The 72,089-nt window shown below is 40.5% G+C and overlaps 1 protein-coding gene across 1 annotated transcript; it reads left to right on the plus strand.

Moving 5' to 3' along the window:
• Positions 1–27,057: 27,057 nt before the first annotated feature.
• LOC147901317 (uncharacterized) lies at positions 27,058–27,615 on the plus strand. The gene is made up of 2 exons (XM_087375440.1): positions 27,058–27,068; positions 27,205–27,615. The coding sequence occupies exon 2, from the start codon at positions 27,206–27,208 to the stop codon at positions 27,539–27,541; it is 336 nt and encodes a 111-aa protein (XP_087231566.1). The 5' UTR covers positions 27,058–27,068; position 27,205; the 3' UTR covers positions 27,542–27,615.
• Positions 27,616–72,089: the final 44,474 nt, after the last annotated feature.

Raw genomic sequence — 72,089 nt, forward strand, 5'->3', positions numbered from 1 at the left:
CTACAGTAGCTTATATAATGAACAGGACTCCCACTGCAGCAATACATGGCATGACGCCAGAGGAGATGTATACTGGTAGGAAACCAGACATTTCTCATTTGAAAATTTTTGGTTGCATTGCCTATGTTCATGTGCCAGATGAGTTGAGGTCCAAGTTGGATCCAAAAGCTGAGAAGTGCGTCTTTATTGGTTATTCTCTGCAGCAGAAAGGGTATAGATGCTATAACCCTTCTACACGAAAGTTCACAGTGAGCAGAGATGTTGTTTTTTATGAGATGAGCTGGTGGTATAAACCAGTAAATGTGATGATTGATGTAGATGCACAAAATGGTAATGCTGCACAGAATTCACCACAGCAATCACAAAATATTAGTGGACCTGCAGTGTCCTCTAGCAGTGGTTCACATACTTTGCCATCGATAGGCAGATTGAGATCAGGAGAATCTCCTCAAAGCAATGCAGATAGTTGCCTTGATGAAGAAAGCATGAAAACTCTTGAAGAAGATAGTTATGTCTATTAGGCACTGTCTTACTCCAAATACCAAGGCGTATGGCTATACAATTATCTTTCCCAACTTTTCTAATGCAAAGCTTCTTGCAACAAACTCGCATAAGCATCCTTTCCATATTCTCCTCGGATAGCATTTCATGTCTCTTTGGTTCTGGAATTGATGCCATGATTCTTCGCCTCTTCACACACATACTTTCTTTTTGTAAATAGTGTCTTGTGTTTTCTAGTTGTAAGACCATCAAACCTCGAATCCATTTCCCTTGAATCTTCATCTTTATAATCAAATGCTGTGTGGGCTTGAGAATTATTTGATACCTTATAATATCTTGGAAATGGCAATCTAGTAGACATGTTCATTGATGTCAATTTGTTGCCAATGCCTCTTGAATTTTGTGATTGAACTGTTTCTCCTTCGTAACTCAAGATTCTCCCATCTATATTCTCTTGCATGCTAGCAACAATATTATGAACAACATGACAAGTCTCAGATTCTCTGCCCCTTTTGCCTTGTGTTCGAGTGGTAACATCATGATCATTGTCACTAATATCATCAATTCTTGGTATTGCATCACTTATCCCATCGATCTTTGCATGTATTTTTCTTTGTGGTCCCATCTTATTATTCTCAACACAAGATAAGTCTTCTATATTAGTAAGCATGTTTGAGTCACTTGCAACACAAGACAAGTCCTCATACCAGTGAGCCTGTTCGAGTCACTTGCAACACAAGACAAGTGTTCTATACCAATGAGCCTGTTCAAGTCACTTGCAACACATGACAAGTCTTCTATACCAATGAGCCTGTTCGAGTCACTTGCAACACAAGACAAGTCTTCTATACCAGTGAGTATATTTGAGTCACTTGCAACACAAGAAACCTTTTCTACATCAACATCTACTACTATAATGTCCTCAATACCTGTGAGAATTTGTGTCTTCCATGACATTGAAGGAAACTGTCTTGGGCAAACTTGATTTCAAGAAAGCTAACCCCCATTTACAAGTACTATGAACTTGTAGTTGAGACGTAATATTATGGACATCTAAATGTGAAGTACTATCCATTGCATTTTGAATGACACCTACACTAGTCAACTTAATTATCTCCACTATACAGAGAAAACTCTGAGCATAGCCCTTAAAGTTGCCAATTGCTAAAACTTCTCTGGAGCAAGATAACATCTCTACTTTTTCCCCCTCAAAATAAGTTTTCTTGATATCTTGAAAGTATGTCTTTGGAACAATGTCGTCTTGGTCCCAGAGTGTTCTGTGTGCTTGCATATCAAATATGTCATATTGTAAGATATCTCCCAATTTTCAAAGTCTCCATGTGGATATTTTAAATGTACTTCAAGATTTACAACGTTGGTGATTATCACTACACATCTTCTCTCACCACAACGTTGGAAATGACACACATTCAATGGATCAAGACTATGAATTTGTCCAAAAGCCACCACTTCATTCTTCTTATATAACACCACATCCATACCCTCTGTTAGGGTGAATACCTGTTTTATGTACAAAAATAGATTAGCAACTCAAAATGAACATAATAAATAATCATTGAGCTTATTATTACTTAATAACTTCTATATCAAAACTAGCAGAGAAGGCATTAAACCTAAACCCTACATCCTAAACTTTAAATAATTAATACTAAAACATCTTAACCACCGTAAATCCTAAACTTTGAACATTTAATTCCTAAACCCTAAATCCTAAACTCCTAAACAATAAATCCTAAACCTTAAACCCTAAACTCTAAATCCTAAACCCTAAATCTTAAATCCTAAACCCTAAACCCTAACCCTAAAATACAACCAAAATTTAATGAATTTTTTAAATTTGTGCAACAGGTTGGATATATCCCCCAACCTGTTGCTTGAGCAACAGGTTGGGAGATATATCCAACCTGTTGCACAAATCAAGAATTTTTCTTATTTTTGCAACAATTTCATATGCAGTTGGGGAATATATCCAACCTATTGTACAACTCAAAAATTTTCTTGATTTGTGCAAGGTTGGATATACGCCCAATCTATTGCTCGAATCCAACTTGTTGCACAAATCAAGAAAATTCTTGATTTGTGCAATAGGTTGGATATACCCCCTAACCTATTGCTCGAGCAACAGGTTGGGGGGTATATCCAACCTATTATCAAGAAAATTCTTGATTTGTGCAACAGGTTGGATATACCCCACAACCTGTTGCTTGAGCAATAGGTTGGATATATCCCCCAACCTGTTGCTTGAGCAACAGGTTGGGGGGTATATCCAATTTGTTGCACAAATCAAGAAAATTCTCGATTTATGCAACAGGTTGGATATACCCCCCAACCTATTGCTTGAGCAATAGGTTGGGGGGGTATATCCAACCTGTTGCACAAATCAAGAAAATTCCTTGACTTTTGCAATAGGTTGTGCACCATTAACCTATTCCACTTGCAACAGTTTGGGGGATATATCAAACCTATTGCACAAACTAAAAAAAATCATTAAATTTTGATTGTATTTTAGGGTTAGGATTTAGGGTTTAGTATTTAGGGTTAAGGATTTAGAACTTAGGATTTAAGATTTAGTGTTTAGGGTTTCGGGTTTATGATTATGTTTTTAGGGTTTAGAGCAACAAGTTGGGGAGGTATATCCAACCTGTTGCACAAATTGAAAAAATTCCTTGATTTTTGCAATAGGTCGTGCACCATTAACCTATTCCACTTGCAACAGTTTGGGGGATATATCAAACCTATTGCACAAACTTAAAAAAATCATTAAATTTTGATTGTATTTTAGGGTTAGGGTTTAGGGTTTAGTATTTAGGGTTAAGGATTTAGAACTTAGGATTTAAGATTGTGTTTAGGGTTTTGGGTTTATGATTATGTTTTTAGGGTTTAGGGTTTAGGATTTAGGGTTTAGAATCTAGGGTTTAGGGTTTAGGATTTAGCATTTAGGGTTTATGATTATTATTTTAGGGTTTAGGATTTAGGATTTAGGTTTTAGGTTTTAGGGTTTAGGGTTTAGTATATAAGATCATGAGCTTAGAGTCTAGAATCTAGGGTTTAGAATTGAAAATTAGGTTTTAGAATTTAAGTTATAGGGGTTAGGGTTTAAGGTTTAGGATTTAGGGATTATAACTGTTATATAAGTTTAAGAGCTTAGATTGTATAGCCTAAGATTTATGGAACTTTAGGATTTAAGATTTAGGGTATAAGATTTAAGGTATATAGACTATATAAAATATGCATTCCAAAGTATTTAGTTTAGATATATATAGACTATATGTTATATGCTTTCCAAAGTGTTTTGTTTATAGGTACGATCCTTTACAAAGGCTTTACTTTAAGTAAGTATAAGTCTACCTAGTCAAAGTATCCTACTGATTAGGGACAAGCACATAGGCTAAAAGCACACCGATTCATATTTTCTTACATTCATGCTGCATGGTGTATCAGAAGGTACGATCCTTTGCAAAGGCTTTACTTTAAGTAATTATAAGTCTACCTAGTCAAAGTATCCTACTAATTAGGGACAAGTACATAGGCTAAAAGCACACCGATTCATATTTTCTTACATTCATGCTGCATGGTGTATCAGAAGAAATGAGAAAGTATGTGATAAGAAATATTCAGAAGAAATATGTATTCCATATCATGGATACCATGGATATCTGGTGGTTGCTAAAGTAAAAAAATGATATGGATGCAATGATACTGTAGTTTTGTGCAAAGCCTTAAACAAAGTTTAAGGCTTTTGCAAAGTATTACACATAGTAGCAAAGATAAGTAAGTATGCTAAACCTCTTCTAGATTCTATGGTTTTAAATACCTACCTTACAAATACATTATCTTATTTTTCATTCTTCAACTAACTAACAAGTATTATACACATGGAAGAAAAGCATACATGCTAAAAGCAAGTGTGTAAAATTTAATATTTTCTTATTTTTTAAATTAATTCAATTCTTTGATTAACTACTTTTTAAAATTGAAAGGTTATTAGTATATAATCTACATAATTTTAAATGTTATTAATGTATAATATTAATAATTTATATATTTATTTAAATTTATATAATAATTAATTTATATCTATATTAGTTTTTAAGTTAATAATGTATAGAATAGCAATATATTCACTAATTCTTCATTGTTTTAAGAATAAGTATTATATAAAGCACATATGCTAGAAGACCTCTCTTTTAAGTTATATTTTTTTAATTAATGTATTTATATATTTATTTATATAATAATTATATAATATTTATATTAATTTATAGATTAATAATATATATTTTTAGCAAAATTATATTTTAACATTAGTTAATAAAAATTTATTATATTATGGAGTAAAAATATTATAAATGTATTTCTTTTATTAATAAAGTGTTGTGAGAAGAGTTTTTTGGAAATATTTATGATTAAAATTTGTTTTAAAGTTGTTGCATATGCAATAGGTAGGGAGGTTTGAGTGGTTTTGAGGTTAAGAGAGAAATTTGTAATAAAGTGTCATGAGAAGAGTTTTTTGGAGAGATTTATGATTAAATTTTGTTTTGAAGTTGTTGCATACGCAATAGGTAGGGAGGTTTGAGTGGTTTTGAGGTTGAGAGAGAAATTTGTAATAGATTGTTTTTTTTTTTTAAGGAGTTTTTTGGAGAGATTTATGATTAAATTTTGTTTTGAAGTTGTTGCGTACGCAAGAGGTAGGGAGAATTGAGTGGTCTTGAGGTTGAGAGAGAAATTTTTAATAGATTGTTTTTTTTTGTTGAGGAGTTTTTTGGAGAGATTTATGATTAAATTTTGTTTTGAAGTTGTTGCGTACACAAGAGGTAGGGAGGTTTGATTGGTTTTGAGGTTGAGAGAGAAATTTTTAATAGATTGTTTTTTTTTGTTGAGGAGTTTTTTGGAGAGATTTATGATTAAATTTTGTTTTGAAGTTGTTGCGTACGCAATAGATAGGGAGGTTTGAGTAGTTTTGAGGTTGAGAGAGAAATTTTTAATAGATTGTTTTTTTTTGTTGAGGAGTTTTTTGGAGAGATTTATGATTAAATTTTGTTTTGAAGTTGTTGCGTACGCAATAGATAGGGAGGTTTGAGTAGTTTTGAGGTTGAGAGAGAAATTTGTAATAGATTTTTTTTTTTTTTGAAAAATTATTGCGTGCCCAATAGGCTAGGAGGGAAAATTTTGAAAATAGGTTGTGAGAGTTTGAGGTAAAAGGAAAATTTGTGGGAAAAAAGATTTAATGCAAAAATGGTTTTTTGAAGTTGTTGCGTACACATAAGTTTTTGAGAAAAGAATCGGATTTGAAAAAAAAAATTTAATTTACAAAAACTTGATTCTTCGAAGTTCTTGCGTACACAATAGTTTAGAAATGAACTCACCTCTTGCAACATTTTGAAAATTTTTGAGAATCCTGCAACAAGTTGATGAGAGGAGAGAAGTGTGGAGTGTAAAAGGATGATCTTTGAATGAAAGAGAGAATGAAGAATGTTCTACTTATAGTGAACCTAAAAGAACTAAAAAAACCTTAAAAACTAAAAAAAGCTGACTTGACCTAAAAGCTACCCATTTCCTATAAAACTTTACTTCTCCTCATTCTCTCTCACAACTTTCCTAGAGCTCCACCACCTCTCCACCTAGGTACTTCCTCCCTCCCTCTCATCCCTCCCCTCCTGCTTCCCATCCCCTCTCCTCCCGCTTCCTCTCTCCCCTCCCTTCCCCTCTCCTCCCTCCCGTCCCTTGCCCTCCCCTCCCCCTCCCTTCCCCTCTCCTCCCCCTTCTTCTCCCGCTTCCTCTCTCCCCCTCTGTTCCACTCTCCTCCCGCTTCTCCCCTCCCTCCTCCTGCTTCCTCTCCTCCCCTCCCCCTCCATTCCCCTCTCCTCCCCCTTCCCCTTTCCCTCTCCTCCCTGCTCTCCCTTCCCCTCCCCTTCCCCGCCTCCCCCTCCCCCTCCCCGTCAGCCCCTCCCTTCCCCTCCTCTCCCTCCCCGTTCCCCTCCCCGCTGGCCCCTCCCTCTCCCTCCCCCTCCTCTCCCTCGCCCTCCCTACCGACCCCTCCCTCCCCGCCATCCCTCCCTTCCCTTCCCTACCATCCCTCCCCGCTGGCCCCTCCCTCCCCGCCGTCCCTCCCTTCCCTTCCCCATCGTCCCTCCCTTCCCCTCCCCCTCCCCGCTAGCCCCTCCCTTCCCCGCCTCCCCCTCTGCCTCCCCTCCCCATCGCAGGCGGGAGGGAGGGAGGGGAGGGGGCCGATGCAAGGGGGAGGTGGGGAAGGTGGAGGGGAGGGGGCCCACAGGAGGGCGGGGAAGGGGGAGGGGAGGCAGGGAGGGCGCAGGGAAGGGGGAGGGGGAGGGGAGGCGGGGAAGGGGGAGGGGAGGTGGGAGGGCGCGAGGAGAGGAGGGAGGGGGGGTTAACCCCCCTAACTGTTGTGCATGCAACAGGTGGGGTGGGGGGGTATTATTAACCCCCCTCGCAAGGCGGGGAAGGGGGATGGGAGGCGGGAGGGCGGGGGGACGAGAGGAGGGAGGGGGAGGGTTAAACCCCCCCTGTTGTGCAAGCAAAAGGTGGGGTGGGGGTAATAATACCCCCCACCCCACCTATTGCGTGCACAACAAGTGGGGGTAAACCCCCCCCTCCTCTCCTCTCACCCTCTCGCCCCCTCCCTGCCCTCCCTTCTCTGCCTCCCCTCTCCCTTCCCCGGCCATTAACCCCCCCTCCCTCCTCTCCTCCCGCGCCCCCTCCCCCTTCCCTGCCTCCCTTCTTGTTGGCCCCCTCCCTTCCTCCCTCCGCTCCCTTCCCCTCTCCTCTCGCTTCCCCCCCTCTTCTCCCTCTTTTTTAAGGCGGGGAGCGGTGAGGAGGACGGGAGGGGAGGGAGGAGGGAGACGAGAGGGCAGTCGGGAGGGAGGAGGCAGGCAGGGAGGTGAGAGGGAGGAGGAGAGGAGGTAGGCGGGGAGGCGGGAGGGAGGAGGAGAGGAGGTAGGCGGGGAGGCGGGAGGGAGGAGGGAGAGGAGGCAGGCAAGGAGGCAAGAGGGCGGGGAGGGCACAAACGGGAGGGGGAGGCGAGAGGGAGGGGAGGGGGTCGACGGGAGGGCACATATGGGAGGAGGAGGCAAAGAAAGAAAAAGGAAGAGGCAGACGGGAGGAGGAGGCAAAGAAAGAGGAAGGAAGAGGCGGGATGGGGGAGGCAGGAGGAGAGGAGGGGGTTAACCCCCAACCTATTGCGCACGCAACAGGTTGGGGGTTAATCCCTCCCCTACCCTAAGCCCCCAAAGGGCTTTAAATTTTTATTTTATTTTTAAAGACAAAAAAAATAATTTAATTTAATTTAAAGAAGGAAAAAAAAAGACGAAAAAAATTAATTAACTTAATTTATTTTAAAAAAATAAAAAAAGTTAAAATATTAAAAAAAAATTCTAAAAATTAAATTAAATTTTAGATATAAAAATAAATAATTAATTAAAATAAAATAAAATAAAATAATTTAAAAAAAGATGAAAAAAATAAATTATTTTATTTTATTTTAAAAATTAAAAATAAATAAAACTTAATGTAATATTTAATTAGAAATTTGTTTAATATTTTGAGTTTGAAAATCATTGTAATTCTCATTTTTTATTTTTGATTATTTTTCAAAAAACTATGGCTTCCAGTTTTGGTTCCAAGGTGTCTTTCAAATACCTTGAACATGCTTGGTATTTCATGGAGCACAAATCAAAGTATTTTTTGGTGATTACTGCAGAGAATGTGTCAAGTGTGAAATATTCTCTATTCGCAGTAAGAAATGGTGGCATGGTCTCAAACATCAACATTAAAGAAAACAATTTGATAGAAGTTGTGTGCAAAGGAAAGAATGACGAGGTGGTTTACAAGTTACGAGTTACGCACAAGCACTTCTTGAAGCCCTTACCAGATTCAATTGAGGGATCCCAAGAATTACTTAGTGCCTTAGAAGCATTGAAGAAAATGTGGGATGCATTTCCAAGTGGTGGTGTTGTACCTTCAGCAGCAGTAAGTGCAGCAGTAAAGTATGCCATCTATAACATGTAACCCTCAAGTTGTACCGCCAATATCTATGGCAATAACTACAGTAACTTCGGCAAGAGTAACTACAATATCTACGGTGGTAACTATAGTATCTCCAACTGTACCTACACCATCGACTGTTGCAACTACAAGAACAAGGAGTGATCGTGAAGCAGATTCAAGTTCTACAGCTATTCCCAGAAAGAGAGCAAAAATAACTCCTACTCCATGTGCAGATCCTTCAAGTGCAGGTTATTTAAAACCAGGTGAAAAATTGGATAGCGATGAACAGGAGGATCCGCAAGAAGATACAAGTCTCGAAGACTTTTCTATAAGTGTGGCAAACTTACATCCTCTAGAGGATGAGGGGTACATTTGGGGATTTTCACAATTCAGTGTGGCCACAATGCTTATTGATCGAGATTCATTGTTCACAAATCAAAGAAAGCTAGGTAAGACATTTGCATGCAAATTGTATGAAGATACGAGGAAAACAAGAACTCCAGTTGCCACTAATATCACTCTTCGTCCTATGGCGTTTAAGAGACTTCAAGAAGATGATCCTACATTGCCTGATGTCACATTTCAAAAGCGCGTGGACTTTCTTGATGCTTTTGAGAACTTTAGAAGGAGTGACTTTGTTTGTGGAGAGGCTTTGTACCGAAGCCGATATGGGACTGACATCGAGAAGAGATACATGCTGGCAAAGAATAGATTCTTGGAAAGATGCAGGTTTGAGCCCATTGATGGGCAACACTTTTGTGAAGCTTGCAGGATCGCCCTTAATGAGGGAAGAAAAGGAAACTTGCCACAGATTAAGTGGATGGAAAAGTTTCAACAGGTCATTTGTCATATATGCATATTTAACGATGACTCGAAGTACATTCTAGAATCAAAAAGGCTGAATTCTGCTCCATTTAGGTTGAAAAAAAACTCTTCTTTTTCTAAGATCTTGATAAAGGCAAGGGAGTTATGGATGGGTTGTGGAAAGCCACAAACAGTGAAGGGCAGGAGACCTACATCTGAGTACATGGCAAAGAGGACTCAATTCTATAGATGCTTGAAAGGTGTTGTAAGCAATACGCAAGGCATACCGAGTAATAAGGTTGAGGCAAAGGATTTGAACACCGCGGTTACAAGATACAGGGATGTTACTTGCATTGTCTTCCGTGAGGACTCAGTGTTTCAGAGCATGGTGGATGTTTGCCAATCATATGAAATAGGAAAGATATCCTTTGAGGCACCAGAGCACACTGCAACTCAGAGGAAAGAAATAAAGAAACCGATGTCTATTGTTTGGTGGAGAGCATCAAGGTTTGTTCCAGATGCAATAATAGAAGAAGTATGCAAGAAGATCCTAAGTGGTGACTGCCTTTGGAAAGAAGAGCAAGCATAGCAACTTGGATGAAGTGGTCACCCGAATGATTCAAAGTGAGGCTGCTCTCTCGGCATTATTATTTTTATTAAAATCTGATGATGAGTTAGCTGGCAAGTCAATTGATGTGGATAAGAAGAAAGCACTTAGCCTAGGTCAACTCCTTGATAAGACATGGTCTAGAACATGGTTGGCTTCAATGGATGCAGATGCCACACCAACAAAGGATCTAAGAGCTAAAATGCCAAAGGTTGTTGAGACAGAATATATGGACATCAAGAAAAAGGCCTTGCAGTCCACTGCCCAAGGTAGAGCAATTGGTGGTTTAGATGATGGTTCTCCATTCAGCTTCTCCTATGATATCTTGGTATTAGAGAATGATACAAAATTTGCACACATCAATGGCATTGATATAGAGCATTTCATAACAATGAGTGGTCATGCTTGGGAGAAGCCATGCGTATTTTTCATAGATGAATTGCAAGACCTTGCAGTGTCATGGATAGTTGAACTTATGCGGTTTATCGTAGAAGGTCCTATGGCACATAAGAAAAGATCAACATTGGTCCTGTTCGTGATAGAATCACAAAGGGATGCCTTATATGCGAGTTTGACATCTGCATTTGGGTATTTACTTTCAAAAGTATACCATGGTATAGTCCTATGCAATCATATGACTATCTTGGAAGGCACTGCCATTCAAGTCTAGCAGCCTTTCTTGATGTGCTTCTTATCCAGGGGTGGTGGCAATCTAATCAAAATTCCTTTAAGGACTCTCGAGCTTCATTACTTTGAGGAAAATAAGGTTAAGCTTGATGCAGCAATGGTGGATTTCAGAAAGCCGATGGATCCTGATGTGATACTAGAGATGACAAAGAATTTACTGAATGATGGGTGGGAAGTAGCATTGTATCGAATGGGTTTTACTGCTGAGAAATTGCTACGCCAAGGTAGAAATGTAAATGTCATTGATACCCCCCATCAAATTGAGTTCTTTGACACATATTATAGTTGCACTACCTTCTTTGAAGAGGAAAATGTCAAAGAAGAGGGTAGTGAGAAAACTGTCGGGGTAGTGAGTCTGAGGGTGATGATTCTAGCTCAAGTGATGATGAGGATGAAAGCTCTGCATTCGATGACTTATGCCAAGAAGAAATCCGCACAAAGAATAAGGGTGATAAATTGTCAACTAGGGTCAAGGAGGTTCCACTCATCATATGGGAAGGCTCGCAGCACAAGAAGTAGTAGTACAGCATGTCACAGGAAAAGCTAAGGCTAAAGAGGTGGAAGCACTTCCCTTGAAATTAAAAGTGAGGAAGGCACCCTTGATCTTGGGTGAAGGACGAAGCCTTACTCAAAGAAGGTATGGACGAGGCAAAGCATGACTAGGAGGAGTTACTAGGAGGCATAGATGGTTCTTCAACCATGATCTTATAGACTCCAGAGCAGCCTACTAGTCAGGAACCTAGTAGCTAGGTCCCTACTCACTAAGAACTTGGTCATGAGACTCTAGAGCAGCCTACGAGTCAGGTGCTTGGAGGCACAAGTTTTGAACTTCTATGTAAAGTGAATATCTAATAAAAAGTTTACTACTTTTTTTATTTCTTTACTCTCATTATTGTGTATAAAGATTGTTTATGAGGTCCATTTTATACTTAATGGTGTATTTTAAACTTGATGTCAAATGTATTTTTATAGTTAAGGGTGTTTTTTAATACCAAGTGAGGTGTATATGTACACCACTTACACATAAAAGGATTTATCTACAATACCTTTCTAAGGGGTTTATGTACACCACCTTTCTAAAAGAAATGGTCATAAAGGTGTGTGCACACCACTTATACATAAAGGTGTTTATTTACACCACCTTTCTAAGAGAATTGGTCATCTATTGATGTTCTTAGGTGATAGTAGCTCAATTCACAAGAAGTTATGAAGATGTTTATGTAGACCACCTTTGTAAGAGATTTTTGTGAAGTTATGAAGATGTTTATGTAGACCACCTTTGTAAGAGATTTGGTTATGCATTGATGTCCTTAGTACTTAATCATCAAATCTTTTGTTTTGAGTTGTCAAATCCATTTCTCAAATTGGACTTTACACAAGTCCAAAAATTTTGAATAGTGTGTTATATACTCTAGTTAGTGGTTCAGTTACTATGCCACCTTAGTTAGTTGAGTTTGGTTTGAGACCCACATATAGGGTTCACCTATTCTTTTGTACTGAGAGTTCTTTTGGCTTTCACAACTAAGAAGAGGAAAACTATTTTCAGCCTCCACCTTTGTGTATATTCCCCCATTGTGTATGTGAGAAAGCTGCAAGTGAGACTCCTTCCTTCTCTCCCACTCTCTTCACAGTGACAACCCCCTTCTGCGCTAGCCTGGCATCGAAAGCAACATATTAAATGATCCTTCAGTGAGGGCGAGGCCACTAAAGACAAAGTGCATCGATCAAGAATCATCAGACTCACCTGTTCGTCCTTGATAATGTAAACAACAACTCTCCTCCATCTTCCGAGGGCACCTCCACTAAACGGCATTGGATGCGTATATACCAATTGTCGTCATTAGGAAAGGCTACCTCTCTAAAGAAAAGAAAGAATTCATGAGTTGAAAATAAATGAAACGTGGCTACTAATGTTAAATCACCCTAATCAATGGACTACAATACGAGAGAGAGAGAGTTATATTCACACACACACACACAGACACACAGGGTTCGGGAGAGAGAGAGAGAGAGAGAGAGAGAGAGAGAGAGAGAGAGAGAGTAGTTTTAATGTGGTAGGAACAATCCCAAGATGCCTCAAAGACATATCCCACAATCCAAGTGTTGAACCCAGGTGGACTCAACCTTGAATAGTTGAGAGAGATATCAAAGAGAGAGAGAGAGAGAGAGAGAGAGAGAGAGAGAGAGAGAGAGAGAGAGAGGACTAACTAGAATAGGTGGAACAAGAAATAGTGGGTTGCCAAAAAAAACTCGCTCCTCGCACACACTACAAGAGGCCTTGTTGATGATTTCCCCGTGGTAGAACTTGATGAATTAAATATTATAATATGAGCCTATGCACACACTAGGAGGCACTAGATTGGCTACCTTGGCTACCTGCTAATCATCTTAACGTATGGCAGGAAGGCCATCAGGAAGTTGACCAGGCACTTTCCATGCCCATTATCGAGTTGAGGTGAACTTGGGCTATCCCAACTTGCCGCCTGCTAGCCGGCATCCCCGTCCTTACATGAATGTTGGCGTAGAATTGCATCGAATTGCTCAAAAATAGATCTATGAGAAGCTACCGGGCTGCTACCAAAGTCCATGGTCTGTTATGTTTTTTCCTGGTGGTATGGTTCTCTACCTTGTTTACTAATGTTGCTGTGGTGTTCGGATGTACGTGCAGAGCTAGGTAGAAGATAACCAGGCCTAGCCTCATGATATAATGTGAAAAAGGTCCAGCTATAGCTCTACCTACAACTATAACAACGTGTAAAGTCCAACTTTTGTAAAGTAGGTTGTCTCTAGTTATGAAAAAAAGAAAGCAATAGAAATGTAACACTTCTTTATATAGGTCCAGCTATAGCTCTACCTACAGCTCTAACAAAGTGTAAAGACCAATTTTTGTAAAGTAGGTCATCCATAGTTATGAAAAAAAAGAAAGCAATAGAGATCTAACACTTCTTTATATAGATTCATGGGAAAAATCACGAGTTCATACTGGTATTTGAAAAATATTTTGCATCTTTTTTTAATGCACAAGTCTTCTTTTAATGCTTAAGTCTATAAATATAGCAAAGTGTGTAAGCTTTTTTAAATGCTTAAATGTATAAATCTAGCAAAACTATTAAAAGGTATATTTGGTATATGGATAAAATTTTCAAAAAAATATATTTCGTATAAAACTTTGGTGAATTTTCATGGGATTTAGTTATACTTTTATAATGTTGAAGGATAAACTCATCTTTGTTTTAGTTTCAAATCCTAGTGATTGTTCTAGGATTTTGTTTTTATAAGAGCATATGAAATTTCATGAGTTTGATAAGACATTTTCTTATTAATGAAACTTAGTCAAAAAAATCATCCCTATGATCACTTCCGATGATGATAAATAGGATGACCTACACAAGGATTTTTGCACAAGGAGTTTTGAAGGTTTTATTACTAAAGACCTACCTTATCATTAGATTTAAGTATGTTCATTTTGGTCTCCTTTCTATTCTGCTTACATTTATAGCCTCATTGGTTATTAAACAATTTGATTATTAAAAATAATAATATTTTAAAATGACGTTGTTTTGTTATGTAGATGATTAATCTAGAAAGAACTTCTATATATAAAATATCTCTTTTAAATTAGAAACTACGTTTCCTAAAAGTAAGATCTACTAATTGGGCTTTCTCTCTTTTAGAAAAAAAGACTTAAGTACAAACAATCATTTATTTTTGGAATACAATGATTTTAAATCAAAGAAAATGTAAATATATAAGTCAACCATGTGTGTGTGTGTGTGACATTGCATTTATGTATGTACATAAGTACATACATATGTATGTATGTTTGTATGTTAGTATGTATGTATGTATGCCTATATTTATATTTGTTAGTTTTGTTCGTTAAATATTTGAAATACGAAGTAGTAGAATTTCTAAAAGAAGCTATTTTGATCAATTTTTTTAAGTTTGGAATAAACGAGAGACCTAAAATTGTTTGGATTGGTAATAAGGGAGCATGATGTTGTATGAGAGCTACCTCTAGCCCACAACCATTGCTCTTGATGTGACTTGATGATCATGGAGATTGCAAAGGGGCCTCCTTTCCTTATGAACTAAATAGGACCCTAGCCATCCACACGTCACCTAGGCATATTGTCTTCTCTAGTTAACTTCAAATGATATCATTCAAATTCTTGGCTAACGTAAGTTACCAGAGAACTCATTGCTCATCGTATCCACCAGGGATGTTTCTTTCGAAGCTATTCTTATATATTAATATAAAATCTTTGCAAAAATTTTGATCATTGTTTTAAGTTTCACATTATTCGTAGAGTGTAGTACTTTTTTATATATTTTCTTTTGAATTTTGAAGGAAAAAAAGTAAATCCTAGCGAAACTTTAAATTTTTTTTGCATAAAAGTTTTGAATCTTGGCGAATGTTTGAAACATTTACTTTCAATGCCAATAAAATATTTTAGCTCCTTAATGAAACTAACTTGAAAAAATCATCCATGGTACTCTATCCACTAAGGGGTCTATCTAGTTCAAAACTAGTTGTTGCCTTTTAGTGCCTTGCTTAGGCATTGGGTCCTCTCACTATCTCCAAAGTGCCTTGTCTTTGTGGCTCATTTGTTGCTTTTTCTTCCATTCCTATTCTATTACCAAGGCTTCACTAAACACATAAACTTCTAATGAGCATGGGGTGAGCATGTTCTGTTCCCAATCAAAACTTGTCTCTCACCAAATTCTTGGGAATAAGAACAAGTCAGAAGTTCAAATCTAACAATTAATAGTAAAAAACTTAAAAAATGAATTACTACATAAGCAACTATGCTTTGATACCATGAGTCACAACTTTCGCACTCACGCATGTGTGTGTTAAAGAGAGAGAGAGAGAGAGAGAGCACCCCCAATAGCTAACTCACCAAAATGGCACCACGTTTGGTTCTATGCAAACCAATAGGGCATGTGGAGAGAGAGCCTTTGTAGGACTCTTAATGTGTTACGTTACTAATATACAACTATATGCACCTAACATACAGCCTTGCACCCTCGAGCCATTAATTGAGGGTGCCATGCTGCTAATTGAGGGTAAAGGGTTAGATCACATTTGGGACAATTTATGCTATTCTTGATAGCAATTCTTCCCATTGTGGTCACAAAGTCGTGCAATAATTGAGTGTGTGTATGGGAAAAAACCATTGCCAAATAAATGGCTCCCTAAAAGATGGGAGGTGAATGTTGTATTAAGTGTCCCCTCCATGTGACTTGGAGTGAGAAGGCTATGAAGCATACATGGATCTCATGTGGGTGCATGTCTTTGCAACTCGAGGGGGTCACTATGCATGAACCCTGTATATCCCGTGCATTCAAGGTCTATTTATAAAACCCCTTATCTGTGAATTTTTCATTAATAAAATGCACCCTTTTTCTATTCAACTTGTAATTTTTTTCCCAAATTACCTTTTTGGGCATCCTTCTGTCTGTGAAAATGTGAGAAAAAATGAAATTAAATATTCCCTTATGTTGAACTAACGTGTTAGTCACATAAATTATTCCCGAGCTTTGCAAGGATATTGGACTTAGAGCAAGTTCCCATGGCAATACGGCTCACAAAGCTAGTAACAAGAGGCACACATGCCTAGAGCACTACCCCCAAGTAACTAAGTATAAGTGCAGTTATTCCGCTTTGAAAGGGCATCAATATCAGTAACTTTCTAGTAGGTAGATGGAGCGGCGTAGTGGTAACAAAGGGGACGTGTTTACCATTTTAGAAAATAAGAAAGTATGACTCATACCATTTTGGCGTTGGTTGCTGTGCACCGACTAGCTAGTGGACGTTTACTCTAGTGCTCAAAACCAAAAAGCACGAAAAGCAAGGTAGGTGAGGCTCACAAACCGCCACGTTAACTTCTGCATGACGTTTTGCCATTCATAAATACAACCTTCGCTGTTGTCCTCTCCATCCTCAACATCATGTGTCAAGTCATCGATCCTGCTACCAACCCATCGCCATTAAACGACCCATCCTATACCTCACCGCGCAAAGCTGCAACCGTAGATGAATCTCCTCGGCGTAAGAGGAAGCGACTGGAAACAGACTGTAGAAATAGTAGAGATCTTTCCTTCTTTCAGATTTCGCCAAGTTCTGCCGGCCGCCGAGGAACTTGTAGAAACCCAGAAGATGGGTTGCGCACTGCGGGGCTGTGCGGGGCGAGGGGATCCGGAAGGGGCAGCAGAAGCGACAGCGAGGTCTGTGCAGCAATGCCGAATCCGAGGACACAAAACGATTTTGCCCAGCTTGAAGAGAAAAAGAGAGGTGCTCTTGTAATTGCTGATGGAAAGGAGCGCAACGAGTACGACTACGGCGCCAGAGGGGCCCGAAGGCCGAACCAGGGAAGCTGGTTGCTAGCGTTCGCCCTGGCTTACAGCTACGTCTCATCGTGCAACAGCAATCGTCAAGGTTGCAGAAACCTCAACTCTGATGACAGATGCAGCCACGAAAAGATGCTTTCCCTCCTCCAAGGGCCGACGGCGATTTGCATCCCCGAAGTAGTTAATCCAACACAAGCCGCAAGCTGGTTTGCAGCTTGTGAAATCTCACTTCAGCAGCGTGTATAAGTTTTGTATACCTGGGTTTTTCTCATAGTGCAACTTTGTTTATAAAATCAAATACTCAGAGTGAAGATAAACAACCTCTTAAGAATATGTGAAGCTTTCATCGGTTGATCACATGAGCAAATTGCGTGTTATAAAATGTTTCTATCCTAAATGCCAAGGAAACCTCCAACCATCTCTCTCTATTCATCATCATGAACCTCATATAGCTTTATGACTAAAAATCACATGTGAGCTTGTTTTCCTTTCAAAGTCATCTAGTTTTCCTTTTCCTTTCAAGCCACGAACAAAATCAATGATTTTGAATTTTCTTCACAACATAGTCGAAAATATACTTCACATCACAAAAGTTTGTAGAGCGTTGCCATAGATATAAGATACAGTGTGTGGACCCAAATAGTGTTTTTGTCTAGAGTTGCAATGTAGACATTGTTTGACAAAAAATTTATTGCACATGGTCATGCAACTCCTCCTCCCCTCTCCTCGGGGATTTCTAATTTTTGAGCAAAACCATCTGAGCATTTGAGCAAATTAGATCAGAATGTAGTTTTTTTGTGTCAAAGTTTATGAAAACAATCCAAGTGTATGGACCCCTTTTGTGAATAAAGGGGTCATATTGCTTAGGAAAAGAAATGGATATCCTCATTTTTGACTAAACAAGTTTTCTAACTCCTTAAGTTCATGAAATGAGGCCATGATTATGAAACTATTTTGTAAATGAAGGGCCCATATTGCTCAAATAAAAGAAGTGGTTATCCTTGTAAACTAATAAACCACAACAACCAATAACCAAAAAACAAATCTTGAAGTTGCTAGACCCCTTTTTTTATTAAAAAGGGATGTATAGTCCACCAAAAAAAAAAAGATTATGTTCGACCTTAGCAAAATTCAGTATTTTGCATCTTTGTTACACTAGCTTAATTTTAAGTCAAAATATTTTCCACTCATAGTTTTCTAATTATTCTATATTGATAATTTTAATATGTTTCCAACCTACATCACTACAAATGAAGATATGATTTATTACATAAAAGACACGTTCAAAGTTTTGTGATTGTAAAATCATCCTATAAGGCGTCCCATCACAATTATCACAATTATCAAGTATCAAGTATAGAAATAGCCCAAAGTTTCCATAATAAATAATGAAAAAGACTCCAAAACATTATTTTGGTGGTTCAAAATCTCCATCGTAAAAAGTATTATTATAATAGTCCTTTCAAATTTTGTTCAACATCATGAAGGTGTGCAATCTGCAAAAACCAAGCCTTGAGGCATGCAAGATAATGCTGTGAAGATCTCTTTTGTACTCAAGTTAGCTTGGTGACCAAAAATATTATCTTTTCTATCCATATAAGTAATATGTAAATAATATATCCCAATTTTAAGTCAAATACACTCACAATATTTTCTATTTTGTTATTTGTTCTATATTCCAATACATGTTCATATTATTTTAAATAAGTTTTCAACCTATGCAAATGAAAATGAAGACATGATTTATCACATAGAAGACATGTTCAAACTTTTGTGATGTAAAATCATCCTTCAAAATGTCCTACCACAATTATCAAGTGGAGAATAATTAGCACACTATCCTTGTGGTTCAAATTACTCATGGAAAAAAGGATTTCTAATATCCAATCCAAGGTACAAAAGGAAATGTAACAAATATAGCCAAATTTCAAGTCAATATTTTACACTCATAGTTTGGTATTTTGTTACTAGATGTGTTGAGTTCATGTTATTTTAGATAAGTTTCCTACAAAGCGCATCCTTAACAATGCATTTCATGACCAATGACCTCTGAATTCTATCTTCCATTTCTTTGGAGATTTTGTTTTGCCATCTGATTGCTTTGCCATCTCGATGCCAAGGTCGATCTTCATGCAATACTATTGTTTCATCATGGGCTTGAATTAGTGAAGCACAACTTACACCCACCATCGGAGTTGACACTCCTAATATGACAAACCCCGAGCTTGTCAACCTGGCAATCTCTACACTTGTTAAGGATGTTCCTGATTGAACCTTCCAACTTCCTTATGATGGTCCTGGAATACCTGTAATGCTAGTTGATGGCTTCCACTTGTGGGTTACATCATTTTCACAAAACCAAATCATTTGGGAGCGCACTCCAATTGGTGTTTGAATCCTCCTAAAGAATGATGGTGCAACAACTCCACGTCGATTTTCACGATCCTTTATATTGACAAGCTTGTTACATTTTCCTCCTTGTCCAAGCCAAGCCTGGCAATGGACTTGGCTTGTTACAGGAACTCTTCGTAATGCCCAATTTGCATCATGCACTTCATATTCTTGTACACTCTTGGAATCATCATCCTCAAAACTCTCAGTTGTAAATTTAGTACTAGATTTTGGAGACATGGAGTATCTTTTCTTATTTGCATAACTGTACTCAGGGCAGTGACTATCATCCTCACATATATTTGAAGGCATTGACTTTGGCCTTTTCCTTCACACAGTCTTGTCATCTCCATCATTAAAACATACTTCAGATACAACACCCATTTCCTTTGCAACATTACTTGTTAGATCAACAATTGTTTTGGCACTAATGTCAATCCGAGATTTTGAAGATCTTTTTTTAAAGGTCTCTATACTCGGCCCACTTTCGATAAACTGGCCCTTTAAAAAAGATGTGTATCTAGAGCTTTGTAAAATTGCATTTGAGAGGTCACTAATAGAGGCATTGTAGAGACCAACATATTTAACATGGTTCAATCCAGCCCTACAACTACCATGAATAGACTTTGCTAGATTTGTTTGAGGTATCAAGTACTTCTCATTATCTAACATACTCTGCAAACCAAGCATTGCAGAGATATTGTAATGGCAAAATTACATTATTAACATGATTAAAAAAAACTCAAGGGAAATACAAAACCAACCTCTATAATGTAGTGGCCCCAATGGGAAATCCTAGCATGCCACCATGCAAACCAAGTTTCAAGCCATGGCAAGTCTAAATCACTTGCATGGCCTGCATTCCACCATGCCCTTAGGCTTCTCATTTTGACTTCTGTAGCTTGCTCTGTAGAGGTATCCTTCTAGCGTCTACATCGGATTTTAAATTCCTCTTGGCTGCCAACTTTTATACATGCCTTTGCATGGGAATGAAGACTTTGCTCCCAATGGAAAAGGCAAGAACGCTCTTTTCCTTCCATTATATTGTTAGGGCCACCATTGAAAGTGGCACATACAGCTCTCCAGTTGGCTTGGGCCTCATTTGCCATGAACCCTTTGAATTCAGCATTGTCAAACACTTTTGAAACCATTACTTTATTAAGAGTATCCCAAAATAGAATTTGTGCGTCAGTATCGTCCACCTTGAAGTCACAAGTTGCAATTGTTTGCAACTCTTGAATAAAAGGATTATACACATGGAAAGCCATGGTAGTCCAATCTTTCATTCACTTCACAAAGTCAAACAACACCCAACAATGACCCAATTCTCCTCCAGGTCTCATTTTATTTACCAAATCAACGCCTGAACCAGAACCTTGGGTAGACATTTTAAATACATGACACCTACTGAATGAACTATGTTGCAATTGTCTAGGAAACACTACACTTTGGAAATAATTATATCTACAATGTCTTTTCAAGTATTAAATTCCATCTAGCCCATTTGACACAGGTCGAGAGTCACGTCGAGCCTCCTCAATCCATCTTGATAATCTATACACAAACATAAAGTTGGTCAATATTCATTGTCAATAACATAATTTAATAAACCAATGCAATAACAAATATTATGGTAATCACCTTCTTTTGTCGAGCAAAGGTTCACATTGTTTTAGCAAATCTTGTAGCTCAACATCCGACATCTTAATCCCATCTTGCACTTTTTTAGACAATAAAGTTTCCATAATAATGTCTTGGAAAATTATATTTTGTATCCCTTTAGGGCATACAACACCACTAGCCCTCACCATTTCAGAAACATTGGTTTTAATGGCATCCTTTGTTCTCCTAGTCAAACCATCTCCAACGGGATGATTATGATGGCCATGACCTGTATGACTCCACGAGTAAGATTCACACCATCTCTACATTCAAGCATGCAGAGTAACATTTCACAGTAACATCTCTCCAAGCAAATTGGTGGACGACCACAATGTATACATGATAAGGAGCCATATGATTCAATTGACACATTTGCTGGGGCCACTCTAATCAATCTCCCATCCCATTGTGTCTCATTATCTATCCCAATTCTTTTTTTATAACCACAAGTTGCATTTATACAACGAACATGACCTCCACATTCCTTTCTACAAACCACACCAGGAAATACTATATTTGTTGTAATAGGATCACTCCAAAATGACCATCAAATTTTGACTCTGTACCTTTTGTGCGATGTTTCACTGAAGTAGCTGGTAGCTCAAAGAAAACATCACCATCATAAGTAGAAGGCAACTCATCCACAGTGACGTGCATTTCAACCTTCTCATAGGCCTCACGCAATCTGTTCTTTATAGGTAGTTGCATAATAATCTCAATGACACTATGTTGTTTGTCATTCTCAATGTTGCTAGCTAAATCATGTTTCCTTGCCTCATCATTTTTGTTGCAAACAGAGTAGAAATCTTTTTTGTTTTCGTGCACTAGAGTCTTCTGAAGTTCATTGTCATCAAGCTTGAATCTTTCTCGCTTCATGGTGGAAGTATCACCAAACTATGCATCAAGGTGAAACATTTTGTATCCATCATCATGGACTTCGTATTGCAGCTCCATTGTCAAATCAGACCCATTATCACCAAAGTGCTGATGGACAGATATGGACCCAAGTGTGAATTGAAAATGGCTAGCAAGCACCATCTCTGACAACACTCCTCTACCTACGGAAGTGTAAACAAACATATGCAAAGATCTATCCTCATTCTGAATTATGACAGATTCCATAAGAACGGAATGGTTGAGCTGTGCAACTCAATGAGATGAAGTCGAAAGGGTGAGATCAAGAGCAGAGTGTTCGTTTCAAGAACTCATTTGAAACAAGAGTTTGCCGCAAGAAAAGTTACTCACAAATGCTTTGCACACACTACCCATTGTTTATACTCACAACTTTGTAAGATAGGTCTTGTGAAATTCAGCACAAGTGTGACAATGGTACTGAACCATGATGTAAAATTTAGCCATCATTTGTTAACAACAATACTATAATACCATGGACTCTTAGACCTTTTAATCCCCAACCTTTCTTTGACATGTATGGGAGTTATTGCAAGCCATTCTCGCTAGCAATGACATTTCATTATTGCTACATACTCATTCTGATAATTTGATATAAGTATTTTAAAGTTGATAGATAGATATAAATTATAATTGTGGTGAATAAGAAATGGTTGGTCAGCACATCTCTAACCTTTTGAATATAAATTATGATGTTAAAAATATGCCAAAAGATTGTTTCGTCAATGAAAGGGGTCTATTGCCTCTACCTTTCATTAATAATTGATGAAAGATAGAGGCCCATAGACCCCTTTCATCAAAAGGCTGTTTCGTCAATGAAAGGGGTCTATTGGACTCTATCTTTCATCAATTATTAATGAAAGGTAGAGGCCAATAGACCCCTTTCATCGACGAAAGGGGTCTATGGGCCTCTATCATTCATGAACCATTAATTAAATATAGAGGCTAATAGACCCCTTTCGTTGACGAAAGGGGTCTATTGGCCTCTACATTTAATTATTTTCTCTAAAAGGGGTCTATTGGCCTCTATCTTCCATAAACAATAAATAAAAATTATTTTCTCTAAAAGGGGTCTATTGGCCTCTATCATTAATTGAATATTAATCAAAAAGATATTTAATTGTATGTCGATAAAAGGGATCTATTGGGCTCTATTTTTTTTAATTTTCAAAAACAATTATGAAAAATTATCAACCTCACACAGTAATGATGTTTAATTAAATGATCACTCATCATTGCCGCATTCTCATTAAAAATCGAATTCGTATGATAATCATTATAAGTCATGGTTCCTATTAACATCATAGTTTGGTAGCATTTCTATAGCCAGTATGTCATCCCGTCATGGTGAATAAAATAAACGCATTGATTGTAATGATTTGAAATAATAAAAACGATAAAATAAATGAATTTTTGTGTGGTAAGGAGTGCTAGCTAATAAAGAGGCAAGGTTAAGTACTTGGGTCGGTCGAGGACATGTGGTGGTCCCTTGCTAGCAAAGGTGTTCTTTATCATGGAAGAGGGATGCATATTTCTACAAATATCAATGTGAACTTTAATTTTTATGAGAGCCCTTAAGAAAATTAAAGGCCAATAGACCCCTTTCATCGATGAAAGGGGTCTATTGGCCTTTAATTTTCATGAGAGCCCTTAAGAAAATGAAAGGCCAATAGACCCCTTTCGTCAATGAAAGGGGTCTATTGGCCTTTCATTTTCATGAGAGCTTAAGAAAATTAAAGGCCAATAGACCCCTTTCGTGGGCTTTCATTTTCTTAAGGAGCCTCCCTCCCTCGCTCCCTTGCTCTGCCTCCCTCCCTCCGTCCCTCCCTCCCTCTCTCCCTCCCTCGCTCGCTCGCTCTGCCTCTCTCCCTCCCTCCCTCGCTCCCTCACTTTGCCTCTCTCCCTCTCTCCCTCCCTCCCTCCCTCGCTCTGCCTCCCCCCCTCCCTCCCTCCCTCCCTCCCTCACTCGCCTCCCTCCCTCGCCTCGCTCCCTCCCTCACTAGGCCTCCCTCCCTCCCTCACTCCCTCGCTCTACCACCCTCCCTCCCTCCCTCCCTCCCTTAGTTCCAATAGCATCGGATCAGCTTCTTCAATCCGATTGCCTTCGGCCAGACCTCAAGCAGTAGCAGAGAAGCTGTCTTTGTTCAAAGTTCAGCCCACAAACCCATCGTGTCAAAGTCCTCTCACACTGACGGTTGTTGTCGAAGCTGGTAGAGACAAGGCTCGCAAGGAAGTAGAGCGAGCGGGTTTAGTGCTTGCTCTTGGTACGCTTTTGACCACCGCTAACCTTGCCCGAGCTATCACTGCACAGGACATCACGAATGTGCTCTTGAAGGTAGGATCTTCGACCTCATCGTGATGTTTCCAATTTCCTTCATCATCCCCACATGTTAGATCGCACCTCAACCTCCTCCTCTAAATATGCTGTTTTCTTGGACGGAGGAATTGGGAGATCTTCTGAAGGGTAGTTTCAATGCAGCATTCTTGTTGCATTGGCAGGGCAGATAGGGAATCTGTATTCTTCACCATCATTTCAAAATTCAGCGTGCCATTCCTACGCAAAGTAGTGCTTTTGGCTGGAGCGCCAATCCTAGCTAGTGATGATGCATCCCGCCAAGTTGTGGTGGAAGAATGAGATATTTTTTATTTAAAGAAGAATGAGAGATGTTAATGTTCGAGTCTGCTTGTACGGTCTTGGATTGTTCATTTCTCTTCAAGCCGATAAATACATAGATGACTGGCAAGGAAGCAATGGAGCTTCAATAAATACAAAGATCAGACAGGTCTATGATTTTCTACTTTAAGTTTCTGGTCGCTCACGAGAAGCCATTGCTTGTGTTGCAAAACCACTAAAGTTCACAAGCATATATACATTGCAGAGCGAATAAGTATCCACTCAGCCAAGGGCTATGTAATAATCCACAACCATGTGTGACTCTACGTTAGGATGATAAGATGTCATCGAAGATGTAGCTTGTTGATGGAGTATACAGATTTGCGAATGTTATGGTTGAAAGTTTTCTAGGCTAAGTATTTCATGGCACTATTATCTTTTCATGGTACTATTGAAGACCGCTTGTAGCAAGATAAGAAAACCTTTGTCTCGTGAAACGTCCTCCACTTGGAGAAAGATCCTCAGCTGCTCACTTTCCTCATGAAAAACCATGATCCTCCAATGAAAGGCTTCGACAAATACTAGTCTAGATTTCATGTTGTTGCTAACTTGAATGATTTGGGACTATCTTTGCAGTATCTTTTACAATCGCTCAATGGTGCTGCTACTACAATAAGAAATTATTATCCATGATATTTAGGACTTCAATGAATTGCTGGACCTTAGGCTCTGCCGTTCGCCTCCCTCCCTCCCTTTGCCTCACCTCTCTCCCTCTATACCCTCTCTGTGTCCCTCCCATGTACATCAATTGGGGAAGAAGTTTTGATCGTAAAGAAATCTAGCTCACATGTTGCCTTGTCATGCAAGTGCTTATTCAGGTTCCCATTAGGTATGAATTCTAAGATCAATGCCTTTGTGGTAGAATTTGCAACACTGCCAAGTATCCTGACCAAATTTCTATGCCGGACCTTACCCAAGGTTTGGCATTCTACCGTGAAGATCCTATACATTTTGGGTTCATGCTCCAGTGCTCTTAGTGTCTTTACGGCAATAGCTTTACCATCAGGCAAAATGCCCTTGTCTACAATGTTGGAACCTCGTTCTCCAATAATACTGTTGTCATAGAAGCCATTCATTGCAGCTTGAAGATGTGCTTCTGTTAAATTCAAGTGCTTACTATGCAAGACAAGTAATCTCCATCCTAGCTCTTGTGGGGATGCACCGGAGCAAACTGTGATTGAGACTACTACAAGCGACTTTACACCCACCAAGTAGGCTGCAACCAAAACCAAAACTTTCCAGCTGATTAATATTCTCTTTGTTATTGTAGTGTTAGCATCCCCACTTTTCTTACAAGATGGCAACGGAAACCCGCACAAGTCAAGGTTGACCTTATAGGAAGCATTGGTAAAGGTGTTGAACTGATTGGTCCAGAAATATGGTTGTTGCTGACATCAAAACTAGATAGTCTGTGTATTGCAGCCAGACTCCATGGGATATCACCATCCAAGGCATTATTGGACAAATCCAAAGTCTGTAGATTTGACAATTTACTAAGGCTTACAGGAATCGGACCACAGAAAATGTTTCTAGACAGATTCAAGTAGGTGATGCCAATTAAAGAACCTAAATTAGAAGGGATGTCGCTGTCTAGAAGATTCCCTAACAAATCCAGGATGCCATGGTTCCAGAGATATACAAGTATTGTAAAAAATTGCCTTTTCCAAAAATTGTCAAATTGTCCAGGTAGAGAACTTTGAAACCATTCAAGTGCAAGGCAAAGTTAGGATTCCGGAAGGCCGGTAGATTAATTCCCTATGGAAGACTTCCTGAGAATTGATTGTCAAAAAGATGAAGCACTTGGGGCAACGAAGAAAAATTGAAAGCTATGTTTCTAGTTCGAGAGTTGTTTTGCATCATGAGGATGTGGAGGAATGGCAGTTTACTGAGGACCGCTGGCAACATCCCTAATACAGTGTTGCTGGCTAGGTTGAGAACAGCCAAATTGGAACAATCTCCAAGTGCGTGAGGAAGACCACCACCGTAAGCATTCCCTGACCAGTCCCCCACATTGCATGTTCATATTGTAGCTACTCATGAGGCTCAATCAAGTTGGTGCATGATGAGCCTCTGAGAGTCTTCACGGTACTCTAGCTTGCTCGCTCGATGCTCGCTCTCGATGTTGTAGCCCGATTTTTAGTTTTCTATTCATTTGTTGTGTAGCTTGTCTGTTGCAGCCATATGTTATGCTCGAAATGAGTCTGGTGTGCTTTGTCTTTAATTTTCATGAGAGCTCGAAAATAAGGCAAGGAGGGGGAGGCAAGGAGATGAGAAGGCCTTAGGAGACACAACATAGTATATTCAAGATATTGTATGCTTTTGTGGTTAATAATTTGTTCTTGTATGCTTAATAACTTTTCCTTGTATGCTTTTGTTGTCTAGCTACTCTCCTCAAGCCCCATCATCTTGTCAAGTGCAGCTTCAATTAGCAGCATCATGATCAAGCTTCAGGTATTTTCTATTTTGAAGCCTCTTGGGCTTTCTTTGTATGCTATTGAAGTAATGCTAGGACTTAATTGACCTTGTAAGTCTATTCTATGCCATGCGATGACTTCTTGTTTTAAATGCATTTTTGTCACATTGGCAGGATGGTAAAAATAAAAACTTCTGAGAGGAGGGGGAGAGGTGGAAGAGGAGAACGAGGAGGCAGGAGAGGTGGAAGGACAAGTAGCAAGAGAAGTTTGCAAGTGGAATCTACACCAAATTTAGAGTTTCAAAAAGAGGTTGAAATTGGAGTTGAAGAGGATAAGGAGATGGAAGACTTTGAAGACACTACTATAATTGTGGAGAAATCTTCTAAGAAGAGAAAGAAAGAGGATAAACAATTGGATGAGGAGTTTGAGCAAGAGTTTCCTGCTGCACTTGATATTGGCCAAGGGAAGGATGTTATTGAATCTCTTGCAATCAATCCTGGAATCCCTTGATCCCATTATGTCATTGTGTTGTAAACACAAGAGTGAGAGGACTACGAACTGATATGGATAGCCTAAAGCAAGCTCTAGAGGCAAAAAAATATATTTAATAGAAAGGAATGCTTATTTTATCTACAACACTTCTAGATGGTGTTTTACAAGAGGTGACAGATGGGATTCTTGTTGGAGGGATGTAAATGTAGAATTTGAGACACAGATTGTTGATGATGCTGATTGGTCATTTTTGTCTCAAAAGATGTTTTTTGTGTGGGAGGGGAATCACCGTACTGTTGCATGGATGTCTCTAATTGAAGAGAAATTCAAGACATTAAAGGCATAGCATATTCGAGTTTTAGCAAGTTTTAGCTCTTCAAAGGTTCAATCTGTAAGTGTGATTTCTTGCTTATATGTGTTACCTTTTTTCGAGCTTTTAAGGGTTTTGTAAACAATTATTAATATGTTTGAAGCTATATATTTTTTATTTTTTAGCCTTAATGAAATAGTAATTATTAAAACAAATCTCAAGGATTATTTGTACAACACGAAGACAATGTGTTCATGTGATGAGAATGAGTACTTATCACTTTTTTCGGAGGAAGAAAAAAAGACACTTGAAAAGCATAGGGCAAATGAAAGCAGTAAAGGATCAAGTACTTGGTATCCTTTGACATCTCTGATGCTAGGGAGAATGGTATTTGCAGTAAGTTTCATACCATTTGTCATGGATGTCTTTTGAATTAGAACTACCTAATTCATTATACTCATTCATTTCTTCGGAATATATTTTAGCCACTATACAAGCAAGATTATGAGGCAAAGCTAAAGAAACTTCAGCCAAATTTGAGTGTTGTTGATATGGAGAAAGCACTTAAAAGTATTCGAAAGGATGTGAATCTCAAGTATGGTCGAAAAATGATCAAGGTATGGTTAATTTAATGATTCTTAACATAAAGTTGATTTTTTAAAGTGTTCAAGTGTTTTTTGAGATTGATAAAGAACTCATAATATTAAAAAAGGATGTAAATATGATGTTTGTTTAGAAAATGATCAAGGTATGGGATATGCATGTATTATATGATCAGAAAATACAGTTGAGTGTGACGATTACATGTATTGTTTATATGTAGATTCTGTCTATTGTCAAACCAACAAATGGTGAAGATTGGTTTAATATCTTGTGGAGCCTCCATTTGATGATAAATCATCCATTGTCACATTGGAAAAGTTGTATAACATCTCCATTGCAAAAGTCTCAAAGGAGACACAACTAGCAACCCTCAGAATCTTAGGGTCAGATTCAAATTTGAGAACAAGTTATGGGATGCCAAAAGCTGATAGAGAATTCATAGAGTGGATGGCAAAAGAGGCATGGATGGATCAATTGCTTTGTGAATCTGAGAGGTTACTCTCTCAGGTTTTGGTTGCAAGTCAACAAGCTAGCTTTGTGCTTCCTCAAGATCCTACGTTGAGAGAGTATTTTGGGGAGATATAAGTAATGAATAGACTTGAACTTTATGAAGATTCAAAGGATTCAATGACTGTTGCTACAGCTACAACAGGGAAAATGGAGATGACGAGGGCATCTCGACGATTGGTATTTAGGTAAGCAATACATGTTTTTTCCTTTTCAATTAAAAATCCATCCTTAAGTATTTCACTTTTGTACTAAGACTCTTATTGTATGCAGATTCTTGCAATCCTTAAAAGCTATTGGTAAGATTGAAAAATTGTTGCCCATATGTCAAGAATGGACAAAATTCAAGATTTAAAATTCTGTATGTACTCTCCAAACATGATAGAAAAATAAGGGAAGCAAGTGCTCTTTGAGTGGGAGAGAAAGAACTGCCCGTGGTGGCTCGATATGAAAAAAGGATGTTGCATCGAGGAGGAGGTAGAGCTATACACACAGCATAAAAAGGGAGGGATGGGTTAATCAAGCTCAAATTCAGTCCATGAGGATGATGCAGTCATTGAGGTTCAAAAAACACTTGAGAAGATGACTAAAAAGGACAAGGATTCAAGTATGGAACTAAAGAAGGGTGGTAGGCCACCAAAAAATCCTGGTACTAATAATGGTAAGCTCTCTTGATCTTTTTTCAAGCTGTTATTTGTTTGTGTAACATATGTTGTTATCACTTTGTGTCTTTACATATGTGGTGTGGATACAGATGTGCAGGTACTGCAATAGACATGAAGGAATACTTTGTGGGTCTTGGAGGTGAAAGAAAAACAAGAAATGGTAAGAGTGTTTCTTAGGCTACAGATTTTGTCATTCTTGATCTACCTACACAGCTAGAAGCTCTTGGAGTAGAGGATTCCACATCTCCATCTTGGAATTTATTAACAGAGGACCATGTACGCTACTCCTTGCTAGTAGCGGCCATAGTTGTTTAAGATTCTAGTTGGGATCCTAGTTATGTGTGCTCCTGTTCTTCATTTGGTTGAGTGTTATGCTAGGATCAGTAGATTGGAGTTTGCATGTCAAATGTACATGCAATGCTTGGATGCATATTGTACAATCAAAGTTGGTGGTATTGATCATAAGGTGAGACAATTGTCTTACAATGACCTGTTCAAAGAATTTATGCTCTTGTACAATGAAATGGCTTGTACTAAGCATAAGTTTAATTCTTTTCTTGTCTTTAGGTGGATGTTGTGGCTTTATGCCATCTTCATCGGGCTGGTATGTCTTGTGTTTGTAATCATGGAAATGCTTCTGTGGTTGGTACCAAATTGGGCATTACTTTTGAAAGTAGTTTGTTTCATCATTATTCACCAATAAGTGAGCAAGATATAAAACATGGAGAGAGTATTCTATGGAGAGGTGCATTGGAGAAGGCTCCATGCATGATGTTGTACTTCTTGGAGTTATTGTGTCCAATTTCTGGACATGTGGTGGACTTAGGTGCTGGGACTGGTTCTATGCAAAAAGCTTGCGTGCATTCTGGGAGAGCATGCTTATCTATTGAGAATGATCCTGACATTTGCAATTCTATATTGCAACCATTTTTGGATGGACAGAAAGGAAACGGAAATGTGTTAAGCAACCATGGGACTCTAAATGATTTCGAAGATGTGGAAATGGTTGTTAATCTTCCAGATGACTAGTAAGTATGTTACTCTCGTCTTTTATCTTTTGAATCATATTGAAGAACTATTAGTACATCATGTGAGTACCCATGAATATTAATCTCAATATCACATATTTAATTTTGAGCATGTTGGTTTCATAAAACTTTTTCTATTCGCTAGAGATGTGACAATCATGTCATATCTTAGTTAAGGTTTGCATGTCAAAACTATGAGTTGTGTACAAATGATCATCATGGTGAATTGAATCTTAAAGTATCTCCTTGATGCAACTAATAAATCTTTCGGCATAGATGCATGCAAATTCGCACCCTAAATTCTTCACCATGTGACTTGCAATCACTTCATCGATAAATCACTATCTATCATGATAGTATGAATGATGGATGATATAGGTGGAGGATGTTGAAATGAAGTAGACATGAAAAGTAGTTTTGTGAATAAAGGGATCTTATAAGCCCTAAATACTATTGGAAAGAAATGTAACTAAATGTATATAGCATCTTTGTGGGGTAGTTTTATGACTAAAGGGTGTGCGATGTTAGTGGCATCTTTGTGGGGTAAAAATGTATATAGTATCTTCTTGGGGTAGTTTTATGACTAAATGGTGTGTGATGTTATGATAAAATTGTCTATGAAATCACAATATAAGCCATGCTCAGAAAAATGTGCTCAGACCAAGATGCTCAAAGAAAAGACGTACCCCCTCTCCTCCAACCTTGCAACACACCCTCTCCCTCTCCTCCTCCCTCCTCCTTCCTCCTCCTCCTCCCTCCTTCTCCTCCTCCTCCCTCCTCCTCCTCCTCCTCCTCCTCTCTCATTCTCCTCCCTCCTCCTTCTCTCTCCTCTCTCTTCTTTTCCCCATGCTCTTACACCTTCTTCCTCTCCCACTCCTATGCTCCCCCTAAACCCTTTGTTCCTCAACCCTTAAACTCTATGATCTACGAGGGAGACGAGTTCTCCACCATGTACTCTACCCTGAACCTTGGATCCTCCTTCTAACCCTGGAACCTCCTTCTAAACCCTTCAACTCCTTCTAAACCTTGGAACTCCTTCTACACCCTAAAACTCCTTCTAAACCCTGGAACCTCCTTCTAACCCTAGAACTCCTTCTGAACCCTAGAACCTCCTTTTGGACCCTGGAACCTCCTTCTAACCTTGGAACCTCCTTCTAACCCTTAAACTCCTCCTAAACCCTACAACCCACAATGAAGGCGAAAGCCTTCATTACCTCAATCATGATGATAACGTTCCTTTTACACATGCATGCACTATGTTTGCTCACCACACTTAAGCCTACATCTCTCACCAGAACACGACTCGAGGTCCTAAGCTACACATATACTACAACCGACAACCCCACTATATATATAGGTGACAAAAAGCCTCAGAACCCTGCATACTAAGAGAACCCAGCTCTTCCTATGAAAGTAGTAGGAAAGAGCCAACATTTGGTGCCGCTGTTGGGGAGACTAATTCTCAAGTAGTTTTAAATATATGTAGGTATGTGTAAAAAACAAACTACCTCAAACTTTCACGAACATAACTCTCAAGGGCAAGGAGAGTAAAATTTCTTTTTCCATTTCTAGCCAAACATATCCACCCCAAGCATCAACCTTGGATTACTACCTTAAGAAATTATATTTATTTCTTAAATAGAAGCCACATGATATACAATCAGGCTAGGTAGTCGACATGAATGCGTAGAGCTTGCAATTTTGACCATTTTACCTTTTTTCAAAAAAGCAAACTGAGCTATCCATAAAGAGTGATGGCTTGTTCGTGGTAAGGAGCTCAAGAAAGCAAACCAAGTTCGCAGTGTCTTGGTAAGAGGACCAGTGTTGCTTTCCTTTTTCGAGTTTGGGAGCAAATCTTTGCAGGTAGCACAGCCGAAAGTGCAAGAGTGCACTGTCTCAGATTGAGATGCCCTTCGCGGTGTGGCGAGAGGGCATTATATGCTGCGGAAGTTCATTTCGAGGTCATTTCTGATTCGAGGTCATTTCAGGGCCCGTTTTGGAGGCTGAAGTTCTCCGCAGGCACTCAGAAAAAGGCCCTATTTGGGCTGTGCGACCACTGTTCTGCAGGTCGGTGAAAAGTTGCCGTAGAAATTGCATCGTATGCCTGTGCGCAGAAATATTGGGAGTTGCAGAATCATTCTTATTGCCTGTTGATGCAAAATCGTCACTAGGAAGTGACTGCGTGGTCAAAAAAAAAAAACCACTTTCGTCAGGTTTGCAGATTTGCCCTTGTGAGGCAGAAGCTGTGTTTTTTGCAGTAACAGAATATTGTGCAGTGTTCTCTAATGGTGTTTGATTCTCTTTCACAAATTGTCACTGAAAATCTTGACAAGAACAACTTCCAAGCATGGAAGTTTAGAATGATGAATTTCCTTATGGGAAAAGGCTACTGGGAGTTCATTACAGGAAATGAAGAAGAACCAGTTCTTCCTATTGTTCCCAATCAACAGGAAATGTAGGCATTTAAAGGATGGCATGAGAGAGCCAGAAAAGTTATGTACTGGCTGTCTATCAGTATTTCAGATTCAATGATTGTGCATATTCAGGATGCAAGTACGCCAAAGGTGGCATGGGATACTTTGGCTAAAATGTACAGCAGCACAAATATGCAGCAGGCCAGGAAAATGCAGCTCAAGCAGGAGCTGCACAATGTGCAGAGAGAAAATATGAGCATCAATGACTACCACATGAAGGTGAAGAAAATTGCGGATGCACTTGCTTCCATTGGGTCGCCAGTGGATGATGACGATTTAGTTTCTGTGACCTTGAATGTCTAGGAAAGGATTATGTACAGTTCCGGACATCCATTGCCATCCGTGAAAAATTTCCTGATTTTGAGGAGTTGATTGCTCTTCTAATTTCTGAAGAGCAAAGAAATGGTGGTGCATCTTCTTCAGGAGGAACTGTCTTCTACTCAAATGCTGGAAGGGGTAGAGGCAGAGGTAGAGGAGGCCGATCTGGAGGCCGTGGTAGAAATCAGAATATGCAGCAAACTCAAGAAAACCAGTCCTATGCAGGAGGACGTGGTAACTCTAGAGGCAAGGGGAGCCAAAGAGGTCGTGGTGGATGGCAGAGAGGCCAAAATGCAAACAGCAATGTTGAATGCTACTACTGTGGTAAAATGGGGCATATGGCTAAAGACTGCTACAAAAAGCAGAATGACATTATGAATGGAAAATTGCAGCAAGGCAATTATGCATCCTCTAGTAGACAGGGTGATGACAGAAATGAGCATTTGTTTATGGTACAGCATATGACAAATTCTGTGACAAGTGCAGAAGAAAGCAATGATGTGTGGTATGTTGACTCAGGTGCGTCAAACCACATGACAGGTCATGCTGAATGGATGCAGATGTAAGGAAAATGGAAAATCCAGGATTTGTGGAGACTGGTGATGATACTGCACATCCTATTGTGCAGATTGGCAAAATTCCTTTGTCTATGCAGGATGGAAAAAAGAAATACTTGTCTGATGTATTTCATGTCCCGAACATCACCAAGAACCTGGTTTCTGTTGGTCAAATGGTTGAGCAGGGCTTGCAGGTGAGATTCAATCCTCATGGATGCTTTGTTGAGGATATGAAAAATAATGGTCGCTTGATAGCAAAAGGAAAGAAGAAGGGCAGGATCTTTACGCTGGATGCGGACATGCCTGAATTGAGTGCAGCAATGTTTGCACATGGGACCAATATAGTTGTAGATATTGATATCTGGCATAAACGCATTGGTCATGTTAATGTACAGCGACTTAAATCAATGCAGGCCCAAAATATTGTTGCAGGATTGCCAAAATTCAAGGTTGTAGAAATGTATAAGGTGTGTGAAGCCTGTCAATTTGGAAAACAGGCAAGGAAACCATTTCCTAAGCATGTTCAAGAGAGTAAGAAGCCATTGGAATTAATCCACTCTGATGTGTGGACTACTAAAGTTGCATCTATTGGAGGCTGTCATTACTTTGTCACCTTTATTGATGACTACAGCAGAAAAGTTTGGGTGTATTTTATGAAAAAGAAAAGTGAAGTGTTTGGGCACTTCAAAGTTTTTAAAGCTATGGTTGAAAAAGAAACAGGCTTGCAAATAAAATGCCTAAGGTCAGATGGAGGGGGACAGTACCTCTCAAATGAATTTGCAAGGTTCCTACAGGAGCATGGCATAAAGCAACAATATTCATGCAGTCATACTCCACAGCAAAATGGACTTGCAGAAAGGAAAAACAGGCATATTGGAGAGGTATCTCGTGCCATGCTCAATGAAAAAGACCTGCCATATTTTTATTGGGCTGAAGTAGTTGCTACAGCAGTTTACATAATGAACAGGACTCCCACTGCAGCAATACATGGCATGACGCCAGAGGAGATGTATACTGGTAGGAAACCAGATATTTCCCATTTGAAAATTTTTGGTTGCATTGCCTATGTTCATGTGCCAGATGAATTGAGGTCCAAGTTGGATCCAAAAGCTGAGAAGTGCATCTTTATTGGTTATTCTCTACAGCAGAAAGGGTATAGATGCTATAACCCTTCTACTCGTAAGTTTACAGTGAGCAGAGATGTTGTTTTTGATGAGATGAGCAGCTGGTATAAACCAGTAAATGTGATGATTGATGTAGATGGACAAAATGGTAATGCTGCATAGAATTCACAGCAGCAATCACAAAATATCAGTGGACCTACAGTGTCCTCTAGTAGTGGTTCACATACCTCGCCATGGACAGGTAGATTGAGATCAGGAGAATCTCCTCAAAGCAATGTAGATAATGGTGCGCAGGTATCACGAAAAGGAAAAGAGAAGGTAGATCAGCCCATGTTTGATGTGAATGCAGGTCACTCTTATGTGGATGGTGAATCTAGTGGCTCAGAACAGAGCATTGATGATGAGTTGGGTATTCCTTCTGTTGTTACACCAGGAGTAAGGAAGACCAGGGATGTTTTGAGAGCACCTCGAAGTGAGCCTATTTTGCGTAGGTCTACCAGAGCTAGGTATCCTGTGGATAGGCTGAAATATGATGGATTTACAGCCATTCACTATGCCTATATGGTCAAAGTGATACAGGAACCAGAACCCATTTCTTTTGAGCAAGCCATGGGAAAAGCAAAATGGGAGAAAGCCATGGATGAAGAAATGGATGCCTTGGATGCAAATGCAACATGGGAATTGGTGCCTTTGCCTAAAGACAAGAATGCAATTGGCTGTAAATGGGTTTATAAGATGAAGCACAATGAAGATGATTCTGTGAACAGATACAAGGCAAGATTAGTTGTCAAGGGGTATGCACATACATATGGCATTGATTATGAAGAAACATTCAGTCCAGTTGCAAGGATGGCGACTGTAAGAGCAGTCATTGCTATGGCTGCATCAAAGGGATGGTCTTTACATCAGATGGATGTAAAGAATGCCTTCTTGCATGGTGATTTGCAAGAAGAGGTCTATATGGAGCAGCCACCAGGTTATGTGCATGCTGTTCATCCTGAGTTTGTTTGCGGGTTGAAGAAAGCCTTGTATGGCTTGAAGCAAGCACCTAGAGCATGGTCTGACAAGATAGGACAGTATCTTGTTACTATTGGCATTCAGATTTCCAAGGCAGATTTCTCACTCTATGTGAGAAAAACAGAGAAGGGTATTATGCTGCTTGTCATTTATGTTGATGATTTGATCATCACAGGTGATAGTGATGAAGACATCCTTCATGTGAAAATGCTATTGAAGTAGAAGTTTGAGATGAAGGATTTGGGAGAGCTACGTTATTTCTTGGGCATTGAGGTGATTAGATCACCAAGTGGGATACAGCTCTTGCAGAGGCAGTATGGACTGGACATGCTGTCCAAATATGGGATGACAGGCTGTAAGCCTATTTCAGTTCCTTTGGAGCAGAATGTGAAGCTGAGCGCAGATGCAGGTGAGCTTTTGGAAGACCCTACTATGTACAGAAGCATAGCAGGAAGTTTGATTTACATGATTATTACCAGGCCAGATTTGAGCTATGCTGTTGGGTTGGTAAGTCAGTTTATGCAAGCTCCAAGGAAATCGCATTTGGATGCGGCTAGACGCATACTCAGGTATGTGAAGTCCACATTGCAGTATGGACTATTCTATGAGTCTGGGGTTCAGATACAGTTGCATGGATACACTGATGCTGATTGGGCTGGTAGTATTTCTGATAGACGATCTACCAGTGGATATGTGTTCTCCTTTGGGAGTGCTGCAGTCACTTGGAGCAGCAAGAAACAGCCGACATTGCCTTGTCGAGCACAGAGGCTGAGTACAGGGGTGCAGCAATGGCTGCATGTGAGGTAGCTTGGTTGCATAAGCTACTCTATGATATGCATCAGTCTACAAATGAGCCAGTTGTCATTTATTGTGACAACATGAGCAGTATACACTTGGCAAATAACCCAGTCTATCATGCTAGAACAAAGCACATTGAGGTGCATTATCACTATGTGCGGGAGAAGGTTTTACTAGGTCTTATTGATCTAGTTTATGTCAGCACAGAGGATCAGGTAGCTAACATATTCACGAAGGCATTGGGCACAGAGAAGCTGCGCAAGTTCAGAGACCTGCTTGGTGTGCAGGAATTGGGATTGAGCTCGAGGGGGAGTGTTGAGATATCGAGCTCCACTCACGATATGCCAAGGTGACCGTTGTGCATTTATGTCACCGACTTGTTAGCTACAGATGCGGTTGGTACACCGCCCACGAATAATAGCTGGATGACAGCTATCCTTATCTACACTAGTTCGTGGCTCACTTAGTATGCCACCTTAGTTAGTTGAGTTTGGTTTGAGACCCACATATAGGGTTCTTCTATTTCTTTGTACTAGAGTTCTTTTGGCTTTCACAACTAAGAAGAGGAAAACTGTTTTCAGCCTCCACCTTTGTGTGTATTCCCCCATTGTGCTTGTGAGAAAGCCTCAAGTGAGACTCCTTCCCTCTCTCCCACTATCTTCACACACTCGTGATATGCGAGGGTGACCGTTGTGAATTTATGTCACTGACTTGTTAGCTACAAATGCGGTTGGTACACCGCCCATGAATAATAGCTGGATGACAGCTATCCTTACATACTCTAGTTCGTGGCTCAGTTAGTATGCCACCTTAGCTAGTTGAGTTTGGCTTGAGACCCACATATAGGGTTCTTCTATTTCTTTGTACTAGAGTTCTTTTGGCTTTCACAACAAAGAAGAGGAAAACTATTTTCAGCCTCCACCTTTGTGTGTATTCCCCCATTGTGTATGTGAGAAAGCCACAAGTGAGACTCCTTCCCTCTCTCCCACTATCTTCACACCCCTTTGTATAGTTGATCCATCCCTGGATCAAGAGGTTTTGAGTATGCCAGGGTGACCGTTGTGCATTTATGTCACCGACTTGTTAGCTGCAGATGCGGTTGGTACACCGCCCATGAATAATAGCTGGATGACAGCTATCCATATGTACTCTAGTTCGTGGCTCAGTTAGTATGCCACCTTAGTTAGCTGAGTTTGGTTCGTGACCCACATATAAGGTTCTTCTATTTCTTTCTACAAGAGTTCTTTTGGCCTTCACAACTAAGAAGAGGAAAACTAGATGATCTACCAATGGATATGTGTTCTCTTTTGGGAGTGCTTCAGTCACTTGGAGCAGCAAGAAACAACCTACAGTTGCCTTGTCGAGCATAGAGGCTGAGTACAGGGGTGCAGCAATGGCTTCATGTGAGGTAGCTTGGTTGCATAAGCTACTCTATGATATGCATCAGTGTACAGATGGGCCAGTTGTCATTTATTGTGACGATATGAGCAGTATACACTTGGCAAATAACCCAGTCTATCATGCTAGAACAAAGCACATTGAGGTGCATTATCACTATGTGCGGGAGAAGGTTTTACTAGGTCTTATTGATCTAGTTTATGTCAGCACAGAGGATCAGGTAGTTGACATATTCACGAAGGCATTGGGTGCAGAGAAGCTGTGCAAGTTCAGAGACCTGCTTGGTGTGCAAGAATTGGGATTGAGCTCGAGGGGGAGTGTTGAGATATCAAGCTCTCACGATATGCCAGGGTGACCGTTGTGCATTTATGTCACCGACTTGTTAGCTACAGATGCGGTTGATACACCGCCCATGAATAATAGCTAGATGACAGCTATCCATATGTACTCTAGTTCGTGGCTCAGTTAGTATGCCACCTTAGTTAGCTGAGTTTGGTTTGTGACCCACATATAGGGTTCTTCTATTTCTTTGTACAAGAGTTCTTTTGGCTTTCACAACTAAGAAGAGGAAAACTATTTTCAACCTCCACCTTTGTGTGTATTCCCCCATTGTATATGTGAGAAAGCTACAAGTGAGACTCCCTCCTTCTCTCCCACTATCTTCACACATTATACTAAATCTTCTTGAGCCAAAACTATTATCTTTTCAAAATGTTGTGGAAAGCATGCACAGAGGATTTTGTTTACTTTTGTTCTTCTGGATGTGCTCCAAATACACACTTCAAAGCATGAAATGCAAAAGTCCAAGAAGGCCCAACATCTTTATGAATAAACTTAGTCCATCCCTTGGACTCTTGACATTTTTCCATTAAGCCTACATAAGGTAAAGGTATATCTCCATGATGCAACTCAACAACCTTTACTAGACGGCCATTCAAGTCCAAGATCACAGCTCTTCGTTCTTGATAGAGAGGCATCGGTAGCTCTTTTTATGGATGTAGGCGCAAGATCTGAGGATATCCATTAAAGGGATGGCTACCTCTCTAGATGTCTTTATCTCTGGTCTTTCTAATATGTCCAAACAGCATCTATAAATTTGATCCCATTTTGTTGCTTCCCTCTTTTGCTACCTCTTTCACCACCTAGCAATTGATTTTGGGCATGCATTCTTTTCAAGCTTGCTACTGACAAGAATGGAAAACTACAATCCTTCTTCTGTCTCTTTCACATGTACTAACCAGATTGTCTAGTTTAATTATATCTAGACATATTTGGAATTCAGGTTGAAATATATATTTAAACAATTTTGAACAAATTTAAATTCAAGATTAAAATAGATTTAAACAAACCTGAATAGATTTAAGCAAATCAATCATATTAGATTAAAAATATGAGCATATCTAAACAGATCTAAACATAATTTAGAATAGAATTAAAACACACTTATACAAATCTAAATAGATTAACATGCTTCCTATCTTTGGAGATAGGCCAAGATACAAGTTTTATATTGAAGTAGTAGATACTCAACAACCAAGCTTGAGTGATCTAGGAAATGTCTATTTTCTTAAATTTTTAGGAGTTTATGGTGAATTTCCTCCATGCCCTATATATTGTAGCAATCACATCCCTCACGCGCTATTATAATAAGACCATGTATCCAGAAAATGCAAAGTTCACAAGGGACACATTCACACTCACACATGAAAAGACACCAAATTATTGAGTCCCCCAAGGTGCCAAGACCCAAATTCATTAGAGAGAAGACCACAATACAATAGTTTTAGTGTTGTTGCTACTAGTAGGTAGTGCTACTGGTAGTGGTTGATGCAGTTGCTATAGCATTACTACTAGTGTAGCTGCTAGTGGTTGGTATAGCTGCTATAGTGCTGCTGCTAGTGGTTGGTGCTTCTTGTAGTGTTGTTATTAGTGCAGTTGCTAGTGGTTGGTGCTACTTCTAGTGTTGTTGTTAGTGCTACTGCTAGTGGTTGGTGATGCTGCTCAGTGCTACTACTAGTGGTTATAGATGCTACTAATAGCTAGTGCTATTGCTAGTGGTTGGTGATGCTACTAGTGCTACTACATAGCATTAGAAGATGATAGTCATGCTATGTACATTCCAAGGACCGTTTGTATTAATTATACACTATAATAGTGACATTGCCTTGCTAAATAATAGCATTATATTGAAATAGCTTGAATATATCTCAATTCGATATCCACTTGAAATAGTTTTAGTAGTATTTCATCCATAGTACAATAGTTTTTGTAGTATTTCATCCAACACAAAAGAGCATGCCCTCGAAGGGCTCTGAGCCTATTGTAGCTGACTACAACTCTAACTACAACTTTTCACAAGCCCGCTACAACTTCTTGTAGGCTTTGGGCTTGAAGTGGGGAGTTCATTTGGCTTTTGGACCTCATGTAGGCATTGGTGTGTCTGTGCTTCTATTGGTATATCCTTAGGGTTCACACTAAAGCTTACAGCAACTACATGACTTCTTTCTTTTTGCTCCTTGCTGGCACCTCCGCTCTTGGTCTTTGGGGTCCTTTTGCACCCTTCACATGTGACAGTAGAGAAGGTAAAGGTTAGTGCACATGTTCATCTTGCGACTCTAAAATTACTAAAAAATGAAAATTGTCATACCTTCTTCAAATCCGTCCATCTTTTGCTTTTTTACTTTTTTACCAAACGATGTCCTGTAACAATAGATTATCTTACTCTGCAGGCTTGTCTTGCCCTATAGGTTCATCCTCGAGGTATTTATCTTGCACTTTGGGCTTGATTGGAGGAGATATCCTTTTTCCACTACTTTACATTTCACTTGCATCCTCCTTCCCCATCTCTTCTTCATCATCAAAATTGGAACAAGAGACAAAGTGCACACTTTGACCCCTTTTGTGATGAACCCACCTGAGACACCCTGCAAGTAATAATAGACTTAAATCCAAGAAATATTCTACAAGTTAGTTCTACTACTACTTATTGATAATGAGAGTTAAAGGTAATGCTATTTGGTTCTAGTGCTTGTTAGTGCTAATAGTAAGGCTAGTGATGGTTATAACACCATATTAGAAAATTTGGGAAAATCCCAATACTTTGGGACTTTTATTTTCATTCTAGCTTTCAATGTATCTTTAGCATAAAGACTTCAAAGCTAGCCAAGATTGTGCCTTTAAAATCTATTCTTAAAATGCTTTCCCATGATATGTCACATGAGGGGGTTTTAACAAAAGTTTGAAAGGGTTAAAATCTAGTGCATGTTAGTGCTAGTGCTAGGTAGTGTGTGCTAGTGCAAGGTAGTGATAATTATTTATGTACTTATGCTTGTTAGTGTAACACTGATATAGCTAGTCAGAGTTGTGCTAGTGCTTGTTAGAGTACTACTTATTAGTGCTCTACTATGCAACTACTTGTTAATGCTAATAGTAAAGCTAGTGCATGTTAGTGCTAGTGCTATGTACTGTGTGCTAGTGTAAGGTAGTGCTACTTAGAGCTGTACTTAAGATCGTTAGTGTAGCTCTGATAGTTTTGGTCAAAGATGTGCTAGTACTATGGCTTCTTAATGATCTAATAGTGCTACTACTTTATAGTTACTAGCGCTTGGTAGTGCTCTAGTGTTGTCTCTTTCCCACGGCTTCCGTAAGAAGAGTAGGGTATTATCAGTATGCAGGGTTATGAGGCTTTTTTTCACCTAAAGATATATCAGTGTTCTCATTTTTAGTATAAGTGTAGCTTAGGACCTCGAGTCGTATTCCAATGAGAGACATAGGCTTAACTGTGGTAAGAAAACATAGTGCATGCATGTGTGAAAGGAACGTACATCATCATGGTTCAGGTAATGAAGGCTTTTGCCTTCATTGGGAGTTGAAAGTTTTAGGAGGAGTTTAAGGGTTAGAGGGAGTTTTCGGGTTTAGAAGAAGGTTCCAAGGTTTAGAGAGAGGTTCCAAAGTTTAGAAGAGGTTCCAGAGTTTAGAAGAGGTCCAAGGGTTAGAAGGAGGATCCAAGGTTCAAGGTAGAGTATATGGTGGACAACTCGTCTCCCTTGTAGTTCATGGAGGTTAAGAGTTGAGGAACTAAGGGTTTAGGGGGAGCATAGGAGTGGGAGATAAAGAAGATGTAAGAGCATGGGGGGAAAGGAGAGAGAGAAGAGGGAGGAAGAGAAGGGAGGAGGAGGAGGAGGAGGAGGAGGAGGAGAGGGAGAGGATGGGTTGCAAGGTTAAAGGATAGGGGAGGAGGAGTTTCAAGGTTAGGACATGCTTTTGGAAGTGGAGTGCAAGGAAGCATGGACACTTGAGACAATTTCTTGGAATACCAAAGTAGAACTCAACACAATGCCCCAAATGTTGAGATATCTAGCTCCACTCGCGATATGCCAGGGTGACTGTTGTGCATTTATGTCACCGACTTGTTAGCTAGAGATACGCTTGGTACACCGCCCACGAATAATAGCTGGATGACAGCTATCCTTATCTACTCTAGTTTGTGGCTCAGTTAGTATGCCACCTTAGTTAGTTGAGTTTGGTTTGAGACCCACATATAGGGTTCTTCCATTTCTTTGTACTAGAGTTCTTTTGGCTTTCACAACTAAGAAGAGGAAAAACTGTTTTCAGCCTCCACCTTTGTGTGTATTCCCCCATTGTGATTGTGAGAAAGCCTCAAGTGAGACTCCTTCCCTCTCTCCCACTATCTTCACATGGTATCAGAGCCTTGTTCGTGGTAAGGAGCTCAAGAAAGCAAGCCAAGTTCGTGGTGTCCTGGTAAGAGGACCAGTGTTGCTTTCCTATTTTGAGTTTGGGAGCAAATCTCTACAGGTAGCACAGCCAGAAGTGCAGGAGTGCACTGTTTCAGATTGAGACGCCCTTTGTGGTGTGGCGAGAGCACAGTATATGCTGCGGGCAAGGGCTAAGCCCTGAGTGACTTTATTTTTCTGATTTGAGGCCGTTTCGGTGCCCGTTTTGAAGGCGGAAGTTCTTCGCAGGCACTTAGAAAAAGGCCCTTTTTTTTGCTGTGTGACCACTGCACGGCTAGTCGGTGGAAAGGTGCCGTAGAAATTGCATCGTATGCGTGTGTGCAAAGATATTGGGAGTTGCAGATTCATGCCTATTGCCTGTTGATGTAAAATCGTCACTAGGAAGTGACTGTGTGGTGAAATACCACTTTTGTCAGTTTTGCAGATGTGCCCGTGTGAGGCAAAAGCTGTGTTTTTTGCAGTGACAGAATATTTTGCAGTGTTCTGTAATGGCATCTGATTCTCTTTCACAGATTGTCACTGAAAAGCTTGACAAGAACAACTTCCAGGCATGGAAGTTTAGAATGACGAATTTCTTGATGGCAAAAGGCTATTGGGAATTCATTACAGGAAATGAAGAAGAACCTGTTCTTCCTAATGTTCCCAGTCAACAGGAAATGCAGGCATTTAAAGGATGGCATGAGAGAGCCAGGAAAGTTATGTACTGGCTGTCTATCAGTATTTCAGACTCCATGATTGTGCATATTCAAGATGCAAATACGCCAAAGGAGGCATGGGATACTTTGGCAAAAATGTACAGCACAAATACGCAAGCCAGGAAAATGCAGCTCAAGCAGGAGCTGCACAATGTGCAGAGGGAAAACATGAGCATCAATGACTACCACATGAAGGTGAAGAAAATTGCGGATGCACTTGCTGCCATTGGGTCGCCAGTGGATGATGATGATTTGGTTTCTGTGACCTTGAATGGTCTAGGAAAGGATTATGCACAGTTCCGGACATCCATTGCCGTCCGTGAAAAATTTCCTGATTTTGAGGAGCTGATTGCTCTTCTAATTTCTGAAGAGCAGAGAAATGGGGGTGCATCTTCTTCAGCAGGAACTTCAAAAGAAACTGTCTTCTACTCAAATGCTGGCAGAGGTAGAGGCAGAGGTAGAGGAGGCCGATCTGCAGGCCATGGTAGAAATCAAAATATGCAGCAAACGCAAGAAAACCAGTCTTATGCAAGAGGACGTGGTAACTCTAGAGGCAGGGGGAGCCAAAGAGGCCATGGTGGATGGTAGAGAAGCCAAAATGCAAACAGCAATGTTGAATGCTACTATTGTGGCAAAATGGGTCATATGGCTAAGGACTGCTACAAAAAGCAGAATGACATTATGAATGGAAAATTGCAGCAAGGCAATTATGCATCTTCTAGCAGGTAGGGTGATGATAGAAATGAGCATCTATTTATGGTGCAGCATATGACTAATTCTGTGACAAGTGCAGAAGAACAAAATGATGTGTGGTATGTTGACTCAGGTGCGTCAAACCACATGACAGGTCATGCAGAATGGATGCAAGATGCAAGGAAAATGGAGAAACCAGGATTTGTGGAGACTGGTGACGATACTGCACATCCTATTGTGCAGATTGGCAAAATTCCTTTATCTATGCAGGATGGGAAAAAGAAATACTTGTCTGATGTATTTCATGTCCCGAACATCACCAAGAACCTGGTTTCTGTTGGTCAAATGGTTGAGCAGGGCTTGCAGGTTAGATTTAATCCTCATGGATGCTTTGTTGAGGATATGAAAAATAATGGTCGCTTGATAGCAAAAGGAAAGAAGAAGGGCAGGATGTTTACGTTGGATGCAGACATGCCTGAATTGAGTGCAGCAATGTTTGCACATGGGACCAGTGTAGTTGTAGATATTGATATCTGGCACAAACGCATTGGTCATGTTAATATACAGCGACTTAAATCAATGCAAGCTCAAAATATTGTCGCAGGATTGCCTAAATTCAAGGTTGCAGAAATGCACAAGGTTTGTGAAGCCTGTCAATTTGGGAAACAGGCAAGGAAACCTTTTCCTAGGCATGTTCAAGAGAGTAAAAAGCTATTGGAATTAATCCACTCTGATGTGTGGACTACAAAAGCTGCATCTATTGGAGGCTGTCACTATTTTGTCACATTTATTGATGACTTCAGCAGAAAACTGTGGGTGTATTTTATGAAAAAGAAAAGTGAAGTGTTTGGGCACTTCAAAGCTTTCAAAGCTATGGTTGAAAAAGAAACAGGCCTGCAAATAAAATGCCTAAGGTCAGATGGAGGGGGAGAGTACCTCTCAAATGAGTTTGCAAGGTTCTTGCAGGAGCATGGTATAAAGCAGCATTATTCATGCAGTCATACCCCACAGCAAAATGGAATTGCAGAAAGAAAAAACAGGCATATTGGAGAGGTATCTCGGGCTATGCTAAATGAAAAAGATCTACCAGATTATTATTGGGCTGAAGCAGTTGCTACAGCAGTCTATATAATGAACAGGACTCCCACTGCAGCAATACATGGCATGACGCCAGAGGAGATGTATACTGGTAGGAAACCAGATATTTCTCATTTGAAGATTTTTGGTTGCATTGCCTATGTCCATGTGCCAGATGAGTTGAGGTCCAAGTTGGATCCAAAAGCTGAGAAGTGCGTCTTTATTGGTTATTCTCTGCAGCAGAAAGGGTATAGATGCTATAACCCTTCTACACGTAAGTTCACAGTGAGCAGAGATGTAGTTTTTGATGAGATGAGCAGGTGGTATAAACCAGTAAATGTGATGATTGATGTAGATTCACAAAATGGTAATGCTGCACAGAATGCACAGCAGCAATCACAAAATATCAGTGGACCTGGAGTGTCCTCTACCAGTGGTTCACATACTTTGCCATGGACAGGCAGATTGAGATCAGGAGAATCCCCTCAAAGCAATGCAGAGAGTGGTACGCAGGTATCACAAAAAGGAAAAGAGAAGGTAGATCAGCCCATGTTTGATGTGAATGTAGGTTACTCTTGTGTGGATGGTGAATCCAGTGGCTCAGAACAGAGCATTGATGATGAGTTGGGTATTCCTTCTGTTGTTACACCTGGAGTAAGGAAGACCAGGGATGTTTTCAGAGCACCTGGAAGTGAGCCTATTTTGTGCAGGTCTACCAGGGTTATGTTGAGAGTTCACGCTCAACATCATGTGATCATGTGTGCATAGCACCATCACGTGATCATATGTGCATAGCACTAACCTTATAGAGTGCTATAAAGGAAAGGGTTAGATCCCCTAACCCTAACCCTAAAAGGGTTTGTATATATATTCTATTTTTTCAACTAATTCTAGTGTACAGTTAGTCATTTGTGGTGTGCTCTCTAGCTGTGCCCTCTCTCCTCATCTCCACTCTTCTCCTCTCCCCTCTTCATATTTTGTCATGGTATCAGAGCTTCCTTGCCTTCCGCTAAGGCATTGCGATTCTTGAGAGTGTGAGAGAGATTGTGAGATTGAGAGTTCTCTTGAGTGTTCTCCGTGAGAGTCCACTTCCGGTGAGAGATCTTCATCCGTCCATTTGAGAGAATTTCTGTCATTCCTTAAGGGAATTCCGTTCATTCTTGAGAGATTTTAGTTCCTTCTCTTGAGTGTTTGTGAGAAAGAGTGAGCATTGAGATTGTGAGAGAACTAGTTCTGTGAGAGAGATTTTTGTTAATCCTCCTTCCGTTCATTCTTCTCGTGAGAGAGAGAGACTTTGGATTTATTGCATTCCGAGAGTGAGAGGGAGAGAGTTCAAAGGCTCCAACATACCCTTCTGTGCCAAAGGTCTATCCAAGCGAAAGCCCTACGAACGCGGCACATATAAAAGTTGCGCAACCTGAATCTACAGAGAAGTAGATCTATAGCAAGGCCCACTTCAACACCGATGGAAGCTGGTTTCGCTGATGGCAAGCAACTCTTTGCCAGCCACGACGTCTGATGGGAAAGGAGGGAGTGGATGAGCTACAGGTGAGGCTTCCTCCTTCATCAAGCCCCTCCACATGCAGATATTGCCAAAGCCATTCCAAGCGAGGCGCACATGAAAGCCGACACAGCAGCCTCTAAGCCTACAACGGCCATCTTCGCTCCAAGAGCTAACGACTGGCCAGCAGCAGCCCGAACAATGCATGCAAGCTCTCGTGAGCTCCTAACCGCCACCAACGACCTGAGGCTTCAAGCAGCGAAGACCTTCTGCGAAGACCTGAGCTTCCATTGACGCGGACGATCGGCAGGCTCTTGAAAGCTCCTTCGCATCTTCAACGGCCTCTGGCTGCAAGCGACGATAGGTGAGGCGCTGCACCATGGCGGCGCAAGCAATGGCGAAGCTGGAGCTTGCCCTTGCCCAAGACAAAATGACTGTGAAGGGCTCTCCAGTGCAACGGCTGCCTCTCCTTCGTCCATTTACTGATGCTCCGTATCTACTCCAACAGTTGTGAATACTTCCGGAAAGCACATCAAATACTGCAAAAAATTCGGATCTCAAGGCCAGGTGGGTATCGAGTTTCCTCCTTGGAGATTTGGACTGCTCCTTCGAGAGCCTGAGCTTCAACGCCGCAACGAACCTCATCGCAAGGCGCCATCTCCATCGATCCCGTCATCACCGTCGTCGACCACCGACCTCCAGAGTCTTCTCCTCTGAGAGAGAACCTGCCACGTGGCACTCTTCAAACCACACCCACCTTGGGTCAAGGTAATCTGGGTAGCGTTACTCTGGTTAAAAGTGGATAGGGTTGGTTACATTAACCAGAGTCTAGTTAACCATCTAGTTAACCACGATAAGGTTGTCTCACCTACTGCCACGTCATCACTGCCACATCAACTGCCACGTCATCACTGCCACATCAGCTACCACATCATCACTACCACGTCAGCTGCCATGTCATCACTACCACATCAACTGCCACATCATCACTGCCACATCATCACTACCATGTCATCACTGCCACATCAGCTGCCACGTCATCACTGCCACGTCAGCTGCCACATCATCTATGCCACATCATCAGTGCCACGTCATCATTGCCACATCACCCTGCTGACATCATCAGTGCCACCTCAGCACTGCCACCTCAACAGTCCAGTCAGCACTGACCCCTGCAGGCACGGTCCCTTGCCAGGCACACTGTGCACACACTGCATGTGCACACTCCTGCCACCTCAGCACAGAGCTTCACTGGAACACCTCTTGCTAAGCACAGTGCCACATCATCACTGCATGTGACTCACAGTGACACATCATCATTGAGCACCATTTGCACTCCTTTTGCCCCTCCACCTAGATCAAGTCATATCTCTTGATCTAGGAAGAATTTGAGGGTGCTCCAAAAAGGAAAGTCGCTCGATTTTTTGTGCTCTACGCGCTCGTTACATCACGCGCACATTTCGGTGCAAGTTACACTCACATTTGAGCCTCGCCGACAAAACCACTTCCTTCACGCACATTTGCCTCTACATCGACGCATCTGACCCAGCACTTAAAAAGAACAAAAGAAAAGGAATTATTTGCTGCTCTTTCATCGATCGACGGTTGGTTTAGATCTAGATCAGAGTAGACTAGATCGCCATAGAGGGGACGCTTTGAATTCCCCAAGTTGCCAATCTAAGCCATGCCCGAAATTCCCGACTAGTACCTACTCGGAGTCAGTCCATACGCTCACATCCGATTTCACATCATTACATTACCGGAAACCTTACGTTCATCAGTTCAGTGAGCAGACTTCAGAGTTCAGAGGCATTGCAGATTGACTCAGTGGGCAGATAACACTTGATTTCACACACACATGCCACCATTGTAAAGCCTATTTGGCTATCTCACGGCATCGTGCACATCATTTTTCAGCCTTGTAAAGCCTCGTGGCTATTCCCGGCATCATTGCCACAAGCCTTGTAACACAGGTCAGATCTTATTTACTGCAGTTCTATCTTCACCGACGGTACAGAGATTTCACTTGGCATCTTCAGTGTATTTGCAGTTGATTCATACAGAGTTTTCCAGGACACTTTTTGAGTACATTGTTTGCACCATGTCGACTAGCAACCTCAATCTGGAGGCATCTGCTAAGTTAGACAACTCCAATTACGGTACATGGAAATACCAAATGGAGACCATTCTTGTGCTTCAGGACAAATGGGAGTATGTCGATGGATCCATACCTAGACCATTGGCCGATCCAGCCACCAGTAGCTCTACTCCATCTGTTGTCACAGCACCAGCAACGGGATCTACATCGGGATCTACATCTACACAAACAGTTTCCGCACCAGTAGTAGATTCTGCCATTGCCCGAGCTCAAGCAGAATGGGATAAGAAAGACAAGTATGCCTATCACCTGATCAAGCAGAATGTGCAAGATGTCATGCTAGGACAGCTCAACACAGTCAAGACATCAAAAGAAGCATGGGATATGTTCGCAGCTCTCTATGAGTCGAAGAACACATCCAGGATTCTCACCCTGAGAAACCAGATCAACCAGAGTTTCCGCAACAGCAGTGAAACCGGTCATGCTTATGTACTCCGCATCAAAGACTACAACAATCAACTTGCAGCAGCAGGAGAGACTATGAATCCCGCAGAAATGGTTCAAGTAATCCTGAATGGACTAGGAGAAGGATATGAGAATCTGGTCCAGAGTATTGCCATCCAACGGCAAATTCCAACACTTGAAGAACTTCAGTCAGTTCTACTTGGTGAAAAACTCAGGACTCAGGCCATTCAAGCACGTAAAGGTCATTCTAATGATCAGGCATTCACCGCTTCAGACAAAAGCAGAGGCAAAGGCAAAAACAGAGGTAGATCATATCAGAAAAGTGGTCATCATCATCAACAAAATCAAAGTCAGAATCAGCATCAGCATCAGCAACATCCTCATCAACATCAAAATCAGCAAAGAGGAAATCATTCCAACCGAGGAAGATTCCAAGGACGAGGGAATGCATCCACCAATGTGTCAAACATTCAATGCAACTATTGTCACAAGTTTGGACACTATGAAAGAGATTGCCGCAAGAAGCAGTATGACCAAGGCGGTCAATCCAGCAGTAATCGAGGGAATTCCCGAGGAAGAGGAAATCATCGTGGTGGACATTCTAGTCACAGTCATTTTGCAAATGAACATGGAAATATGTTTCTTGCAAGTGAGGAATTGCATCAGACTGATACAATGCACCCAGACATGCACCCAGACACTGATTTCAATCCCAAAGAGGATTTCAGCTATCAAGTCGACCAAGTGGAACAGGATCCTTGGTACATCGACAGCGGTGCATCATCTCATATGACAAATCATCAGGAATGGTTCACAGAAATGAAGCCATTAGAAGGTCAAAAGAATGTCATCTACACAGCAGACAATACACCGAATCCGGTTCAAGGGACAGGTGTTATCCCTATGAACAATTTCACTGGTACAAAAGGATAAGTCAAAGATGTGCTCTATGTTCCGAAGCTCAGCAAGAACCTTTTGTCAGTAGGTCAAATGACGGAACACGACTACAAAGTCATCTTCGACGGTGATGAATGCACTATCAGAGACAAATCCAAAAGAGGTCAGCTAGTAGCAAAAGGTGTCAAGGAAGGACGCTTATACAGGATGCTAGCTACAGTACCAGATAAGCATGCCATGTCAGCTCAAATGCAACAGATGCCACTATCTGCAAAATGGCACAAGAGATATGGTCATGTCAACTTCAAGTACTTGTTAGATCTCAGGAATCAAAATATGGCAATTGGGATTCCAAAGCTACAGTTTCTTGGAAAGGTTTGTGAAGCATGCTACTTCGGCAAACAAAAGCGAACCAACTTTGTCAGAAGTACCTCTCGTGCACGAGGTATTCTTGATTTAATTCATACAGATGTATGGGGTTATGCCCAGACCCGCAGCATCAATGGTTCACTTTATTACTTGACCTTCATCGACGACTACAGCAGATATTGTTGGGTCTACTTTCTGAAAGAGAAATCTGAAGTGTTTACCAGATTTCAAGAATTCAAAGCCATGGTAGAAAACCAGACAGGCAGAAAGATCAAGGTCATGAGATCAGACAGAGGAGGTGAATACATGTCTTCAGCCTTCATGAACTTTTGCAAAACTCACGGCATTCGAAGACAATTCACATGTGCAGATACTCCTCAGCAAAATGCAATAGCTGAAAGGAAGAATGGGACTTTAGCAGACAGTGCTAGAGCAATGCGTAGTGAAAAGCATCTTTCGAATCAGTATTGGGCAGAAGCAATAGCTACTACTAACTACTTGCTTAATCGGCTTCCTACCGAACCGATACAAGGTATGACTCCTTATGAAGCATTCACTGGACACAAGCCACGCATTGGGCATCTCCGCATATTTGGTTGCATAGCATATGCCCACATACATGATGATCATCGCAGGAAATTGGATGCGAAGTCACGCAAATGCATCATGGTTGGCTATAGTGAAGAAAGTAAAGCCTACAAATTGTATGATCCCATCAAACGCAAAGTCATTATCTCCAGAGATGTAATCTTCGATGAGGAATCAGAATGGAAAACCTCACCTACACAGGAGATAGAAGCATCAACTTCACAGTCATCTACAGAACAGGTTGATGAAGAAGAGCAAGAATTGCCAGCAACACCCCAATCAGTGCCACAGCAGCTCAGACGGTCTACTAGGGAAAGCAGACCACCAGCCAGATTGACATATGCTCAGAAAGGCAAAGCAATTCAGGTGGAAACCACCAACTATGCTCTTATGACTACCATCATGGCTATAGAAGAGCCAGTGTACTTCGAAGACGCAGTAGATAAGCCAGAATGGCAAACTGCTATGAATGAAGAAATGGATGCTTTGTATAAAAATAACACTTGGGAATTATGCGACCTTCTACCAGGAAAGAAGGCCATAGCCAACAAATGGGTATACAAAGTGAAGTACAATCCAGATGGCAGTATTCAAAGATACAAAGCCAGATTAGTTGCAAAAGGATTTGCACAACAATATGGCCAAGATTATGATGAGACTTATGCTCCAGTAGCAAAGATGGATTCCATACAGTTCTTGATATCACTAGCGACACTCAGTAAATGGAATGTGTATCAGCTCGATGTCAAGAATGCATTTCTCAATGGTTATCTAGACGAGGATGTCTACATGCAACAACCAGCCGGTTATGTTGAACTAGGACAAGAGAACAAGGTTTGCCATCTCAAGAAAAGTCTCTATGGCTTAAAGCAAGCACCCAAAAGTTGGTACAGCAGAATTGACAAGTATTTTGCTGATCTGAAATACATGAAGTCCAATGCAGATCATACTCTCTACTACAAAGTTCAAGGGGAAGATATTACTATTGCACTTTTGTACGTAGATGATCTGATTGTGACAGGAAGCAAGGATAGCTTCATCAGAAAACTAAAACAAGACTTATCTGCAGAGTTCGACATGAAAGATCTTGGACTTATGCACTATTGTCTTGGAATTGAGTTCTGGAGAGATTCAGATAGTACATTCATGAGTCAGCTCAAATATGTTGACAGTCTCCTGAAGAAGTTTCATATGGCAGATTGCAAGATTGCAGCCACTCCCATGGAACAGAGTTTGAAACTTACTAAAGATTCAGAAAAGCCTACAGTCAATGACAGATACTACAGGCAACTCATTGGATCTCTTATATATCTGACAATCGCACGGCCAGATATTTGTTATGCAGTAAGCTCACTAGCACAGTTTATGGCAAATCCAAAACAGTCTCATAGGAATGCAGCCAAAAGAGTCTTGAGATACATCAGAGGTACAAGATAGTTTGGGATAGAATACAGAGGAAGTCATCCACGGTTGCATGGATACTGTGATAGTGACTATGCTGGAGATCATGAGACCAGGAGATCGACATAGGGATATGCATTTTTCCTTGGTCAAGGTGCTATATCATGGTTGTCAAACAAACAGCCAACTGTTTCTTTGTCTTCGACTGAAGCAGAATATAGAGCACTCACTACAGGTGCATGTGAGGCTATATGGCTCAGAAGACTATTGTTAGAAACAGATTACTTTGATGAGTCAAAGCCAATGACAATATACTGTGATAATCAATCGGCTCAAGCATTGGCCAAAAATCCAGTATATCACTCCAGAACAAAGCACATTGATGTCAGAGAGCACTTCATCAGAGAAAGAGTGTTACTTGGTGACATCACACTGCAGCATTGTGATAGCAAAGAAAATGTTGCAGATATCTTTACCAAACCACTCGGTAAAGAGCTATTCGAAAAACACCGACTAGCTCTTGGTTTGATGCAGAGGAAGGACATTCCCATTAAAGGGGTGTGATGGAATGTAATGCTCAGTCCTTCTTCGATTCCCCAGAATCATCATCTTGAGGGAAGGCCTACTTCATGATGTTGATCTTGAGGGAAGGTGTTGAGAGTTCACGCTCAACATCATGTGATCATGTGTGCATAGCACCATCACGTGATCATATGTGCATAGCACTAACCTTATAGAGTGCTATAAAGGAAAGGGTTAGATCCCCTAACCCTAACCCTAAAAGGGTTTGTATATATTCTATTTTTTCAACTAATTCTAGTGTACAGTTAGTCATTTGTGGTGTGCTCTCTAGCTGTGCCCTCTCTCCTCATCTCCACTCTTCTCCTCTCCCCTCTTCATATTTTGTCAGGTTAGGTATCCTGTGGATAGGCTGAAATATGATGGATTTACAGCCATTTACTATGCCTATATGGTCAAAGTGATACAGGAACCAGAACCCACTTCTTTTGAGCAAGCCATGGGAAATGAAAAATGGGAGAAAGCCATGGATGAAGAAATGGATGCCTTGGATGCTAATGCTACATGGGAATTGGTGCCTTTACCTAAAGGCAAGAATGCAATTGGTTGTAAGTGGGTTTATAAGATCAAGCACAATGCAGATGGTTCTGTGAATAGATACAAGGCAAGATTAGTTGTCAAGGGGTATGCACAGACATATGGCATTGATTATGAAGAAACTTTCAGCCCGGTTGCAAGGATGGCAACCGTAAGAGCAGCCATTGCTATGGCTGCATCAAAGGGATGGTCTTTACATCAGATGGATGTAAAGAATGCCTTCTTGCATGGTGATTTGCAAGAAGAGGTCTTTATGGAGCAGCCAGTAGGTTATGTTCATGCTATTCATCCCGAGTTTGTTTGCAGGTTGAAGAAAGCCTTGTGTGGCTTGAAGCAAGCACCTAGAGCATGGTCTGACAAGATAGGACAGTATCTTGTCACGATTGGCTTTCAGATTTCCAAGGCAGATTTCTCACTCTATGTGAGAAAAACAGAGAAAGGGATTATGCTGCTGGTCATTTATGTTGATGATTTGATCATCACAGGTGATAGTGATGAAGATATCCTTCATGTGAAAATGCTATTGAGGCAGAAGTTTGAGATGAAGGATTTGGGAGAGCTGCGTTATTTCTTGGGCATTGAGGTGATTAGATCACCAAGTGGGATACAGCTCTTGCAGAGGCAGTATGGATTGGACATGCTGTCCAAATATGGGATGACAGGCTGTAAGCCTATTTCAGTTCCTTTGGAGCAGAATGTGAAGCTGAGCACAGATGCAGGTGAGCTTCTGGAAGACCCTACTATGTACAGACGCATAGTAGGAAGTTTGATTTACATGACTATTACCAGGCCACATTTGAGCTATGCTGTTGGGTTGGTAAGTCAGTTTATGCAAGCTCCAAGGAAACCGCATTTGGATGCGGCTAGACGCATACTCAGGTATGTGAAGTCCACATTGCAGTATGGACTATTTTATGAGGCTGGGGTTCAGATACAGTTGCATGGATACACTGATGCTGATTGGGCTGGTAGCATTTCTGATAGACGATCTACCAGTGGGTATGTGTTCTCTTTTGGGAGTGCTGCAGTCACTTGGAGCAGCAAGAAACAGCCTACAGTTGCCTTGTCGAGCACAGAGGCTGAGTACATGGGTGCAGCAATGGCTGCATGTGAGGTAGCTTGGTTGCATAAGCTACTCTATGATATGCATCAGTCTACAGATGGGCCAGTTGTCATTTATTGTGACAACATGAGCAGCATACACTTGGCAAAGAACCCAGTCTTCCATGCTAGAACAAAGCACATCGAGGTGCATTATCACTATGTGCGGGAGAAGGTTTTACTAGGTCTTATTGATCTAGTTTATGTCAGCACAGAGGATCAGGTTGCTGACATATTCATGAAAGCATTGGGCGCAGAGAAGCTGCGCAAGTTCAGAGACCTGCTTGGTGTGCAGGAATTGGGATTGAGCTCGAGGGGGAGTGTTGAGATATCGAGCTCCACTCGCGATATGCCAGGGTGACTGTTGTGCATTTATGTCAGCGACTTGTTAGCTAGAGATGCGGTTGGTACACCGCCCACGAATAATAGCTGGATGACAGCTATCCTTATCTACTCTAGTTCAGGGATGTTTTTATCGAAGCTATGCTTAAATATTAATATAAAATCTTGGCGAAAGTTTTCAAGCTCATTTTTTAAGTTTCACAATATTGGTAGAATGTACTACTTTTATATATTTTCTTTTAAATTTTGAAGGAAAAAATGTAAATCTTGGCGAAACTTTAAATTTTCTTGCATAAAAGTTTCAAATCCTGGCGAATGTTTTAAACATTTATTTCTTTTAGGGCATATAAACTTTCGATGCCAATATAAAAGTTTAGCTTCTTAACGAAACTAACTTCAAAAAATCATCCATGCTCTAGTTTGTGGCTCAGTTAGTATGCCACCTTAGTTAGTTGAGTTTGGTTTGAGACCCACATATAGGGTTCTTCCATTTCTTTGTACTAGAGTTCTTTTGGCTTTCACAACTAAGAAGAGGAAAAACTGTTTTCAGCCTCCACCTTTGTGTGTATTCCCCCATTGTGATTGTGAGAAAGCCTCAAGTGAGACTCCTTCCCTCTCTCCCACTATCTTCACACCAAAGAGTGTGGGCTTCATCCCATTACGGGGTATTTATACAAGTTGGAGAGCATCTCTCTCTGCATGTAGGAATTGTAAGACATTCTCTCTCTATATTTAGAACTTGCATATAGAAGTTGCATGTAGGAGTTGCAAGTTGCATGTTGCATTTAGGATTTGCATGTAAAACTTGCATGTTGCATGTTGCATGTAGGAGTTGCATGTAGAACTTATGTAGAACATGCGTGTAGGAGTTGCATGTGGAACTTGCATGTAGAACATGCAAGTTGGATTCCTAAGAGGGATTTATTCCTAGCCTTATGCAAGTACAACTGGACCTTTGCCGCTACTCTACACACACATTCTGCGCTACCTAAGTCCATGTTGGCATAGAGACAACATACTTCCAGATCCATTTTATTACCCGTCCTTGGGTTATGGCTTATTTTGATTTTGGAGTTGGAATGCCATGTGCGTAACCTAGTAGTTTGTGGCATGCCAATCACTCCTATTGTAATGCTTTTGCACCTTACAATTTGTGGTTTGAAGACCATATTAGATAATTCGGGAAAAACACAATTCCCAGAATGGCAGTTTTGGAAGAAATTGTAGCTCCCCTCAATGAAAAAACAGGAGAAATTTGTGAAAATAGACTAGATAGCCATTCATGAAGTGTGAAATATCAACTACATTCTCAAATAATAAATAGAATATCAGTGTCTAAACTACGTTATCATCAACAAAATAGTAAACTTTGAAACTCATTTGAGTTAGATTCATCTCGTGAGCCATAGTGATGTTCAAAAACACCTTCATAATAGCGAGTCTCTGGAATTTCCATTGATATTGAGACTCGCTTTTGTTGTGAGCATTCTCATTTGAAAATCTCCAAAACACTATTTAAAAAATGTAGAGTGTAATTAATAACCATGAGTATTGCAATGAAAACACACAGGCTCTTTAACTTAGTAAGATATGTAGTTGATGGACAATCAAGATATATAGTTGAGGAGAATGAATGCAAGATATGTAGTTGATGGAAAATCAATGGGCAATGACAAGCATTTGATGTAATTTAAGTCGCAATGACAATCATTTATTGCGCACTTTCAATGTTTAGATTAACTAACATTATTGTAAAAGGATAACTTTACATGTCATGTTGATTACTCATTGCAAAGTAAAAAAGTACACTTTAGGATGAAAACATAACAACTTGTTGATGCAACATTGAAATCCCTGAAATAAATCATGATTCCAAAGAAACTCTCAATTTCTAGCCCCAAAGAGAATGGCACCGGAAAGAATGGCACGAGAGAAACTCCTTCAAAATACATTATGAATGTAGTTATGAACATGTTTGCATATTAATCACACACAACAATTACGCACCAATTTACATAGCTAGCAAGAAAGTAGTAATTCCCATAAGTAATGATTGTATAAAGAAATACAATGTTGTTATTCAAAACTCATAGTCTGCAAATAGCTCCTCTCCTGCATGTATATCATCTAGGGATTCAATACAAATGTGACCATATTCTGCAATATCTATGTTCATCATGGGGTCATACCAAGGTGGAACATCAGGGGAAAATACATAACAAACATTTGGCTTTACATTGGTATTTCAATTGCTGCTAATAAATCCTGCCACATTGCCATATTGAACATCACCAACAATATGCACCATATCCTTCATAGGGACAGTAGGGTCCTCTTGGATGGAGTACTTCTTTAGCCTTGGATGAACTCTACATAATTCCTTCCAGTCTCTGTAGGAGTACTTGTCACCTCCATAATGGAGAATAGTAGTCCCTCTTTTGATGGAGTCATGCACAAACAAGCCCAAGCCACCACCTGTAATGGTTGACTCATGCACCTCGAAAGCCACATTTTTTATCCAGAACACTTCGTTGATAGGGACAGGTAACTTTGGTGGTCCAAATGGATCTCGTTCTGGTATGTACCTACTCAAGCTTGATTTGAATGTATATCTATGTACATCACAAAAGAAAAATTCAATTAGTTGCAACAACAATTATATAGACTTGAGATAAAATCAAAAAACACTTTGACATATGTACCTTCATGAAAAATACGCATTCTGTAGTCGGTTTATGTAGCCCTTAGCAATGTATTTCTTGATATAGCGACCTTTGTACCCTAGGTCTATAGCCAATTGAGAAACTTGCATAGCATTCATGCTAGAGAGCTGTGAAGCATTCCTTAAAAGTCTTATTTGGGATGCATTGAGTTTAGGCACCTGGCCATCACCACCATGGGTTGCCCTAGGGTGTACACCCTTCGGTTCTATATTACCACCTATATCCCTCTCTCTTAGTTGATCTACAAGAGGAAGATTTCTTGTTTTATATTCCATTCTTGGCCATGCATGATTTTCCTCCCTCCATTTATCAATTACTTTCTAGACAAGGTTGAAATCCTTATGCCCCTCCATCACAGGTAATTGTCCATACCGATTTATCTCAATCATGCTGCACACATCTTTAGTTTCATCGAGTTGTAGTAAGTACGGCATCAACTCTCTTAGCAGAATATTATCATCCTTGTCTTGTACATCAAACGTTGAAGGAAATATGCAATTTGATGGAGGGCTAATGCAAGCCTTGTATGGGGAGTCATCAACAAGGATTGTCCTTCTAGCATCACATCCAAATGCCTTTGAGATTTTTGCTAAGGGTTTGAACATTGCCTCATCACCAACCTTGTCAGGCCTATTTATCCTTGTCTTACTGTAAGTGTAGCATCCTTGCTGAGACCAAATAACAGAGAAAGTGAGGCTCTCATTTGCATCATTTTGCAGCTTTCCTACCATATCAAGTATGTTATACTCCATCACAGTTGACCAGATACCTACATTAAATCTTTGTAGCAAGATTTTAAGAAATTCTATGCACCCAAGACGAACAACCATATAACTATTTTTGCCATGCATAATAGACGGATGTATTGGAGACTTGAATAGGCAGCGACTTAATAATAGGCCATTCAAGTCTAATATGATTGTTAATCATGGCATATCCAAAGAAATTGTATGTGGATATAGATCCAAATTATCCTTGAAGTTGCTGGCTTCTGACTCATCCAAATTGTCAAGTGCTATGTTTTCATAGATGTTTGCAACAACAATAAGATTATCTAATCTCGTTCCCAATGTTGAGGCAGTATGTTCATCCATGTTCTCTTCTAAAAGTATAGGATTCATGCTATTCCTTGCAATTTTCTCCATTTTTGGGGTTATGTTTTCTTCTATACCTCCTTTATCTAGCGCGTAATTGATAGTCCCCATTTTGGGTGGTATGTTGTCCTCTACATTTGATGTCTCCATATCCTTCCATGCATCATTAGTCCCTGTGAAAGTTGAAGAATATAGAAATATTTTGATTCTTTAGAGTGTATTCAACAATGTCGAAGCACAAAAGCATATGAAACTATTAAATAAAAATAAAGTACGAACATTATCCATCGCCGTTCACTGATTCCATTGTCTTTTTGGGGAATGGTACTGGTACCAATCTCTCTAAAGCTCAATTGAGAATGAAATAGTACAACCTTTCTCTCTGAACTCATAGAGAGAATGGCATGCCATTCTTCTCTTGGGGTGGTGCTAGTGCCATTTTACATATAAGGTTATGGAGAATGCCACTAGTGCCTTTCTCTATATCCTCATTGGGAGGAGAGAATGCTACTAGTGCCTCACCCCATGTCCCAAAAGAAATGTACAATGCATGATCTGAAAGCATAGATATTGTATTACTTTGGTCCAATAGATTTGTAGAAAGCACCCAAATCCAAACTTTGGTAGCATAGTTAATACTATACAATTTTTAATCTCTGTAATGCTTTTAACTAACATAGATTCAAGAAAGGAACATAGAAGTATTACCATTTCTACATAACCACAAAGAGAGAATGGCACTAGTGCCATTCTCCATATGAGGTCACATAAAATGTTAATAGTACCTCTTATGTATAACCCGACATAGGGAGAATGACACTAGTACCATTCCCCATGTCATTATGTCACACAATTTTATCATACCTAATGTTTAATCTCTTCAATATAATGAGAGTATGTGCAATCGAGAAAATTCATAAAAGTCATATTATTTTGAAACTGAATACACAAGGCATAAATGAGTAGCTAAAGACCTTGCTCCAAATATTCCAATGTAATCTTTGGGATAGCTTCAAGATCTGCTTCAGTTAAAGGTCGCAAGTCTTCAATGTGATGCTCACCCTCTTTAATTCCTTCATCGATAGGTGAATCAGCTCTATGTGTCTCAAGAGGCCTCTCACGCTAGACCAAATCTTAATATGGGGATTATTTGATGCATGTGCCACACACTTAGCCTCGACCTCTATCGCCTGTTGGGATGTCTTCACCAGTGAGATCACTTTTCTTTTGCTTGACAATGCTTGTAATGCCACACATCCATTAGTAAAGACATCAACAACAACTTCATGTTCCCTACTATAATAGCACCTGATGCACTCCTTGATGATGCCATGCTTCACAACCGCCTCTTTTTCATACTCATCGTCCTCATCAAAATAAAGAATATTGTCCTCAATTATTGTGTATGGCCTTGTGTTTTCTAACATGTGCTCAAATCCATTAAACCCATCATGTGAGCTTACAAATGACAAAAAACAGAAGGTTTCAGACAAACCCTTTTGTGCACTATCCGATTTATGGATAACACCCACAAACCTTCTATGCCAAAATCGAGCCTCTATCATTGCTTCCTTGAGATTTACCATCTCTGTCATTGTCATAAATGATAGCAATACATACTATGATGGAGTGGCAACGGTCTCCATCAAGCCACAGAGCAACTTCTTGAAGGCATCCTTATCCCAACACATGCCTTTAGCAGATCCCTCTGAGGTGTCAAGCACACACAAGCTGATTGGAAGTTGTCCCTTGGAGTGACGTGTTAGAAATCTCTCCCCCTCCATCTCCATGTTCACTTGAATAATTGTCCAAGGAAAACAAGACTATGATGTAGACTTGTTACCCTCTATTGAACTAATCACCCAATCAACATAGATTGACACGGCTTTTGGGAAATCAGGTGTGGACTTGCCAACTTGTAGCTTCTCTTTGACCCATGACTCACATGAACCCTTGAAGCTCTAATAAACAATTGAATCAATTTTGAAGTAAGTTGCAAGGGCATCCCATGTTTGATGTTGGGGCAAAGGGTGACGTGAGTTGAACTCCTTGATGAGCGCTTCTTTCAGGGCTCTATCATGCTTAATCTCCATTGCCTGTCCAAGACTATTTCTTTGGACTCAATCTCTACTTGAAGTGCACGTACATCTTCATCTTCCAATCCTAGTAGACACCTCATATATGTTATTGTGGGATTTTGACCCTCAAGATCACCCTGCTTCACCAATGTCAAAATCCTAATCCATTGTTCGTAGATGTCATCATCATATGTGACCATGTGTGTGTCCTTGGTAGCAAATTTTGCACCCATCGATACGCTTGCAACTCCTACAAAATTCTATTAAAAAAAATCAAAATCATCTTAGACATTCTTCTAATCCAAATCATGTAATAGAGATAATAATGACACTAGTGTGATTCTCCCATTACCATGTCAAAAGCATGACTTGGTAACTAGAAGAATGGCACTAGTGCCATTCTCACATCAGGGAATTGACACTACTATCATTTCTTTTACAAAGCCATAAACATTCTTGAAATAAAAAATGCATACAAAACAAAGTTTATTACCCACATCCCAACTTTGTCGATCTTTATGCCCTTTGACAAGGCCTTGGGCTGGCTTCTTTGGTCATCCGAATGCAATCCACTATGCCCTTAGGTGTTGTAAGATATTGATATATGGTTGATTTTTCAAAACGGTCTTTGCCTCCATGTTGGCCATTGATGATATCTTACAACTTGCTTCAACTGGTGCATTGACAACAATTCTTGCCTTCCTCTATGTATAGAAACCTTTTCGTTGATGGAAGGCTTCTCCACGTGCTTTAGTTACAAACATCCTTGCAGCATAAATCGAATGCTCCCCTGTGAGAATCCAATAATTATACTCCTTTAACTTTTCCACCTTTATCTCTTCCTTGCACATCGGAGTATTTGTGCCTGTGTGGTAAGGCATAAGATATGCACATGTTGCAAGAGGTCGTGCATTCATTGCAAAACTCTTGACCAAGTCACTGACATAGCTGAGGGTCAATGTCCTGTACACATATTGGCTGGGTGCTCTAAAGCAATTCATCACTGGGATCAACACCTCAAACTCAAACCAAATATGAAGTACTCTACGTACTCCATCAATCCTATCATACTTGTGTCCTTCCTTTCCAATTTCTTTTGTAGTGCCTTAAAGTCAACATCTGGCTAGATTTTCTTATATAGGATGATAGTTGCTTCAGATGATTTCTCACCATGTCCTGCTATATGTGTCTCACCACTCTCCGTTGCATCACCTCCACTTCCAGTTCCATTAGTGACTATTCTCGTACCTCCCTGTTTTCCTCCTAAAGTTGTCTCTTTGTCTTTAGCTTCTTCATCCAGTTTATCCCCAATGTTTGTTTTTCCATCTGACCTTATTTCCTTCTCACCTGTTGTTTCCTCCTCACCGGTCTCTCTAGCCTTCTCTTTCAATGTGTTTTGAGACACTTGAGAGCTTGATCCCTCAACATCACTTTTCTTGGTTCTTTTCGAAACTTTTCTACTCTTTTTTATATCTTGCTTTATCCCTTTTGTTACCAAATCAAAGATTTCTAATATCTGTTGGTTGGTATTATTTTCTGGCTCATTAATCCAACCCCTAGATATCATCGTGTCCTCCCCAGTAGCATTCATCCTCGCATGATCAAAACAAGCAGGATCCAATCGATACACATTGCCACCCAATGTATGAATTTTGAGACAAGGAACGTTGTCTTTCTCAGTATCCTCCATCTCTTTAACTTGTCCAACATCTTCAAAAGTTGTTCCTTGGATGTTCACAAAACAATCCACTTTATGGAGTTTTTGGAGTTTGTTATTGTATATATCCAAAAACCATCCTCTTCTAGAACTAACTCCATCATAAACTAACACCTCTCGAACCTTTCTCTTTCCCTTGCTAGCCATTCTTGCAATGTTCTGTTAACAAAAGAACCAAGGACACAATGAAATGTATAATAGAAAATCATAAGTGTAGTAGGAAATATTACAACCACAATGCAACTTCTATTAACAAAATAACCAAGGTGAAGCAACTTATATATGCATTATGAAAAACTACACCAACATAGTAAGAAAATATACACAATATCAAAGTTAAGATGGTTATAATAAAAAATGGTATTCGTGCCATTCTCCAACATAATATGATGTTAAAAGAGTGTCACAAATGCCATTGAACACATGGATTGTGAGTTTGTTCAGAATGGCACAAGTGCCATCCTCCGTGAGAGTTTGAGGATAATGCCACTGGTGCCATCCTTCATGATATTAAGGAGAATGGCAGAAGTTTGATTTATCACATGGATTGCATAGAATCAGAGAATGGCACCAGTACCATTCTCCTTATGTGAAGGTTATCACATGAGAGTTTTCTCACTGACCTTCTAGAGAAGGGCACTGATGCTAATAAGAATGCACATGTGAGTTTAGGCTTCTCAATGCCATTTTCTAGGGCCTAATAAGAGACTGGCACCACTGCCATTCTCCACTTGTACAAATGTTTACCCTACTATTCTAGGAGGGGTATTCTAAGAGAGTGGTGTCCAATTCCAATCCACATGTGAGTTTGATGATCTCTGTGTGATTATGTAGGTTCCAGCATGAGATTCGCATCACTGCCATTCTCCACTAGTGGTAGTCTGGACATTCCACTAATTTTATTGGCTGCAGTAGGATAATGGCAAAAATGCCAATGCACATGTGAGTTTAGAACTCCTTGTGCACGTTTTCAGGTCATGGTCTGAGATTGGCACCACTGCCATTCTCCACAGATATTGACACAAATCCATATGATCTCTACATAGCAGAGACAGTGATCACTACATAGAAGAATGCACATGTGAGTTTAGGCTTCTCAATGCCATTTCTTAGGGCCTAATAAGAGATTGGCACCACTGACATTCTCCACTTGTACAAATGTTTACCCTACTATTCTAGGAGGGGTATTCTAGTAATCACAGGAGAGTGGTGTCCAATTCCATTCCACATGTGAGTTTGATGATCTCAGTGACATTATGTAGTTGCCAGCATGAGATTGGCATCATTGCCATTCTCCGCTAGTGGTAATTTAGACAAACTAAACCTATAGATTGACATTCCACTAATTTTATTGGCTGCAGTAGGATAATGGCAAAAGTGCAAATGCACATGTGAGTTTAGGATTCCTTGTGCATGTTTTCAGGTCATGTTATGAGATTGCACCACTGCCATTCTCCACTGGTGGAATTCTCCACAGAGATTGACACAATTCCCTATGATCTCTACACAGCGGAGATAGTGATCACTACATAGAAGAATGCACATGTGAGTTTAAAATTCCTTGTGCATGTTTTTAGGTCATGGTATGAGATTGGCACCACTACCATTCTCCACTGGTGGCATTCTCCACAGAGATTGACACAATTTGATATGATCTCTACACAGTGGAGACAGTGATCACCACATAGAATAATGTACATGTGAGTTTATGATTCCTTTTGCATGTTTTTAGGTCAAGGTAGTGGTGCCAATCTCTTATTATTGGCTGCAGTAGGATAATGGCAAAAGTGCCAATGCACAAGTGAGTTTAGGATTCCTTGTGCATGTTTTCAGGTCATGATATGAGATTGGCACCACTGCCATTCTCCACAAAGATTGACACAAATCCATATGAACTCTATAGAGCGGAGACTGTGATCACTACAAAGAAGAATGCACATGTGAGTTTAGGCTTCTCAATGCCATTTCTTAGGGCCTAATAAGAGATTGGCACCACTGCCATTCTCCACTTGTACAAATGTATCTTGCCTTGTATCTGTTCACAGAACCATCTGCATGGTGCTTCACCTTATAAACCCACTTATAGCCAATTGCATATTCTGGGAGGGTTATTCCAGTGATCATAAGAGAGTGGTTTCTGATTCCATTCCACATGTGAGTTTGATGATCTCAGTGTGATAATGTAGTTGCCAGCATGAGATTGGCATCACTGCCATTCTCTGCTAGTGGTAGTCTAGACAAACTAAACCTATAGATTGACATTCCACTAATTTTATTGGCTGTAGTATTGCAACTTTTGTCCCACTTTATCTAATAGTGTGTTTTTGTAGTCAGGAAGCTTATCTCCACTTAAAGGAGATAGACTGCTATGAATTTTGGAGGGGATCTCATTGTTGAGATGAGGCTCCAGACTCTATTGTTAAATATTCTTGGGAAGAGGTTTGGAGGGGGTCTTGTTGCTAAGGTTGGAAATTCTTGCTATCTTGCATTCATGTTGGATGAAATCGCACCTAGATCATTGAACTTGTAGATCAGTTTGTATGCAAGTGTGATATTTGTGCATTTAGGAGACGACTGTGATGTTTGGCAGGGGTCTTGTTGTTGCTGAGGATGGAGACTCTTTTGCCAATTCATCTTGAGTTTTGGCATATCTTCTTGTCCTACTTGTGAATTCATTGGATGCTTTGAGAGTATGGAATGAAAGTGTGTGATACTATTATTGATGCAATCTTTTATGTGCCTATGCAAAATCATGTGAGTGCATGTGATCTATCATGATTAGGTAGGGAAGAACTATATGCCTATTTGTGGGATTTCATAGATCAACTAAGACTCAATCATCCCTAAGTGGAAATTGATTAAGTCTTCCTAAGTGTGCAAAAATGTGCATATGCCAGTGAGTGTACGTGTAACAATCTAGTGCAAACTATGTGTACAAAAAAATGCATATGCTAGTGAGTGCTCGTGTTACAATCTAATCCTAACTAAGGAAGACTTGGGTTTCCCAAATCTTCATTTTTAAAAGGGATGGCTTGTGTGCTGAAGTAGTAGTGCTTCAGTCGGGTTCCTGTTTATTATTGTGTTGAATTAGACATAATCCAATGTTTCTAGCAGCACCACTCCAATGGGATTCATATTTCTAACTCGATAGGGTCCTTGACCTCTAGATGTTTGAGTTTTCCCTTGTGTACTTTGGCATTGTATAACAAGACCAAGTCACCTTCCTTGATGTCTTTAGCTTTAAGATTCCTATCAAACCATGCCTTTCTTCTACATTTTTTTGTTGTCATGGCATGGTAGGCAACTAATCTTGTCTCTATATGCTTCCCCAATTGATAGAGTCTTTCTTTCAAGGATGCATGATCTCCCATGCATTCTTGTACTGTTATGTATAGGCTTGGCATTACGAATTCTAGTGGGACCAAAGCTTCAAGTCCGTACACCAATTGAAAAGGTGTATTCCCTATATTGACCTTAAGGTTCAGTATGCCCATAAGGCTGCATTATTTTTCTTTGCCTAATCAGAACGTTGTGGTTCTACTACCTTGGTGAGGATAATGCATAATATTTTGTTAGTGGATACGGCCTATCCATTCCGTTGGGGGTGGTAGGGTGTGCATTTCTATGGATTACCGTAAAGCTAGCCAAGAGTTCTTGGATTACCTCATTGACAAAATGTGTACCTCTATCTGACAAAATTTCAATGGGGCATCCGAATCGAGTGATCACATTCTCACATAAGCATCTTGCTCTACTTTTGGCATCTGCCTTTCTAACTGCTTTAGCTTTAGCCCATTTGGTAAAGTAATTAGTGGTTGGCCACGTTCCCTTTGCTGCTGGATGGATGGGACCCACATAGTCAATCCCCCATTTCTCAAATGGTTTTTGTGCAAAAGTTGTTATTAGGGGATTGAGGTCCTTGTGTTGGGGTTTAATGGTTCATTGGCATACATCACAACCTTCCCCATATTCATAGGCATCTTCCCAAAGTGTTGGCCACCAGTAGCCCGTGAGGAGGACTTTTCTTGTTGTGGCTTCCCCTTAGAAGTGTCCTCCTATAATGCCTTCATGGACTTCACTCAGGATTGGCATGATCTCATGAGGCATTACACATCTTCTTAAAAATTGCATCTTGTATAGTTGTCTGGCATTGAGTTGATAGGGTGAAGCTTTTTAAATTAATTTTCTAGCATCCACTGCTTTCATTTTAGGGAGTGGTCATCCTGCCATTAAGTACCCAATGATATCACCACACCAATCTAGAATAGCATCTATCTGAAATAGTGTGGCATCTAGCAAGTCATCTTCTGCTCCAATGGCTTCTTCTCTCAACTTGACCCAAGACATGTGATCAGCAATGTAGTGTTGGGAACCTTTGCGAACCACTATTTTGAAGTTGAATTCTTGAAGCAAGAGGAGCCATCTGATTATTCTTCCTATTGTACATGGAAGGTTCATAGGATACCGTAGGTTAGTTGCCCTATTTTGCACACTGGTTCTATCATATGGTCGGTGGCCTATTTTGGGACTGACCCCCAGTCGACCGTTTTGGGTGGATTGGGTCTGTCACCTAATTGAGCCTAACCGACTACGATTGGTGGCTATATAAGAGCAAGCTTGTGAAGCCCATTTCATCACTAGCTACAGCAATGCTGATTCCTTAGCATCTAGCCTCCGTCTTCTACTGTTTCCAACATGCCATCGAAGCTTCTTTCACAGGATCGCACGGTTGGGAGGCAGCACCATCTATTGTATTAGTTCTACAGTAATCAAAATTTTTTATTCTCCATACTATCTTGTTTTTTCTCTTGCGTACGAGATCCTATTATCTATTGAGCACGAACGTTGTATTATTTTCTTACATGGTATCAGAGCTTGGACTCTAGCAAGAAGATTTGGTAGTGTGTTTTTGTTTGCGAGCAAATTGTGAGAGATGGCCCAGCCACAAGAGTGCAAATCCCACTGTTCGGCGAAAGTGGAAAGTTGGATGGCTCTAACTATCCACTCTGGAAGATGAAGACCATCCTAAGCATGTACGAGCTTTGGGACACTACTACTGGGGTGGACGTGAGGCTAGTTGCAAGTCTGGATCCAGAGACCTGATCCAGCCAATGCAGGACAACAGATAGTACCAATTGCGGATGAGATTCTCGTGTGGACAAGAAGAAATGCAGATGCATTGTGTTCTATTGTCTACAGTGTTAGTGATTCCATCATGGCATTAATTCAACATGTCACCACAGTAGAGGAGGCATGGACGGTCTTGAAAAATCAGTATGAGACCATGAATCAGATGTGGATTCAAAATCTGGAGACTCAACTCGCGAATGAGAAGTTGTCTGAGTTTGAAGTGGCAGAGAAGTTCATCACCAGGGTGAAGAATCTATGCGATAAGATGACTGCAATCGGCATCACCATCCCCAGTGAGAATCTAGCACAAAGGTGCATACGGATTGTCCCACCAAAGTACGATGGTCTTGTTACGGCACTATATACATAAAACAGAAATCCGCCCCTCAACTTTGAGGATTTCAGCGTGATGCTTCTGGAGGAGGAGATGCGTCGAAAGATGAGGACTAGAGAAGATTCGGCTTTCTGGACCAAATCAAAGAAAGGTAAGGGTAAGGACTCTGGTAACCTATCTTCTTCTGATGATAAAAAGAGAAAGAAGAAGATTAAGTGCTTCTATTGCAACAAGACAAGGCACAAGCAGAATGAGTGCTGAAAGAAGATTGCAGATGAGAAGAACAAAGTAAAGAAAGAGTCCAGCAACAACGGGCAGGCAGTACCAGTAGAGCTGTTTGTCACAATTGAGGAGATTTGCATGGAGGCAGTTCATGTACCTACAGATGAACCATGGATCATTGACAATGGTGCATCGCGCCACTTGACCAGTTAGAAGGATTGGTATACCTCTCTATAGCCAGTAGGGAATGACATCCTGGTAGCAGTCGACAATGATGCAAAATGTCCAACAAAAGGAAAAGGTACGATTGCTCTCAAGTCAGATGGAGTTATAAAACAATTGCCCAATGTTCGTTATGTGCTAGATATCAAGAGGAACTTGTTGTCTATTTTCGCAATCACGGATCGGGACCTCAAAGTTCAATTTGATAAGAATGATGCACAGATTCTGGATCTTCAAGGGAAGGTCGTTGGTAAAGGTACACGGTGCAACAACATTTATGAACTCTCAGCTTTCAGTGCTCGAGTGGATGTGAAGAACACTAAGCTATGGCATGAGAGGTTTGGCCATCTAAACCTTAGTTCTTTGAAGGAGATGCATAAAAGTGGAATGATTACAGACCTACCAGAAATTTTAGATTTGCCCGATGTATGTGAAGCTTGCATAATGGGCAAGCAGCATCGGCATCCCTTTCCTAAAGAGGACAGTAGGGCAAAGGCTCCTCTAGAGTTCATTCACACAGACCTCTAGGAAAAGGTGGAGATGGAAGCTTTGGGTGGTTCCTACTACTTCATGACACTAATCGATGACTACAGTAGAAGGATATGGATATACTTCCTAAAGACTAAAGACGAGGCTTTTAATAGGTTCAAGGAATGGCATGTAATGGTCAAGAAAGAAATGGGGAGGAAGGTGAAGAAGTTGAGATCAGACAGAGGTAGAGAGTTCACATCAACTGAACTCGAAAGTTACTGCAAAAGTCACGGAATCAAGAGGCAAAAACCCCCGCTACATACATCACAGCAAAATGGAGTAGCAGAACGCAAGATGTGCATCATCTATGAAATGGGCTGGAGTATAATGAAAGGGAAAGATTTGCCAAAGACTTTCTGGGCTGAAGCATGTAACACTGCAGTTTACATCCTGAATCGTAGCTACACGAAGGCTATGAATGGGATGACTCCACTGCAAGCCTTTTCTGTTAAGAAACCTTCAGCTACACATTTCAGAGTTTTTGGATGTGATTGTTTTGTGCATGTCCTTGATGCTACCAGGACCAAATGGGAACCGAAGAGCCGGAAGTGTATTTTCTTAGGCTACAGTGAAGAGGCGAAGGGCACCATCTCTATAACCCTTCTACCAAGAAGGTAATTGTAAGTCACGATGTGGTCTTCTGAGAACAGTCGCATCAATTGGAGGAGGATGCTTCCTTCCCAGACAACCAAGACCAGGATATCCATCCAGTACCACCACCAACAGTAGACCAAACTCCCCCAATGGTGCTTGGGAGGATTCAAGATAAAGAAGATGAAGAAGAGCTTGTAGAACCACAATGGCAATGGCCATTCCCAAAGTGGGTAAAGTAGCTTTTGGACGGCAGAGAACCTCCAACCATTGAGGAGGAACCATCCACACACCACTGGTCCAAGAGATTAGAGGAGCAAAGAAGGGCACAAGAACACTTGGTCAACTATGCTTTGATGATAGAAGTGATCCGTGCTGATGAACCCAAGTGTCTTGAAGAGGCACAGGGCGATGATATGTGGATGGAGGCTATGCAGTCGGAGCATGGCTCCATAATGAAGAACAACACTTGGGACCTTGTGGATCTACCACCAAAATGCAAGGTAATTGGAACCAAGTGGGTGTACAAGACCAAGTACAAGTCCGACGGCACGTCGGATAAATACAAGGCTTGGCTCGTGGCAAAAGGATTTGCACAGGTACATGGTTTTGATTATCAAGATACTTTTGCTCCCACAGCTTGACTAACCACAATTCGTAGTGTTTTGGCTTTAGCTGCCCAGGGAAGTTGGCCCGTGTTTCAGATGGATGTGAAATCTGCCTTTCTGAATGGAGATCTCAAGGAGGAGGTATATGTGGAACAACCACTAGGTTTTGAGATCCCGGGTCTAGAAGGTAAAGTTTGCAAACTAAAGAAGGCACTTCATGGGCTGAAACAGGCTCCATGAGCATGGTACCAATGAATTGATGCCTACTTTCTACAAAATGGGTTCAAGAGGAGCCATCTGATGCAAATTTGTATATCTTCAGAGAAGGAGGTAGGTGTATGATTGTGGTCCTTTATGTGGATGACCTTGTCATAACAGGGAATCATGAAGAGAAGATCTTATAGATGAAGCATTTGCTAGGAAGAGAGTTTGAAATGATAGACCTCAGACTGATGCATTTCTCTTTGGGGATTGAAGTTTGGCAGGAGCCGAAACAGATCTTCATTTCATAGCTGAAGTATGCTGGAGAGATACTTAAGGCATTTGGCATGGCTGAGTGCAAGACAGTTGGTACCCCTATGGAGGTTGACATGAAGATCTCAAACAAGGACTCATCACCACTAGTGGATGAAGCGAAGTATAGAAGGCTTGTGGGCATCTTGATTTACATGTGTAACACATGGCCGGACATCAGTTTTGCGACTGGTATACTAAGCAGGTTTTCCAATAAGCCCCGGTAGAACCATTGGAGGGTAAGGATGCGGGTGCTGAAATACATCAAAAAGGCACACTTGATTATGGCATCACCTATATCAAGGGCAACATCTTGACCAAATTCTATGACTCGGATTGGGCGAGAGACGTGGACAGCAGGAGATCAATGACAGCGTACTGTTTCTCACTTAGATCTGGAGTTGTGTCATGGGTCAACAAGAAGCAACCCATAGTTGCTCTTTCTTCTATCGAGGTTGAGTACAAATCTGCATGCTTTGCTTCTTACGAGGCAGTGTGGTTGAGGAGGATTTTGGGGGACATGGGTGCAGTGTAGAACAAGCTTACGCAGTTATCATGTGACAATCAGAGTTGCATGGTGATTGCAAAGAACCTGGTTTTCCACGCTCGCACAAAACACATTGAGATTCAATATCACTTTGTACGCGAGCTCATCATGGATGGAGAGGTCGACTTGGTGTACTGTTCGACTACAGAGAATGTTCCAAACATCTTCACAAAGGCTCTTGGAAGAGACTTGCTGGAGAGGCATATCATCGACTTCGCATTGGGCCAAAAATTTAAGTTCACTTGCGGGTGGACACTAACTTCTCGAAGGTATGGTCCATGAGAATGCCGGTTAAAGGCATATAATCCTAATTGTGAGGTATGGAGACCCATTAGCAGGTGTCACAGTGCCTAACAAATT

The sequence above is a fragment of the Dipteris shenzhenensis genome, chromosome 6 (assembly GCF_047967505.1).
Source record: "Dipteris shenzhenensis isolate YYH24624 ecotype China chromosome 6, Dip_SZ_1.0, whole genome shotgun sequence".
Lineage (NCBI taxonomy): Eukaryota > Viridiplantae > Streptophyta > Polypodiopsida > Gleicheniales > Dipteridaceae > Dipteris > Dipteris shenzhenensis.

Excerpts from the sequence above, each read along its gene's own strand:
- LOC147901317 (XM_087375440.1), top strand. The coding sequence starts at position 27,206 with ATGGTAAAAATAAAAACTTCTGAGAGGAGGGGGAGAGGTGGAAGAGGA.